This window comes from Diplotaxodon limnothrissa, linkage group LG7 (genome assembly GCF_057381915.1).
Source record: "Diplotaxodon limnothrissa isolate DT_005_m linkage group LG7, D_limnothrissa_male_GT1.1, whole genome shotgun sequence".
Classification (NCBI taxonomy): Eukaryota; Metazoa; Chordata; class Actinopteri; order Cichliformes; family Cichlidae; genus Diplotaxodon; species Diplotaxodon limnothrissa.
Window position 1 is genome coordinate 45,079,100 of NC_140602.1, and position 72,089 is coordinate 45,151,188.

The 72,089-nt window shown below is 40.3% G+C and overlaps 3 protein-coding genes across 4 annotated transcripts; 2 read left to right on the top strand and 1 right to left on the bottom strand.

Moving 5' to 3' along the window:
• Positions 1–5,662: 5,662 nt before the first annotated feature.
• On the top strand, positions 5,663–32,289 carry kcnn2 (potassium calcium-activated channel subfamily N member 2). Of its 2 annotated transcripts, XM_085358181.1 has the most exons (9): positions 5,663–6,442; positions 6,843–6,938; positions 22,556–22,974; positions 23,250–23,391; positions 23,548–23,658; positions 23,737–23,864; positions 25,671–25,679; positions 28,527–28,596; positions 32,014–32,289. In XM_085358181.1, the coding sequence occupies exons 1-9, from the start codon at positions 5,663–5,665 to the stop codon at positions 32,287–32,289; spliced, it is 2,031 nt and encodes a 676-aa protein (XP_085214307.1). The 2 variants fall into 2 exon arrangements, with proteins under 2 accessions (XP_085214307.1, XP_085214308.1); XM_085358182.1 differs by lacking the exons at positions 25,671–25,679; positions 28,527–28,596 and having other exon boundaries at positions 32,014–32,050.
• A 3,935-nt stretch (positions 32,290–36,224) lies between these two features.
• On the top strand, positions 36,225–46,897 carry drg1 (developmentally regulated GTP binding protein 1). The gene is made up of 9 exons (XM_085358183.1): positions 36,225–36,399; positions 37,953–38,076; positions 38,205–38,380; positions 38,486–38,555; positions 42,022–42,191; positions 42,875–43,005; positions 45,542–45,709; positions 45,855–45,977; positions 46,542–46,897. Exons 1-9 carry the CDS (start codon positions 36,361–36,363, stop codon positions 46,639–46,641), a joined length of 1,101 nt encoding a protein of 366 aa, XP_085214309.1. The 5' UTR covers positions 36,225–36,360; the 3' UTR covers positions 46,642–46,897.
• A 9,641-nt stretch (positions 46,898–56,538) lies between these two features.
• Positions 56,539–60,683, bottom strand: stard7 (StAR related lipid transfer domain containing 7). Its single transcript, XM_085358184.1, has 8 exons — positions 59,764–60,683; positions 59,359–59,522; positions 59,144–59,193; positions 58,649–58,759; positions 58,381–58,463; positions 58,175–58,274; positions 57,992–58,076; positions 56,539–57,434 (listed from the first exon to the last, which is right to left on the bottom strand). Exons 1-8 carry the CDS (start codon positions 60,216–60,218, stop codon positions 57,256–57,258), a joined length of 1,227 nt encoding a protein of 408 aa, XP_085214310.1. The 5' UTR covers positions 60,219–60,683; the 3' UTR covers positions 56,539–57,255.
• Between the last annotated feature and the right edge of the window lie 11,406 nt (positions 60,684–72,089).

The window sequence follows — 72,089 nt, forward strand, 5'->3', positions numbered from 1 at the left end:
AATGTTTTGTTATATTAATTATGTTTCTCTTTCTTTGAGTTCCCTGGGTTTGGGCGGTGGCTGTTTCCTGTCTGGGCAAAAAGGCTGAGGACTCTGGGAACAAAATGCCTGCTCAGCAGGACCAACCATGGGCTTACCAGGAGCAGGGGTGTTTTAGGTTTAGTTAGGTTATTCTGTGCTTAGTTAATATTAGTATGTTTTTGTTTTCCCCCTATTGTGTGTAAATGGTTTGGCCAAATCATTATAAAAGCTACCCTCATGCATCTTTCTAATTAGGTCAGTTTGTGAGTTAAGTTGTGTCTCACTTTGTTTTGGTTAAGTTTCTGGAAATTACTTTTCGTAGCGTTATATTTAGTTGACCTCTTTTACGGGCCTGCTAAGTATGTTTTTGAATGTTGTTAATTTTGGACTTTTTGGGGGTTAAAATAAAGAAAACACTTTTTGAAGATACCTTTTTGCCTGTGTCCTCTTTGCTTTGGTTGCTTGGTCCCTCACACTTCCATTGCTCTGTGGTCCGGTTCTAATGCTCATGTGCCCATCCGGTGCTCAATTGTAATGGAAAACATCAGAAACTGAGATGTGTCAAGTTGAGCCATGTCAGCCAAGTCGAGGCGAGTAAGTGCTAGTGGAAAAGGACTTTTCGACTTGTGGACCCAGGTGCTGCACCGTCAACACTCTAAATGACACACAACCATCTCTGTCCAACATGTCTGTGGGAGAACATGCAAAAGCCACACAGAAAGGCTGAGAACCTCCAAACCCAGCATCTTCTTGCTGAGAGGTAAGACTACTAAGTGCTACACCACCATGCTGCCCAGAATTAGACTCTCCAGGCTTAATACAGAATTATTATTCCAGAGAAGTTTTCTTTTGTTATCTGTAGGTGGGGTTATAGAAATGATCAAAGAACAGCAAAGGGGAAAGGCACAGCTGACGTCAGACTTTCAGATAACCCCTCATTTAAGTTGCTGTGCTCAAAGCAGTGTCCTATTATGTACTCGAGCGATGCTGCATTTCTGGATCCATAATTTGTACAAAATGACAAAGAGTGGTACTTTCAGGTTGTCAGACAGACACACACACACACATAATTTGAAGAAAAAACATGCTGAGCTTGTCAGGGTTGTCCTCAAAGTGCCACTCACAGTGGATACATTTTCTAATCTCCAGTGGCAGGAAAGAGACCGATGAAAACAAAGCAAGTTTAATAAAAGGATTTTGCAAGTACTGATGTTAATTATGTTCAGATACGTAAAATATGTCTTTGTGTTTTACTACTAAATCTTCATTTCTTGATGCCACATGCCGCAGTCAGAAACCTCACTCCTCACTTTGTGTTTCACATTCATCTTCAGTTTTCTTGCCATAAAGCACACGAAAGTCAGACAGACTAATTAGGCTGCGAATTTCTGCCAATGCATGCATGGCTGCTGCCCATTCTCCAGATTACAAGTGACACATTTACAGATGAATCAGCACAGCAGCACTATATCACTCTTCCTCATGGAAACCGAGAGTCAAAATCCCAGGTTCCATGACGCGCCATCATGCCCTTGAAGGTGCCACTTAAATCAGATTGCCAGTAAATCTGCGTCTCAACACAAATGGCTCTTCTGTCAGGTGTGACGCACCTAAAAGCCCTCCGTAATCAGGTATCAGCGACATTAGAGGAGGAATTGTAGTGAAAACAGATGCAAACTGATGCTGGAGTTAAAGCTTCTCACTCAAGTCAGGTATCCAGTGTCCATATGACTCACAGCTAAATAAATCATGTTTAATTCATTCCCAGCACAATGGAGGTGGGTGACATTGATCTTGAAATGCCTCAAGAAAGTACTTTCCCTTCTTTATCTATCCATCTACAAAATCACAATGTAAATAATTGCGTACGCACATTTACATTCAAATACGAATCATTTATGTGCAGATGGACAACAGCAGGATACCGCCCATTATAAGACCAAATGATAATAACAATTATAAGACTTATTTGTCATTTTACATAAGAAATATGCATTTAAACATTAATTAATATTAAATGGTTATTTAAAAATAAAAAACATTAAGAGCAGACACTCGTATTTGTACATGTTGGACATGACTGGGCTTAAGAGATTATATTGAAGGCAGTATCACCTTGAGCAATTTTAATACTGTTTTGTCACCAAAGCATCTAAATAAAGATGTTCGGGAATCTGTTTTGGTGACACTGGGTTCAGGTGCACGACTCCGTCAGATGTGCTTTGAAAGGAAGGAGCAAACTATACTGTTGACTAAGCAGGCTGTTAACTTTGCAGCTTGCTTCTCTCCTCACTTTTTCCTAACCTACTTGTCAGTATGATCAAAACACAGTCCAGTAGATAAACACATGGAGTTGCAGAGCAAACTGGTGCTGACTCTGTAATTGTGTAAGGAAGCATTATGTTTCTCTTTCAAGGTACATCAGAGGCAAGAATGGAGAAATGGCACAAAGGAGGACAGACATAACTCTGGTGCAAAACTCATGAATCTAATCCTGGAAATTTCAACACACATTCCTGTCGACGGAACCAAAGCTACACACGTTCTCTTAATTACAGTACAGTTTAAGCCTGAATGAACAGAGATAGCATACTTTTAGATTGTAAATGCAAAGGCCCATATATTCAGTCATGTGGAAAAGGAACTTTTTCACATGACTCCATGTAGTCCTGTAAAAAACTAAGTACTCCATTACTGTTTCTAATTAAGAAGGTAAGTAGCAGCCAGGTGCTGCTAATCAAAGGTACGTGGTTAATTGATCATCAGCAAATGTGAGCACCTCTGAAAAAGCATCGGTTTTGACGGTTTGCTGCTCTGGAGCATTCAACTGTGTGTAAACACAATGTCACACTCTGTGCAGAAGTTGATGTCCTAACAAATTCACTCCAAAGTCAGATCATGCAATGTTCAGAGAAACTGCAAAATGTTATATCTCGAACTCTACAGGCTTTAGTTAATGTGTTAAATGTTAAAGGTAAAGTTCTGAAAAAAGCTGAACAACTGTGTCTTGTTTGGAAGGATTGCCAAGAAAACGTCTTCCATGTCTAATAAGAGCATGACAGCAAGGCTCAGGTTTGTAATGTTGTATCTGAACAAACCACAGAACATCTGGAGCAATGTCCTGTGGACAGATGGGACCAAAATGGAGATATTTGGCAACAATGCACAACACCATATTTGGAGAAAACCAAATACACTATATTAGCACATATCAGCACCTGGACGCCTTGCAGACATTGAGTCGACTATGAAATCTTCTTTATATCAAAGTATTCTATAGTCAAAGGTGACTGACTGAAATGCTGCAGCTGGATCTTAAGAGAGCTGTGCATAGATAAAGCCCATAAATCTCAATGAACAGAAGCAATGCTGTAGAGAAGAGTGGACCCAAATTCATCCCTAACGATGTGACAGACTGACAAAGTCAAACGAAAACCATTATTTCAAGTTATGTTATTCCACAAAGACCCAAAGTTTTCCATGGAACTCCATATGGTCCTGTGAAACACTTTGGTTTTCATATAACTGGATCTACAAAAAGGCATGAATATAAAACAATTTATCTGGGTTTATTCTCCAGCTTGGAATTCACATTCATGTTTATTCTTCCTTGTTTGGTGCACGCCATTTTGAAAGAATAAAATGTACACCATCACAGCTGCCAGCATCTCATTAGAATATGTGCTTCCTGTCTCCTTGTCTACTGAAATCTCTCTCCCCTTCTGTGCAACCACTAGAAGGCGCAATAATTAGTTCCTCTGAAGTGAGTAACTCGATCATAAATCTGTACCTGGGTGGGTTAGCCAGGCTTTAGCAGTTTTAAAATACTATTTTAACTAAATATAAATTACCGAGAATATCTGATTTTATAACTTCCTGTTTTTCCCATATTATTGTGCATATGATTGTTCTGGATCTTGTGGGTTTTTTTCCTAAGATCTGGAATTCCCTTACAATTAGAGCTTCTCTTTTTTTGTCTTATAACAAAAATAGTGTTGTGACATTGTAAAATAAACATATTTTTAAATTACCTAAGAGGACAAACGTGTTGCTGTTCTTACGGTGTAATTTCAAAACACCGCTCAAAATGCTTTTAAGGACTAAAATGCTCTGCCCGTTTTGCAGAGAAACGAAGGCTAAGATATCTGACAATGCTTTCTATTCAAAGTGGGGGGAAGAAATGACCATTCTGTTTCAATGAAGGCTATTTTATCTGCCTTACAGAAAAGAGTCCATAGACTCCCATAGATTGCGTGCGATTTGTGGCTTGAATTAACGAGCACGGCTCTCATTCACCGGACTTCACAGAGTGAGAGAGAGAGAGAGAGAGAGAGAGAGAGAGAGAGAGAGAGAGAGAGAGAGAGAGAGGGGGAGAGAGAAGAAGAAGCTTCCGGCTCGTGAAGGCGAGAGATGTCACGTGGCGTGTGCATCAGCCAATCAGGAGTAAGTGCGCATTGCGATCCTGTGCTGAAGGTTTGTTTTATTGAGGGGTTGGTAGTGATCAATGGGCGAGTGGAGCAGTCCACGGAGTCGAAGTTTCTGACTTTGAAGACTCAAATTTTTTGTCTGTGAGCTCCAGTAAACAGCTCCACTTAGATAACTGCAGGAAAACACGTGCACTTTAATGCTTTACCACGCACTCTCGTGCAGTTCAAACTTTTGCGCCCGTTTGGAGCTGTTTTGTTGTTTCTGGATCTACGCTTTATGCTTAATGTAAATATTGCATAGAAGGGCAACTTTACGACTTCACTGCAGATGAAGCAAAGAAATCATTCCGAGCAATCAAACTGCGCAGCTCGCACTCAAATCCCACCGCAAACACAACAACATAACTCCAATAGCGCCAAACGGCCCTATGACTAAATTTGCTGCTGCTGCTGCTGCTGCTGTTACGCCGCGATGTCTGGATGATTAGGTTTCGGTCTTTGTTTTATGCCACAGCTGCTCAATCTCGGGCAGTTGGTTGTATTTCCTTGGGGTGATATAACTCTTGCACTCCATTAATAAGGTAGCCACCAGCGCTCACATCAATCTGGCTGCGGAGACAGAGGGCCGTTGCTCGCGAAGGCGTCACGCGCTCAACGGCCAATGAGCTGAATGAAATCAGCACCTTGTTGTAAATCACGGGTGACAGCGAGCTACTTGTGTTTCCTCTCAAGTAAGAAATTGGAAATCAGTCCGGGTTTTCTTAATAGGAGGTGCTGATGTGTTGTTGGGGGCAAAAGCTAAAATGCACCTGTGGGAGTGGCGGTGTCTCAGCAAAGCAGAGCTGCACTGATCAAGGGATGTTTCACAAATCAATAGAAATAATGAGAAATAAAAAACACACACACCTTGAGTAAGTTTTCCCTGTGTGTCTTTGTAAAGGTGTGACAGTGCAGGTGGGGGGAAGCAACAATTCACTCGCTTATATTGATGAGAATGAAACGAGGCTGGGCTTCAGTTCCTGTGGTTGCAACCTTTTCATGACGTCGAGACAGTTGTTTTGGTCCCCTCTGCCCAATCGGAGGCTCCTCTCACACATCTACCGGAGCCGAAATGGATCTATTCATGCAGCAGCTCTGTCCTCCCGTAAGGACCGTGACGCCCTTTGTCGGGGGCTCTGTGGCGCCTGGTCGCTGCTTTAAAAAGCAGCACTGACATGGAAACCCCATTACAGCTGCAGAACGATTTCTTCCCAGAGCAGCAGCTCCAGCACTGTAAGTACCAGCACTACTGCGGACGCGAGGATCGCCTCGGCAAGCAGCACGACCAATGCTGCACCTGCAATAATTGCACCTGTGATGCGAGAAAAAGCCTCGTCTTTCGCGGGACGTCGCCGGCCACTGTGGGAACTTTAAGGGCACCTTCGGAAACGTCTTCGAGGCAAGGCTGCCAGTACAGTGTCTGCGAGTTCACACCTTCTAGTCATGGTAGTTCATCCAGACATCATCATCATCCTCACCATCAGCAGCAGCAGCAGCATTGCCGCGATAGGCAGCGGGGCAGCCTGGGCAGCAGCCACAAAGACAGTAACTCCTACAATGAAATAGCCATGAGCAGCTGCAGATACAACGGCGGCGTAATGCGGCCGCTGAGCAACTTGAGCTCGTCCCGCAGAAACATACACGAGTTTGATTCCGAGTCCCAGCCTTTGCAGCCCATCTCCGCCGCAGATGCGTCGGACACTTTAGTATCCAAGCCGGAGAATAATTCAAGCACCCTGATGCCTTACGCATCGGGAGACGGAGGGGGAGGCTGCAGCCACAGCGGGGCCAAATCGGGTAAAAAGAAGAACCAGAACATTGGGGAGAAGCTGGGGCACAGGAGGGCCTTGTTTGAGAAAAGGAAACGGCTCAGCGACTATGCTTTAATCTTTGGGATGTTTGGGATCGTTGTTATGGTTATAGAGACTGAACTCTCATGGGGAGCGTATGGAAAGGTGCGTATAGCCCACTCAAAGTCCGTGCCTCGCAGTCCCATGTAGGCTAGAGTTGATTTAGGGGACATGTGACTCACGAAACAAGTGTTTTTAACGTTAAACAACTTGTGGTAGGATAAAGTGTTCTCAGGCAGGTCCCAGGCACGCAGGCCAAAAGGCCCACAGCTGTCCAGCCATGAAGGGGACCCCCCACCACCATCACCTCCAAAAAAATGAATGGGAGAAGAAGCTGCAATGTTAGAATTTGTTGCACTGTGTCCTAAAAAGCTAAATCGTGCCGTTTTTACTTACTTATTTATTTATTTTGGCACATTAGTAGGAGTTACTCCAGCATGTAAGACAAGATCTTCTGTCATGTTGTTGTGTCTTCTTTGACTTTACTGTCCTTGCTCTTTTGCAGGAATCCCTATATTCATTAGCTCTAAAATGCCTGATAAGCCTTTCTACAATCATTCTCCTGGGGCTGATTATCATCTACCATGCAAGGGAGATACAGGTAATGCTGATGCACTCTGTTGTTTTTTTTTGTTTTTTGTTTTAATCAAAGCATGTTTTATCAGTTTTATGTCTAATCTGCTGTATTTCTGCACACTTTTCCCCTTCTTTTACACTGTTACAGGTTGATTTTAAAGTCATTGCTGCTCATTTAGTGTCAGATTTAAGTATTTTGTGCATTTAATGCATGAACATTGTGAAACATGTGAAATGTGTGTTTGTTTCTTTGCCATCTTTTTTTTTTCTTTCAAAGAATCAAAGACTTTCTGCAGCCCTGTGAGTGTGTAAATGATGGGAGAGGTTGTTGCACTGGTGCTGTTGTAGGCCTAATCATCAGCTATTGAAGCCGCATTAACAGTTCATTATAGATATTGGGAAGATTAAGGAACTCCTCGCAGGGTTGAGTGGATGAATGATTATTAGCCTGAGATACTCCAACATGACAGTTTTATGACCATGCCTCGGAGCATTGTTGCATTACTGTGCTTCAGTACTCATGTCTTTGCCACAAATTTTCACTTCCTGCAGCATGGGCCTCCGTTGCATGCCAGACGGCTTCCATGTGCCTGATGTGTTTCTGTCTCTTTCTTTTTAAATTCACCTAAATGGGAAAAGCTTCACCTTAAAAGAAACACCACCCAAGCATTTTCTCAAATACTAAACAACGCCATGTTTAATCATGTTAATGGAGTTTCTTACCTTTGCACAAGAGGGTGATTTTAAAAATGCCTTCAGCTGAACTGTAAAAGCTGATCCAGCTGTTTTCATCTGACCTTATTTCTTCACTTTGTTGCCAGTCTATAGTCTCAAACTCAAGACGTAGCCTCATTTTGTTTATGAAATAGTGCATTACACTTTGATAAAACATCACTTCTTACCTCTTGCATCTGGCAAACAGAATCTTCATCAGCTTTGTTGGTATATTTAGCAGCTACAAACCCCAGGAGAGGATCAGTCATTAAAATAGCCCAACAGTAAAATGTGTCACTGCCTTGAGATCTCTCATTGTAAACCTTTCTTCATAAGAGATGGTAGAAAGGCATCATTATCATATTTCACCGTACAACAGAAGCTGTTTCATTTCCCCTGCAGATGGTTCCCAGGATCTGTGTATAAATTAGAAAGAAAATCATACGTTGGTATGAAAGTATCAAACCCATTTTTTTCTTCTTCTTCCTCTTTTTTTTGGCCATTGGATATTTCTGCTAAAATACAGAGCAAATAAATAAATCCATAAACAGAGCTTTTTTTCACCATTTGCTTATGCAGCTGCCGACCGGTGTAACAATTTAGTTTTGATGTAAAGAGACATTCTTTGTACACAGCATGTTTCTATTTAGGTAGAGGTATCAAATTAGTCCTGCATCAGCCACGCGGTTATTGTTCCCATTCACAGGAAACCAGTTTGCTGAGACGCTGAGACTACTTTTATGTATATATATCCTTGCTGCAATGTTACAGCAACACATCTGTATATTATAAACATGGATTCAAGAAGTTGAAATCTCTTTTCTCTGCTTAAAATGACTCTGAGGAACCGCTGTTTCCTGAGCGCAAGTGATTATTTTAGCTCTAAAGCAAGGATTTCTTTCCATTCCTTTAATTGTCAGCAGATGCATATTTAACACACAGGCAGGCTGCTCAGACATCTTTGATCAAGTCCCCTCTGACAGTCACGTCAATATCCACAACATTTTTCACCCCGCATAGCTCTCTTTTTGCTATAAAAGACATTTCCTCCTTTGTTGACCTAGAAAACTTTATTAAGGCAGTTGTTTCTTCACAGCTGATTATTGCAATTCGCCACATATTCACGCTGACTGAAGTAGAAGCTGGAACACTTTGATGAGTCAGAAAACATTATCAAGTCACCGCAGTCTTACTCACTAGACCTGCTCTGTAAATATACAAGTTGATTAGAAGGTCTGTCCTCTAATTCATCACATTCCCTTTGGGAGTAACCAGTCCCTGGAACTGACTTTGTCTCACTATTTAAATCCAGTTCACACTGTTATACTTCAACATCCACCACAACAGCTGCTCCCATCCCTCCTTGCCTGAGGCTCTTTTGTGTCAATTGTTGCTGTTTTTTGTGCCAGTTGTGGCTTTTTTGGTTCCTGCAGATTGACATATGTGCCTTCAAAAACGTACACATGCACATGTGTAGACGGCTGAATTAATTCTGAATCTGCCTTGCTGATGGTAAACGCAAGTACACACAAGCACACAGAACAGAGAGAGACCGGAGAGAGCTGATAAAATGTGTTTTTCTTTCTGATTTTCTCTGTCCGTGTGCTGCCTGCTACTCAATACACTTGTGAAAAAAACAAACTGATTGTTTTCTTTCGGTTTATTTTTTGTTTAAGGAAGATAAACTGAAACAGACTCCAGATTGAATCCTTAAACATTTAAATATCAGGACTAAATGAAGGTGTAATGCCCCAAATTGAAAATCCTGATTGAAGGTTGACTTTTTTATTAGCAGTGAGGTGCTACGTCGGGTGCATTAGGAACGACATAAACTTGTCCAATGCAAATTTTACCATTGCCAATATTTTGATAGATGATTAAATTGGGGTGATACAACAGTTAGCACATTCACTTCACTTCAAGAAGGTTTGAGATTGAACCTGGTCACCTGCAGGCACTGTGCTGAGTGCAAATGTCCAAAGGCATGCATGTTAGGTTAACTGGTGATTCTAAACTGGTTTGGGTGTAGATATTAGTCATGTGATGCACTGGTGATATGTTCAGTGTGTATGTCCAGTTTCACCTGGACTTTAGTGTCTTTGCAGTTAGGATTGATGGAGATGGATGGATTTAAATGCGCATTTTTCTACGTGACATCATGTTACTTCAGATTTTATATCATTAAGTCTTCACTATATCTCTAAATAATCTGGTGTCGTTTATTGGTGCTGAATTAGCCTTTTTTCCATTATTAAATGCAGAGATTTTGTACAATGCTTGCAAACACTGACAGTGATGTAATACAAACAAAAACCAGCAAATTGTCACACCAGACGAGCTGAAACAAGAGAATTTTTTGGGGGGGAGGGGGGTTCTTGATTTTTAATTTGGCATTTAATTTTTAACTTGATTATCTGCTTAACTGGCAGTTTTGGAAAGTCTTTTGAGAAAAGCTTCTCCAAAGTCAGAAACATTACTTTAACAGGTGGAAGAATACGACTACTGACTGGTAAATTTTCAGTGATTCGTAAATTCACACAGGGAAATCTGGCAGTGGCAAAGAGGTTATCAGATGCTATACAAGTATTAACAACAAAGTACAAAATCATATAAAGTCAATCATTTTAAAAGCTCAGCTGAAAGTAAAGCTACTGAAAGTGTTTCTTATGTATCTATAAATGTGATTAGGAAGTTTACCTAAAATATCAGAAGTAGAAGCTTTCGCTGCAAAGAAATGAACAACGTAACATCTAAAAACTCGTGTTTTATCAAATAGTCTAAACCTAAAGAGGAATCAGTTGCCAACTAACTTTCTGATAGTTGAATCATTCTGTCTTTGACCATGTTTTGTTTACCTCACATAAAGGCTGCCAAGTAGTAAGTGTAGCAAAGCAAAAAGTACAGTATTTTCCCATGAATGAAGTCAATGTAAATGTGCACTACAATGCAAAAGCCAACGACAATTGCTTCATATTTTCTTTCCAAGGAACAAGATGTGTAATTTTTTAAAGTGCTCTTGAACAATAGCTCTCCAGGATGGAGGTGTTTTAAAGATTTTCTTTGGACATTGCTAGAGATGGCACGATACCACTTTTTTATGTCCGATACGATACCGATATCATAAATTTGGATATCTGCCGATACCGATATGAATCCGATATAGTGTTTTTTAATCAACAAAACTGTTTTTTTAAATATCTTGCTGCATTTTGCAAGTCTGCAAGTTCATACTCAAGTTTAAAACAACAACTACACTAAAGCTATTCTGTTATACCTGTATACAAAAAAAATATTTCATAGTTCAGCAATACTGATCAATCTAATAAACTTAGACCTACACCATCCTCCCTATTCTGGTATTTTAAAGAGTACTTAGCAGAAATATTAAGCAACCTAACTAATAGGGTTCCAACTCCCAGCAACAACAAAAATAAATAAATAAAAAATAGGGAACCACCCCTCACGCGCCACCTCATGATGCTTAATCGACGTAATCAACCTTAATTTGATGCAGTGTGAAAAAAAATGCACAGAAATCAATTATTTTTCAAGAAATATTAAATAGATTCAACATCTTTCTTCAACAAAATTGCAGACTGCACAGATGGTACCTTCCCAAAGGAAAAAGTACTATAGCTTACTAGGGTATATATATTAGACTTAATAGTTACTATATACAGTAATTGACTTCTATTCATTTTACATCAAATTAAAACTTTGTGTGTCAGATAATTATTTATTAAAAGCTAGACATTTTAAATGAGAATAAGAAAGAAAAGTATGTCTTTGTGCCCCCTTTTCCCAGTTAATGCCCTATCGGCCCCCCTGGCTAAACTTTGCTAGATCCGCCCCTGCACAGTTACCAGCGTCAGCTACGTAGAAAAAGATCCTCGAGTAGAAAGTAATATTAAATAAATTCTAACAACAGCTTATCAAGCTTAAACGTGCTGCTGTTGTTCAGCCGCTGGTTTCCTCTTTCTGGTGCAAAGTGGGCCAAAAACAAAGACGGACTCGCGACAGAAAACCCGATCAGCTGATCATTTAAGCAGTTTCACGATTGAAGTAGCAGCCGGAGAGCGAGATGCAGTCGCTCGTTAAGCTTAACGCAGGAATGCTTTACAAACATTCAGAGATGGACTTACACACTTGCTTTACTTCTCTCGGGGATAACTTTGTCGGAGATGAAATGCCAGGTTGCTAGCGAAGCTCCAAATGCTATCCAGAGCACCGACAGGTCCCGCATGCCACAGCCGCTCTATCACGTGATGCATACTGCTCCGACTGCTAACGTTCTGAGGTGAGTTACGGCGTGTTGCAAGTTTTGTGAGGTGCTTTCGTGATATTTAATGGATCGGATTACATTTTTTATTTTTCTCCGATATCCGATCCAGTCATTTAGGTCAGTATCGGACCGATACCGATACGTAATATCGGATCGGTCCATCTCTAGACATTGCCCATTTTCAGAGGAATATTTTTACCTACTGCATGAATCATTCAAGTATTAAAAAACACCTAACTCAAGGATCAGCCGGTGTTGTGTCTACACATAACACACAACTTAGCAAAGAATGAATATTGAATTGAGTTGTTAGACACTTTGTTGCTAGCAGCCTGTCACAAAAGCTCATCCTTTGTTCCCGTTTCTTTAGCTGAACCAGTTTGGCAGACTTAAAATAGGATTTTTGTAACAAAAGGTGATTCCTAAAGAGCTATTAATCGAAAACTTGGCATAACTCAGCATGCTGTGGAGCGTGTCTTTAAAATTTTGAGGAAACAGGGCAGTGGAGGACAAAACAAGAAGTGGCAGGTCTAAAAAAAACTCTCTACAGCTCTGGAAGTTGTGTCCTTGACAAATTGGAAAAAAATCCAACAAAGACCTGACGCAGGACCTGAAAGATGCATCTGACACTCCAGTTTACTCGTGTACAGTTCACTGAAGACTCATCAGAAATAGTCTCAGTGGCAACAGGTCTGATGCAAAGAGTGTCTACAGCCTTTTGTAAACACAGTGGAGGCTCTGCCATGTCAGCATCCAAAGCAGCGCTTTAACAAGAAGCCTGGAAACTATTCTTGAAGACAAAAGTAATTATGAGAAAGCTTGTCTAAAAGAGTTCAAGCTCTATTTCTATATTTGTTTAGACAATTTCTGCATCTATTTCCCATTTTCCTAACAAAATGTAAAGAAATGAGGGGTGGCTACTCCAAATATTTGACATTAGAGCCTGAGTTCAGAAACTAATCGCTTTAAATGATAGATTTCCCATGTAGAGCTTCACCAACCCAAATATTTTTATTTTCTATCTGCAAATGACGTCCCCTGGAGAAAAAGTTTGAAAACCACCGCGCCCACCAAAACACAAACACACCCATCGACTGAGTCCTTATTTAGCATTACTGCATCAGCACTCTGTCAGCTGTTGTGTTATTCGGTTTTATGCAATGTTCTTAGGTTTAACACGCCCTCCCCATCCACATCCCCGCGCTTCATTTTTACGCCTCTACGAGAGCCTAATGTGTTTGCAATGTTGCAATATGAATTGCTGTTTCTAAAGTGCACTTTGCCATGTGGGAAATGTTGTTCCTGCAGTGAAGTAGATTATGCATGCACATCCATGTGTACTCACAGATGCCTGTCAGATGTAGAGGCATAAGTCAGGGTGATGAAATGGTTTCCCCACCACTTCTAGCCCCTTAAAACTGATTTACCTGTCAAGCTCGGTAAAGTCTGCGCTCTCTGATTTCCACAACACAGAGTTTGTTCTGCGCAGAGTGACTGAAAACTCAAAAAAAGGTCACTCTGAGCAGGCAGGAGAGAGGTCGGACACAGGCTGTCATTTGTTTAGGGATACAACTGCTGTGCTGCATTGGCAGTGAGGAGTGACCTACTGAGCTGAGTGTGCTTAAAAAAAAAGAAAAAGATTTGTCCTTAGTTTTTGTTTTGTTTTTAGTGTCCACAAGGAAAATTATATGTATTCCTCCCTCTACACACCAGCTTTGATAAAGAGCCGGAAGCATGAATCTCATTATACGTCTCCTTAATATTTCCAGATGAGTAATTTTTAGACTTCTTAGTTAGGCAATGCAGCTGTGTTGTGGAAGTTAACACAGCTGCATTGAGTGTGTAGCTCTTTCCTAACTTTGACTTGTCCTTGTCAGAGTCTGATATGAGCTGCAAGCTGCTGAGGTGGTTGATGAGTTCTCTCTGTTTTTCTAAGCGAACACAAACTGACATTTTGCAAGTTTCCCTCTTCTTCTCACATCAAAGTGTTGTGTTAAGGCCACTGCTGTGTCACTCTACCTTGTGATGACAGTTCTGCTGAGTTCTCTTAAACTAATGCAAAATGCTTTGGGGGCTGGGTTGGGGTTTTTTTTGTCTTTGATGTGTACTTTTGCGATAAGGGTCTGCGCTGATGTTTCACAGTCGCGCAATATTACATTTTTCGGTTCAGCGGAAAAGATAAAACAACAACGCGTCACCCAAACTGTGCCAGCAAAATTCTGCCAAAGCCAAACTTGGCTGTGCTCTGCAGATTGCCCCTGAGTGCTGCGTATGTGTCAGAGATATGGTGTAACTGCAGGAGACACTCTAAATTTCTCACAGTGAAATCTGTCCTCTACCTGAGACTCCAGACTGGAGTCAGATAACCACCACTGGCTGGTGACCTCAATGTTTTCACTGAACGTACCGCCTTTCAAGGGCACAGATACCAAACCACCCATAGAGTTGAGGATCCTGAAGATTATTTATGAAATTGCTCTTTTTGTGCGTGTGTGTGACTCCAAACATGCAGCTGAATGTAGATTATTAATGTGTGGCGACTTGGCTGCAGCCACAGCACTTTAAAGAAAGATTTATACGAGCTTTTACTTTGGCTCAGAAATGTTTCACTTTGCTCGAATGGAAAAATTGCACATGCAAATGTGAGACTTAATCTCGGAAGCGAAAGCAAACAGAATTTGCGAAAGCTTCAGATTTATTCTGCAAACTGGCCTCTTAGTGGCTCACTTTGATATCATAAATAAAGCATTGCATTAATGCCTAATTGGACTGAACCTCTCAACCTAATTCACTAATGAGATTGAGTGATTTCATTCTCAGTGACAAGATATATGTTCCCATCTCCACATTACACAGATTAAATATTGAGCTGCACTCCATTAGTTATATTGAGAGTAGTGAAACCAGTAACCAACCCAGCTAGCAGCGCAGGTGAGCTCCTCCGGGGCTGCACAGTGCAGACACAGGACATCGGCAGGCAGGGAATGAGCTCAAGACATATTCGGCTGTGCTGTCTCTCAGACTGACATGAAGAAGCCTTTTCGATGATGGGAAAGGGGCATGCACTCTGAGTGATTAGACTGTATTTTAAGTCCATCAGAAAACAAGATGAATGTCAAAGAGAAACCGCTGATGCTTTGATTTGGCCCGAGTTAGAAACAGGCTGGTGCCCTGTTCCCTGGGCTCTGTTGTACATTGCAGGGGATTAACGTCTGTGCTCTTGAACTGATTTTAGGTTTTTTTTCCTAAGGTAAGGTGGGGATTTTGGAGAGAGCTGTTTTAGAATAAAGGCACACAGTTAAGGTTAGGACACATATATAGATACAAACAAACGTGTCTTTCAATATCCATGTGATGAATATAGATTGTAAGAATTTAAAGGCCTGTTTTTCATCTATTATTTTTGTGACTAAATTTTTAGCCATTTTATTATTAAAGGAACGACCATGAAACTTTATTATAGGCATTCATACTGAGCAGATAAGGATAAATCCTAATCTCTTGTGTGACCCCACACACAGTTCACATTCAAATAATATGTCTGGGCAACTATTGGATGGATTGCCACTGAATAAAGTGCACATGTTTGTCTTTCCCCCAGGATGTACTGAAATATATTTAGTGACTCCTTAGCTTTTAATCTAATGCCATTAAGGTCTTGTCTTCTTCTTTTTTTTTTACCTGATCCTTTAGTTTATAACCTCACAGACTTAATGGCAGTCCCATCACTCTGAGCTGTACTGTGTGCTAATTAGAAATGTCACTGGCCACTATATTAGGTACCAGGTGCTAATGCCAGGTTAGATCCCCCTTTATATTTAGAACGTCTTTAATTCTTCATTGTACAGGTTCAACAAGGTGCTGGAATTATTCCTCAGAGATTTTAAAGCATAGTGACATGAAAGCATCACACAGCTGCTGCTGATTTTTCAGCTCCACATTCCCATCTTTGTGCTTTATTAGATTGTGACTGTGTGGGTCATATGAGGCCACTGTCATATGCAAGAAACCATGATCAGGAGATGATTTGAGTTTTGTGATATGGAGCTTTATCCTGTAGGAAGCAGGCATCAGAAGATGGGTGCACGCACTATGGCCATTGAGGGATGGACATGGTCACCAAGATACTCAGGTAGACCGGCGCTGTTACTAAGGGGTCCAATGTGTGTCAAAAAAACATCCCTCAAGCCAGTACATGCTCGGCAACCTGAACTGCTGATACAAGGCAGCATGGATACACACTTTCAACTTGTTTATGCCAATTTCTGGCTCTACCATCACCAGACAACATTTTTTTAGGCTTCTGTTATCCATTTTTGGTGAGCCGAATTATAGCCTTAGTTTCCCAGCTGGAGTGGCACCCATTGTGATCTTCTGCTGCTGTAGCACATCTGCTTCAAGGTTTCACATGTTGTGCATTCAAAGATGCTCTTCTGCATCACTTGGTTGTAACAAGCAGTTGTTTGAGTTTTTGTTGCCTGTTCATCACCCATCTAGCACCGATAACAATGCCACATTCAGTGTCACATAGATCTTCTTGCAGTCCCATTCTGACGTTCGGTTTTGACTCTAGCAGGTCATCTTGACCCTGTCTATAAGCCTAAATGCACTGAGCTGCAGCCATGCAATTGGCTGATGAAATATTTGCATTAACGAGCATTTGAACAGATGTACCTAATAAAGTGGTTAACAAGTGTACGCTAAGTAACATACACGTGTAGCATTTGAGCAGATTAAACAAGTTGATTTTAGCAACTAGGTTGCTAATTGACACCTGATAAAGTTTCTGCCACTTTTACAAAAGATTAACCGTATTTAAATGTCATATTTCCACACAGTGAGCACGACAAAGAAAGTCTATGCACAAGATTTTTTTTGAAAAGAAAAATGATTTCTTCTATTCTAGCTGTGCCTCTGTTTCATCTTCAAATCTTAATGATCCACTGTGTACGAGGTTAAGATGCGGCGCTCTTACCGCTTGAAATAGATTCTTTTTACCTTCTTTATCTTAAAAATAAACTTTCAGGTATGTTTCTCAAGTCACAGGCCTTTATTTTATTCTCATGTTAGGTTGGACATATTTTTAATAATCATGTCTCTGTGGTTATAATTTTCATTTATGTAATTGTCTATATGTAAATAAAATAAAAAATGTAATAATAATTTAATGATCACCACAAGATTTACTTGTGGACTCATTTGTTTTTTTGAACCTCTATTAATTGTTTCATATTTTCATTCTTAACATTAAAAAATGTAACTATGATGTAACTGAAATTATTATATTTATAGCCTGTTTTTATAGTACTTAAACCATCTGTGCTGTAAATAATTAACCTTCTATTTCTCATCAGGGCTTTTGTTTTTCACACTGTTAACATAAGTTTTTTCTTTTTTTAAAAAATAAACCTCACAGTTGAATATTTTTCATCCATAGATGCAGTTTCTTCCGCCTCTCTGTCATGGTTTTCCAGCGAGTATGAAATATTTCATGCTGTGCGGTTAAAGCCCCATGAGTATTGTATTTCAGGTCATCCATTACCATAATTGCTTTTACTCACCAAGTAGGCTTTCCTTATGCAAGCTCCTGCTAAATGTTTAATTACATTGTTTGGAGGTAACAAACTTTGTAACTGCTTTTGACACGACCGGTTTGTTGTTTAAAATGTAAAATAAAACGTCGCTTGTGCCGCGTACAAACAATAGATTTAGCCTCTTTCAGAGAGCTAATTCTGTAAGTAAGAGACCACAGTGTGAGTGGAGACACAGCTTGTGTTTCCATGTCTACATTACACTCAGCTGGAAAGCTGAACAGGACAAGCTGTGGTTAGAGTTACACACTTCTTTGTCAGATGTCAGTTTGTTAAAGGAGCTCAGTGTCGCTCATTTGATAGGAACAACCACAGCTGAAAATTTAATTCACGTGTTTTCTGTGTTTGGGGGAGGGCGGGGGACTTTGATTGTAGCTTCTGAATAAATACAAATGAGAGGCTACGTGGGGTTGTTGTACCATTTATTCACGGACTTGTTGCTGTTGTTGTTGGCTGGTGTTGTACTGTGCCGGCTTGTTGACAGCTGATATTTCCTGCACATTTCTTGGCTCAGAAGCTATAATAAGCGTGCAGTGTGCCGTTTCTGCATTAAAGCAGCTGAAGCTGTAGTCTCGGAGTCCCTTTGAAGCTGTCGAACTGTAGCATGTGGAGCACTCGTACACGTCTGTAGCGCAGTCTTATTGATTTCTGCGCGCTGGCTTTGTCCTTGAGATGAACGCTTTGAATGGGGAGCTTTATTTAAGATGTGAGAAACATGACTATTTCAGTGATTCCATTTTAGGTAACATGTCACAGCTAAAATTACAATCTAGGTCAGTGATCCCATTAGCCTTTCAGGAGTGGGACAGTTTTCTTTTTGATTCTATAATGAGAAATTCCAAATTAAATGGAGAGTAGCTGGCAAACTGCCGAGTCATGATGTATGCCTCCAGAGTGTCCGGAAAATTATGACCATATGATTTGTCATAAAGTTTAAGACAGACTGATTTGCAAATCATATAAGCCCTATATAAATGATTAAAAGTGCGAGGGCAAGGTAATAGATGCTAAAAGAGAGGCATATAATTGTTTTTGAAAAATACACCCACATTTTTAATGCTAGCTACACATTTTAAAAAGGTTAGGATCAGGTTTTCCTCTGTTTCTAACAACACACTCTTTAAATGTTTGGGGATCGAGGAGACCAGCTGCTGCAGTTTTGTAAATCAAATGCTTCTTGCTGCTTCTTGTTGTCTTTTTTTTTGCCTATTAATCCAATGTTTTCAATAGGCGACAGGTCTGAACTGCAGACAGGCCAGTTTTTCACCCTGACTCTCTTGCAACAGAGCCGTGCTGTGTACTCTGCGCAGAATGGGCTCTGGCATTGTCTTACACAAATAAATAAGGCCTTTCCTGACAGCAAGACAACAAGTCGAACGGTCCCTCTCCTCTTTAGCCTGGTTAGAGCAGCGCGCGTGAATTCAAGCATGAATTTAAAATTTGATACATAAGAACACAGACAGCTTTCCACTTCACCTCAGTCCATCTTACACGAGCAGAGGATGCAGCAGCATTTCTGTAACCTGTTTTTTTCTTTGCCAGTCAGTTTTGTTTTTCAGTGTTGTCCTTTGTGTGTAGGGATTTCTTCAGATACAATGTTTACTAATATTATGTGCTGCAAATGATGAATTATTCTAAAAATGGTCATCTAATTTTCTTTAAAATCTTTTTACTCCTATTCAGTTCAATTCAGTTTTATTTATATATTGCCAAATCACAACAACGGTCACCTCAAGGCACTTTATAGGTAAAGACCCTACAATAATACAGAGAACCCCCCTATGAGCAAGCACTTGGCAACAGTGGGAAGGAAAAACTTCCTTTTTATAGCAAGAAACTTCCAGCAGAATCAGGCTCAGGGAGGGGCGGCCATCTGGCGTGACCAGTTCGGGGGATGGGGACAGGACAAAAGACATGCTGTGGAGCCAGGCATCAATAATAACTAATGATTAAATGCAGAGTGATGTATAAACACATTAACAGCACGTTAAAAGAGGTGAGTGATGAAGATACACTTAATGCATCATGGGAATCCACCAGCAGCCCAGACCTATTGTAGCATAACTAAGGTATCACTCAGGGTCACCTGATTCATCCCTAACTATATGCTTCATCAGTAATTAAAGTTATAAGGCTAATCTTAGAATAAGAGAGGGTTTCTGTCTCCTGAATCCAAACTGGGAGCTGGTTCCACAGAACCGGGCCCTCAAAGCTGAAAGCTCTGCCTCCCGTTCTACTTTTATCCTGTAAGTGAGCCAGTGGTCTGAGAGTAAGGAGCTTTATTGGGATGATACATTAATATGAGGTGTTTAAGATAAAATGGGGCCTGATTATTCAAGACCATGTATGGGAAGAGAAGGACTTTAAATTCAATTCCAGATTTAACTGGGAGCCAAGCCAAGCGAGAACTCAAAAGGGTTTTTTGATGGCTCCACCTCTCGAGTTATATCACTGACACGTTTAAGATGACCTGACTGCTTGTGAGATGTTGCCCCTGCAACATGTGCATTTATGAACAATAGAAACTCAACGACATAGTTGCAGACCACATAAAGTTACAGAGCGGCATCACCGAGTGCCTCTGAATGGCACAGAGAGAAAAACTCGCTAACGCTCTGCCGACTCAGTAACTGCAGTGTTTCAGCTGTTCTCTCGCATTAAGATCAGCACAAAACCTCTGCAGCGAGCATCATGACTTTTTTTTAACTATACATTTTCTGTGACTTACGACATAACCTGAAACTAATCCTTCCATTAAATATCTGGGTTATTTTTTGATTTTCATTTCTTACCATTGAGTAAGCAAACAAATACTTCAGTATTATATAACACATTAATAGGACAAATTGTGAAGATGTTCCTCTTACTTTAATAATTCTTGTACATTTCTGAGCTGAAAGATGAACAGAACTGTGCAGGATGTTGTTTCAGAGGGCTGTAAGCAAAATCATTGTACTGTATATCATAGTTAAGCCTGAGAAGTCAGTGGACACCCCATAATTTATTACCGAGTACATTAGGGAGGTTTCGGACGGCACGTAATAGTGCAGTTTTCCTTTTCTTTTTTCCCCCTTCATAAAGGCGTCTGCTCTCATGGCAAAAAAAAAGCTGCCAGGAAACCTCGATTGGATTTGCTGACAACAATGTTTTGTGAAAAATCTACTGCCACTTGTGACAGCTTGTACAGGCGCAGGACCTTGATGTGATTGAGTGGATAGAGCGGGCGCATTAGAGAAGGGATACCAGTGCGAGGTGTCAGAGAGAGGAATACAGTTTGGAGCACTTTTTATCTACAAGCCTCACAATACAAAGCAACAGGTATAAAATTGAGATCGCCTGTTTACAACCTTTAGCGTGAGAAGTGGAGACCGTGAAGGAGCTGATATTGGTAGTTGTGTGAGGACACGAGTTGAAGATAGCTGTAGAAAGTGATAAAGAGGAGTGAAGGGACATCAGCAGGAATGACCATGTGAGAAAGCTCCTGCGTGTATATGACAGAGGACGGGGTGGAGAAGAGCGATGGGAGGTGTTGAAATCCACTCACACTGAAGTCCCCAGTGAGACAGCCAGCCTTCTGGTCAGGGTGGCCAGGCGATCAGCACCTAATGCTATGTGGAGGTGGCAGATGTTCTCATTAGTATACTGCTTAGAAGTTGAAAATGCTTACTGCACACCGCTAATGTATTGCCTGATGTAATAATATTTTATTTTAATGCATTTTAATGAAGAAGTCAAAATTTTCAGTCATCTTCAGAACAATTTATTCTACAGGCACTAAGATGCTTTACACTAAGGATTGTCATTTATTCCAGAAATTTCAATAATTTATTGTATGCAGAAGCTGTTTTATACAGCATTGATGAGTCTGCCGTTTCATGGCTTTCTTTTTCTTTTTACATTATTTAGTTTTCACGTCAAAGTAGCTTTAAAAAGTCCATACTGCCCTGACAATCTTTAAATGTCTCGGTTTTGTTGAAAAGGTAAAACTTTAAAGAAAACTGGTTTACAATCATAAGTGAACATCTGAAGTCTTTGGACTATTTTGTTTTTTAAATTTGATGCTGAAATAACCGTTTACTGTACCAACAGTTAAGTTGTCCGCTGCCACAGTGGATTTTAAATCAAGCAATTGAGATGTGGGTGAAGTGCAGACTTTCAGATTTAAATCGATGGCTGTAACAAAGGTATTGCATTAACTGTTTAAGAACTGCAGTCGTTTTTATAAGTAGTCCCATTTTCAGCTGCTTTCAGATCAAAGAAAATAAACACACAAATCCTCTCTGAACCCAAGCTCATTTAAGATGGACTGGGGTGGAAACTAACTCTGCTGTGGTCAGAACAACCAAAGGTTTCCACATTTTCAAAAGCGTCTTTAATGCTGAATGGCATACGCAGGTTTTAGAGGAACATATTGCCATCCAGAAGTCTTTCTCAGAGGTTTCCAGTGTTTTACACACATCGCAACAGTGAGTCTGTGTTGAAGTCAAACAGCTGAGCAGCTGCGACCCCACATCAAGCAAAAATGGGGAAACGTTTGACTTTCAAAGCTTTAGTTCTCAAATGCTTTAAGATTGTTGTTAAAAAGGGGGGGTGATGCAACACAGTGGTAAACATGACCCGGCCCCAGTCTTATTTTGTTACAAAGACCTTTGGCATTAAAGGAAATGGGAAAAATAGCAACAAACGTTCCTTAAGGCATTAAAACTTACACACCTGGTGTGGTGCGCTCACAAACACAGATATGACATTAAAGCCATGATGAGGTCATTAGATGTTGTATATATCTGTAAATATCTGAAAGCTTGTAACATCCTCCCCTTGTCATGAAATCTTTTCCGTTTTCTTTGGCTACACTTCCTTCAAATGTTCTGAGCACAGTTTCTTTTTAAAAAAAAATGTAATTTAATGGCTTGAGGCGATTTGCTGTTTACTCTTTAATGGGCTTAATGATTTCCTGTAGTGTGCTGTGTCAACATGATGAAAATTTCAGCTGTTTCCTTTTGTTTGATTGCTTTTTCTACCCTTCATCACTCTCATGGTGCCCTTTCCTTGCAGCTATTTATGGTGGACAATGCAGCTGATGACTGGAGGATAGCCATGACATACGAGCGCATCTTCTTCATCTGCCTGGAGATCCTGGTGTGCGCCATACACCCCATCCCAGGCAACTACACCTTCACCTGGACGGCACGCTTGGCCTACTCCTACGTGGCATCCAAGACGGATGCAGATGTGGACATCATCCTGTCCATCCCCATGTTCCTGCGCCTGTACCTCATCGCTCGCGTCATGCTGCTGCACAGCAAGCTCTTCACCGATGCCTCGTCCCGCAGCATCGGTGCACTCAACAAGATTAACTTTAACACGCGATTTGTGATGAAGACTCTCATGACCATCTGCCCCGGCACTGTGCTGCTGGTCTTCACCATCTCGCTATGGATAATCGCTGCATGGACAGTGAGAGCCTGCGAGAGGTGCCTGGATCAGTTTTCTCATGCTATGCCGCGCTGCTCAGCATGAAACATAGATAAGGCTTAAAAATAGATAGAATACTCACTCTCTGTCTGAGCATCAAGATAGAAGGATTAACACAAGCTGTAAGAAAAGATTATGAAACTGCAGAGTCCTGAAACATTGGATTTTAGGCATTACAGTCGCTAAAACCTCTTTTTTTTAAAAAAGAAATAAGTAGCAGTTTGTTCAGGTGCATGAAGGTGTGTCAGTCTGATACATTTATTATTCATTACAGGTACCATGATAACCAGGACATAACCAGCAACTTTCTTGGAGCCATGTGGTTGATCTCAATCACGTTTCTTACCATTGGTTATGGGGATATGGTCCCACATACGTACTGTGGGAAAGGAGTCTGCCTCCTGACTGGCATTATGGTGAGATTATGATGCTTGTTTTGTTTTTTTATCAGCTTGTGAAACTATTGAAAGACTCTTATTAATTATGTAAAAGCAGCCGATCTGCTGCTAATTTATCGTGACTGAAAAATATTGACAAGTAAAGGAACGCTGTATATTTTCTCTGGCTCCCAGGGCGCTGGCTGCACTGCCTTGGTGGTGGCTGTGGTGGCAAAGAAACTGGAATTAACCAAAGCTGAAAAACATGTTCACAATTTTATGATGGACACCCAGCTAACCAAAAGAGTAAGTGAAAGCGCTGCAAGGTGTCATAGATGCTTTATTTCATTACAGTCTTAAGCAATTTTGTTTTTGCACCCTAAGGTGAAAAACACAGCTGCGAACGTTCTCAGGGAGACGTGGCTCATCTACAAGAACACTAAACTGGTGAGGAAGATGGACCACGCCAGAGTCAGGAAGCACCAGAGGAAATTTCTCCAAGCCATTCACCAGTAGGTGCCGTGCTCTTAACCCTGACCTCGCCACTTTTCTTCAGCAATTTCATTCACCAGAGCAACACAAACCTGAAATCTGAATTGTTTGACACCTGTAGCAAAGCTTTGTGCTCATAGATTTGGAGGATCTTGTATTTTTATAACCATGCTTTGACTTGACTGATTTCACAACTTCCTCTGCTGATGTTTGAATGTTATATATGTATATATACACAATGACTCATTGGAGATTCCTGTAAAGCATTTACCCGTTTTTTAAAAGGCATAAACTAGCATCATGAAAAAGAAACTCTGTGTAAAGTTCATTTTACCTCAAAATATGCAGGTTTTACAGAATTCACAGGAGTATGATATCGATTTCTCCACCTTTTGCTGTCAGGTTGACTCTTGTGTGTCTTCTTCGCTGTGAGTCAGATGTCAGGCTGACCTCAGGGCTGACACATTTCGGTTTCTACTCCTCTAGCGCTTGCTCAGACATTCACCTGTCAGCTAGTGTTTTAGTGGGTCCCCAAGGACCCCCAAAGTGCTATCTCACTCCAAAACAGTATTGATTTTAACCTCACCTCACTGTTGTTTTCCTTCAGCTTACAGTGCTTACCAGCACAGCCACACTGAGGCTTCTTTCATTAACTGGCAATCACCTCGGCGCTTTATTAGAATAAATAATAGCAAATACGCTGGTATATTGTTCATACTCAAGTAAAAATGTCCTCTGTTTGTATGTTTGTTTTGCTTTCTGTGGTTTTATTCACACACACATATATATATATGGTGTACTGTGTGCAACTTTGCTTTGCTCGTGAATCTTTTGGACACACATTTAAGTTTTAACGGCATTCGGATGTTTATTGGGAAGGTAGGGAAACACAAATATACACAAACTGTCTGCTGCTGCTGCAACCCGCATCCAGACTTGCAGTTTAATAGCTTTCTCTCATTGTTGCTGCTTTTCGAGTCATTATGCCCTTGCTGTTGGGTTCAGGTGATTCGCGGCATTGATGACGGCTTCTCATGTCCACCTCCTGTTCTCTTGGACAGCCTAATAATGGAAATGGCTCAGAGCTAAAGTGCAATCTATAAAGAACCAGATTCAGTTGGGAAAAGTCACGTTGCTCTGTGTGCTTAGAACGACCACTCAGCGTGGTATCAACATCTCCTGGTCACATTCTTTGTGTTAGAGAGATTCGGTCTCGGTTATGAGGCAGAGTGTTCACGGGGTTCGTGTGGGAGAGTTTTAAGTAGGGCCTGTAGCCTAATCGCAGGGTGTGACAGACAAACTCTGGCGTGCAATTAATATAGAATAGGAAGTGGATTAACAAGTGGAGGCTTTTAATAGGCCTACAGCAATCTTTGACTTCCTCTACTGGTCAAAGTTGTAAGACAGTGAGAAAACTTTGCTCACACATCCTTATTAGTTGAGGGGGGTAAAAGCTGTTGTTAAACAGACACTTCTGGTTTGCCGGCATTAACAGGAAGATTGCTTTTATTCACTGTCTTTCTGATAGGACCAGAAAAGGCTAAATTAGATTCAGAGAACAAAAACAGCTGCAACCACCAGAAACGGTCCACGCAGGGTAAAATGACAAACTGGTTTCAAGATGAGGGAAGTCAGGAGAAGCGGTGGCTGCTCTTCACAGGTGACAGTGTAGCGATGAGGGTTTCAGCAGCCAGACGTGAGCAAACACAGTTTGCCATCTGACTATGTTTATCTGATATTGTAATAATTCATTTGTCTACTTCATGTTTCCTTTTTGTTCCTGTTTTGTTTTTGTTTTTCCTGTTTGTGTCGACACAATGCAATAGAGCTCGAAAGTAAGTCTTCGCCTCTCATGTAGATACAGACCTGTTGTGTGCATGCTAACGAGAGCTTGTCCTTGAACCCAATAACTACCAAAAAAAAAAAAAAATTACACTCCCTCATTTGATAAGTGAAATTCATCCCTCAAAAATCTTTGCTTCACACAACCCAGTCACACCTGCTAAAAGTGTGTTTTTCTTAGTTGGCATGTCAGTTTGACGAAACACACAGCATCACATTTTTCTTTGTCTGATTTAAATCACCGGTACAGGCACCTTGTTAGTGAACAGATATGCGCTGCACATTGTATACACACCCACAGATGCAGTTTAAGTGAATTTCAATTATCAATGATGGAGGGTGTTTTTCTTTCCATTTCTGCATGGATGTGATGAGACTTTTGATCTTTAATCAGAAAGCAACTGATTAAACTCCAATCGACTGTGCTTTCACCTACCGAAGGATGACGACCAGAGCGGCATTAGCCTGCAGACGTGTACGTTCTGTGATACCCCAAAAAGTCATGCGATACGCCCAAGCGGCCACGCTCGCACAGATCAGGGCTCAGGGTCATCTTTCGGCAAGTGGAACCATTGTTACGCCTGTTACGACATTTGCAGCTACATTTCCTCCATTTCCCTGTTGGATGACACAGTAGCAGAGATGCCAGTCCATTGTTGTTGTCATGGCTGGTAAACAGCATAATAGCAACGACATGCAGCTGCCATGCAAGAAGAGTTTGGAGACACAACAACACTGAGGTCCTTTGGATGACTCGTGCTAGAGGCACGGTATGACACAAGTGCTAGCCAAATGTCTTGCAGAATGTTTTAGGCCATAACGGCTGTGAAATCAAATGTCTCCCTTTGGGGAGGAAGTCTTTTTCCATGCGCAAGGCTGAAGGAGGAACCATAGTGGGGACAAAAAAAAAAAAAAAAAAGCAGGACAGTGAGCGCTTGTTAGCTCAGAGATCAGCGAATTGAACAAAGAGGGAAGTGACCTAAGAGGAAGGTCAGGGTAAAGCCTTGAAGAAATCCCGTTTGTGCTCGAGAGGCTGCAACTGTGACCAACAGTGTGAATGGTCAGCAGGGACAAGGGCGACGGGGGGGGGGGTAAAAAAAGAAGACGTCAGACCCATCCATTACTTTGAAGAATAATTTGCATTTCTTTTCACCATGAGTTTAATGGAGGTCATGACAAATAAAGCAACTTGAGAGGGTAAAAAATGTGGAGCAGCACTAACTGAGATTGAAACGCTTAGCATAGCCGTTTTCCCCCGATGAACACCAACCGCATATAAAGTGCCCGTTCACAAAGGGAAGTGCCCATGAGCAGTGACTGATTGTGGAAAACATACTTTGAATATAAAATAGAAGGTCAGCAGGCTTTCTCGCCCTCACCTCAACCTGCCCTCTGACAGCTATTGGTCTTCCAATTGTGAAATGTATATTTCTAACAGGTCTCATGTCAACTACAAAACCATGTAACCCCGAACACCTATTATCTTCTGTAATTTAGAGCAGACCACTGCTCTTTTCTTTATTTGTTTCATTATAACTAGAAGAATATAAGAGTGATGTTTTGAAATTTGTTCTGCATTTGTCTGAGAGTCTTCTTTGTATGAAGCATAATGGGGCTAAGGTGGCAGGACATTTTTGCCCTATGCTTGAAGTTTTCTTTAGTGGCTTCTGTGGCACTCTCTGTTGGTCTTCGCTGCACATTTGGGAGTTTCTCGATGAAATATCAGTCTCCCTCGAAGACTCTTGAATTTCTTCGTCTTTAGCAATCTTAAAATTTGACCCTCAATCATCACCTAAGAATCAGACTGTATTAATGGTGTATTATTATTTTTAAGCGACTCAGGAGGAAGGAAAAAAACCCTCTTTAATATGTTGATGCCACGTGGCTAATACTCTACAATAGTGCACATTTTGCTGTTTTTAAGTCCCCTGAGAAGAAGAGTTTAAAATGGTGCTTCAGTAGCATAATTAAACAGGAGCTGTAAATTATTTAAGCACATTTTATAAAGTAGGCAATTTTCAGTCTTTGCAGGTAGGATTTTTGGGTGATAGAAAAATTAGCGTTTTGCATGGTTTTTTAGCCCACAAGAGAGTTTCTGGAAAAATCTTTTCATTTCCTGCCCGCAATTAACAATTAAAACGATTCTTTAAGTTGTCACTTAAAAAAAAAGAGAGAAGAAAAAATAAGAAAGAAAAAAAAAAGTTGTCACCATGACACGATTTTCTCTGTTCTAATGGGAATATTGGAAAGTCTCAAAAGGGAAGCAGGCTCATAGCTGCTGTTTAAAGGTTAAACTTTACCCTCTGTGTTAATACAAAACAGTGTGTGATGTTTTTGGCTCTCTGGGTGACTAAATGGGAATAGTAAAGAGAAAAAAGTTAACCAGAAGGGAACTTTACAGGAACAACAGCTGACCTTTTTACCCTTGCTGTTGATGTTTTCTAATCTCATATGTCAAGAAGACATACAGTAGGACTTGATAAATGCTGTTTACACTGTACCCAGATATGACCCCCCACCCCCATTCCCTTGTGGTGTGTATTGGTTGAGTAGGACGCAGAGCTGATTTCATTCACCCCCCGTGGCAGCTCCCTCTCCTCCCCCCCACCCTTTCTTTCTCCGTGGTCTCCTTTCCACTTGCATGCAGCTCAACCAAGCAGACTGCCCCTCCAAACCCTGCATTCTCTACACATATCCCATGCATGTCCTGGGAGTGTTCTTCATGTGTATGCCTTGTGTGTGCACAAATTTACAACAAGAACAAAAAAGAAAAGAAAAAGAAAAAACATATCGACACTAATAGCGTCAATTTATTGGGTTCTGAATGGTCTTGTGTTCAGATTGAGAAGTGTTAAAATGGAGCAACGCAAGCTGAATGACCAAGCAAACTCACTAGTGGACCTTGCTAAGGTAAGCTAGACTAACAGTACACTGCTGCCTTTGTAGGTTTCCTCCCTCTGTGTGGCTGAATCCGATGCATGCTAGCTGACTGGCTGAATTAGTTGTGTTTTCTAATATAAATCAAAGTCTACAGGTGTCAAATAAACAGACAGGCTTTACAATCTGTGTGTTGATTGCGGTTGACTGCGCTCACCTGGAATTCAATTTGCTTGGGGTATGAAATAATAACGCATCTTCATTTTGCAGTGTAAATCACTGTCCCCGGGACAAAAAAAATTACTGAATGGGAGTAATGAGAAACCCGGCACAGTTTTTCCCTCTATGTATTCTCTGATGTTTGTCTCCAGATGCACTAAACAGAAGTCGACAAACCTTAGGGAAAGACCAGGCAGTGCGCCAGCCTGACACAGCAGAAACAGTAACCTGGAAAGGGAGACACACTGTGATCTGATGATTCAGCCAGAAATAAAGGCAGAGAAAAAGAGGAGAGAAAAGCAGAGCACTCTGACATTCAAAAGTACACCACAGTCAAACTGGATTCAGGCCAGCATGTCATGAAAGGTATTAGTTAATATTGCCTAATCACCTCATGCTGTAAAACAGCACGGAAACCTGCGACGTGACATTGAGTAAGGTGGCTTATGGCCAGTGTTGTATGAGTCTGCAACCATAGGAGGGCAGTGTGGCTTCAGTCTTTTCACGCTCTCGGTGGAAAGACGGAGCTAAATAGAGCTGAACATATCTTTTTGGAAGATGCATTGCCACTGCAGTGCACAGTGAAATTCCTCAGATCATAACGTATCCCCTTATTTCATTATCTCCTCCAGAGTCACTTATACAGACCCTGTTTATTCATCCAGCGTGACATAAACGATGTGACATTGGCTGAATGCAGTTTCCTTCCACAGGATTTTTTTTTCTTTTTCATTTTTTCCAGTACATATCCTTAAATTACAAAAGTGCTCACTCAAGTGGCTTTAACAACCATCTCTGCCACTCTGCTCGCGCTTCTTCCCTCGTCTTGTACAGAAATTGGTTTATAATGTCAATTTGCGGTTTTACATTACAGCCCAAGTGGATGTCTATTAACCACCTGTATTCTTGCTCCATCACATATATTCCTCAATGATCTACTAATGGTTTTCTTGCTCTCTATCATCCATTCCACCTTATTTGAGCATGTTCTCCTTTCATTTCACGGTTTGAAACTTGGAGGCCTGTGCCTGGATGCAATCATTTCTTAATTACACTAAGAGGAAAAAGACCTTTATTGGATTGATTTGATATTAATAGCACAACCCTAACAACAGTTGTCAGGTTAAGTAGTGTCATGGCTTCCTTAGTCCTCACTGATTCATATAAACAAGCTATCCCATCATCCCCGCCTCAAATCAGAAGAGGACAAGGTAAGTGATGGATGACATCGCCTCTAAGCTGCCAGGGGTTATTAGTCCTGCACTGAATAGTACCTCAGAGACCACCTTCCAGCAGCCTCACCACCACTTCTCATCTGGAATGTGACATGAATTTCTTAGGCTGTTGCTGACTATTTTGGAAGCCCAAACCGTTTTAGAGAAGAGTAGTTATACGGTAGTTATATAATTTTCATGGAGGTTTTTTTTGTTTGTTTGTTTGTTTGTGTGTTTGTTTGTTTTTCTTTTCTTGTTGTTGTTTTTTAATAGCCTGTTATGAGATGGCTGATGCATCAGAAGAGCATTATGTGAAGTCAGCAGGCACCTTTCCTGTCTCCTCAAGGTCACAAACTAATGTACTCTGGTCTGCATGAAAACATAAAGCTCCTGTAAACTGTCCAAATAAAATTCACCCTTCTAGATCAGTTTACGGTAGATACTGTGCTCCCAATAATGTTCCTCTGACCTTATTTTGAAGGATGGTGAAGGTTTCTCTGGGTGAGACACAAGCCATTGCAGACAAGATGGATAAAATGGCAGTATCATAAAGCAGTTTGTAAAATCTGAACTGTTGATTCAGCTCAAGAAGCCTGCGCAGGAACATCTTACCGTGCAGTATTACGACAGCGTGCAGCCTGACACATAAACTGAAGCATTGGTGCAATCACCATCCTGTCATATAATGCAGGTTCTGTACAGGCTGATCTCGTGTGTGGCGTAAGGTGTATACACTCACTGGACACTTTATTAGATGCACCTTGCTAATACCAGGGTGGACCCTTTTTTGCCTTCATAACTGCATTAAGTCTTCGGGATACAGATTCAGCAAGAAGTTGGAAACATTCTCCTGAGAGATTTTGATCCATATTGACATGACAGCATCACACAGTTGCAAATGTGTTGGCTGCACATAATGGAAATCTCACATCCCACTACATCCCAAAGGTGCTCTATTGGATTAGGTTGTGATGACTGTGGAGGGCGTTTGAGTACAATTTTGATGATTTGAGGAGCATGACATGGTGCACTATCCTGCTGAAAGCAGCCATTAGCAGATGGGCACACTGTGGCCATAAAGGGCATAAAGAGATGGACAAGATCCGCAGCAATATTCAGTTAGGCTGTGGCATTTAAATATTCATTTGGTACTAAGTGGCCAAAGTGTATCAAGAAAATATCCTCCACACCATTACAAGTAAATTGTAGCTCCGTTTCCTGTTCTTAGCTGACAGAAGTGGCACCCAGTGTGGTCTTCTGCTGTAGCTCATCAATATGTTGTTCATTCAGAGATGCTCTTCTGCATACCTTAGCTGTAACGAGGAGTTGTTTGACTTCCCGTTGCCATCCTATCAACTCAAAGCAGTCTGGCTGATTAGAAGTTTGCATTAACAAGCAGTGGAGCAGGTGTACCTAACAAAGTGGCTGTTGAGTGTATCCGAGTCATTACTGCACTCAGTCATGAACATTTTTTGTTGTCATTTAAGAGAAACATGAAATCCTAAAATACTTTGAATGTGATGGTGAGTTCTTCCTTCTATCTTGGTTTAGCAAGCAAATATTGTGCAATACAGTGAAAAAAGCCTGTAACATCTGAAACTGTGAGCTTTATAGATCTGACTCAGACTGTGGAAGCATCATATTAGCTGAACTTTTATTGCACTTTTACACAGCATAGCGCCATTGATGTTTATTCACGATTTCTGACATTGAAATTGCAGGCAGAATGTGAGTATTGTTTTCAGACAGACGTACAAATAGATATACATCAGTTTATTATTTTAAAGTCATTCTTTACTTTGACTTTGATGTGTTTGAACAGTGAATCTTTAGCACTCGTAGCCTCTTGTAACCAGTTTTCTTTCTTCTCTTTTCAGAACTATCAGTGCATCTTGATGTGATGAAAATGCATTTTCCCTATTTTTTTTAATGTATAATAAATTTTCTGGTGGTCCATCAAAAGTAACGTCGGTTTGAAAATGTTAACAATAAGCTTGTTTTATCTCTCCTATTCCAGACTCAGAACATCATGTATGACATGGTATCAGACCTGAATGAGAGAGGGGAGGACATGGAGAAAAGGATTGCCCTGCTGGAGACGAAGCTGGAGACTCTACTGAGTAACTTGCAAGCTTTGCCCGGACTCATCAGCCAGGTCATCAGCCAGCAGCACAGGGACTTTCTGGAGGTGCAGCTCCAGCCTTATGACAAACACAGCCCTGAGCGCTCACAGTCAGTGTCCCGGCGGAGGTCGTCCTCCACGGCACCGCCCACCTCCTCCGAGAGCAGCTAGAGTCCAGGGGGAACGCCTCCACTGGAGACTTTTGCCATCATATGGCCAAGTTGCATTTATCGTAAAGCCTTATGGTTTCAATAAGTATTATCCAAATTCTGATGACAGAATCCAAGATACTGGGGACAATACATTTTAATGGATAACTTCATGCTGTTATTTATTTTTTTATTACCTCAAAAGATGTTGTTATCCTTGCTCTGGTGACATAAAAATAATGGCGCTTCCCTCAGTAACAACTAAAAGGCCTATCGATGGGGCTGTGATAAGAACTCTTCTCCATCTCTATGCAGAGGTAGCCAGTTTTAGGTAGCAGAGTTACCAAGTGTGAAACTATTGCACTAAAATAGTGCTTCTCACAGACTTTGTGCTTCTGCTGGCTTGATTCAGTCTCTGTGTTCCTCAAAGGAAACCGAGAAACCACTGAGAAATCAGTCAGGGAGCATGGCAGTGATATTGAGGAAAAATGCTGCGGTTTACGGACTGGAGTGAGCTGACAGCAGAAGCCAGATGAAAATCGCTCCTACACACTGTCACTCAGAGATAACTTTAAAAGCTTGAAATGAGGAAAACAGCATATATCTTTTAGGTTAGAAACAGCATCAACTATAATGGTTTTCCTTTGCAGAGTGCCCCTGTAGAATGACTATTTTTTGGGGCCACGTTGCAAATAATTTAATCCTCTAGTAAAAATGAATGCATCAGAACCTGTACTTGCACTTACTTTTTAATCAATGCACTTCAATGCTGACTAAGATATGATATAAAGATACGTTGCTCATTAAAAGAAGAACATTTTAAATGTTTGGGCATGGGTTTATTATTGTCAATTATCGAGTTGTGGCTAGTGTTAATGATTCAAATCGAAGCCCTATTTCTGTTTCTCACAAAGAAGCATCATCTTAGACCTGCAAAAGTCTTTAGAAACTTACTGAGTGATCATACATTTACTAATTAACCCCCAGTCTCGCTGTGTCTCACCTCCTGTCCTTTTTTTTTCTTTTACCTGTGCTCTTTATGCTTGCTGCCATCAAATGCTGAACAACAAAACCATAACCATATCTACCTTTTAAAAAGTAAATGCCTATTTTTATATACTTTAATGAGGAGAAGCACACCTCTTAAAACTAAACAAACAACAACGTGGGATCGATTAAGAGGCAGATTCAGCATAACTAGCACACGGTAAGGATATCTCGGACTGGAGTTAAGATACATAAAACTGTCTGTGAGACTTTTTCCTGAACATAATTAACAAACAGTGTGATTTAAAAACTGTGGTATTCTTCACACTTCATCTATCGTTTACAGCATACGCTTTGGATGATACTGCGGGATGAGCTGGAAGAGCAGGGCTGGTAAATGTGATTGGCATTTACTACACTTGGAAATGTTACGGTCCACAATTGATTTAACATATATTCTGATTTTATTCATATATCCACTTTGGTCATTAATGCACAGTAGCTACATATGAACTGTGAGATCTCCTGATGTGTCCAACATACCCTTTTATGCATTATTACTCAGTATACGACCATAATGGTTGTGTATTTTTAAAACAGCCGTTCCAAGGTTCACAGAGCATTGCATGGGTCAGAGGAGATCCATCACAGGTCTTGTTCAACCAGCTCACTCATTAACCAATAAATCAATCAGAGAGTTGACAAAACACAGATGTTCCGTCCACAAACTTTAGCAGCATAGAAACCAATGACAGACTATACTGTATGCGACTTAAACGATAAAGAATTAAACAATAAAAATATACAATTTCACCGGTCTCCATCCTTTTTGTGTGCATTTAAATGTGGGTTTGTATCTTATGTGCTTTTGTAGAAAGATGTTACACAGTTCAGTGCAATAACCAGTGTTGTAGACAATGTGCTCATCAGTATGTACGCTCCAGGTAAAGTGCACCACAGACTTTGTAGATCTTCTAAAGAAATAGGCTCGCTATGACATACATTAGGTTATTTGATATAGCCAGAGTTGCCATTGTGTTGGCAAAAGTAAAGGCATAGTCCTTAAGTATATAACAAAGTTATAAGATTTTTCTTATTTAGAAGCAGAAAGGTAGAATTGATTATTTCTTAAAAGTTAGCATGCAACAATTTTACAATTATACACCAGAAATCCAGTTACAGTATTTAAACGTCTACCTGAATAAATGTAATTATTATTAAACAAATGTGATATTATATTAATCTTACCGAAGCATCAGTTTGCAATACTTTGACTTTATATGCAGTTATACACTCACTGGATGCTTTTTTGGTACACCTTTTCAACAGCTCATAAATAAGACAAAAACCCATGTGTTAAATATGATACACATCACATGGCAGGTAGATACGGTCAAGACAACCTGCTGAAGTTCACACGGAGGATCAGAATTGGGAAGAAAGGTGATTCAAGTGACTTTGAACATGGCGTGGTTATTGGTGCTAGACGGGCTGATGGGTGACATGAAATACGATACATGAAATATAAACAAATTTCCATAATATCTGTTATGTTATTTATGAGTCCTTCCAATTCAGTTTAAAAATAATCATATTTTATTGTCAAAGCAAGTCCTGGATTACTCGTTCATGCTCTGCCTGACTCTACTTAGATCTGCCGTGTTTGTGCCAACCAATGACAGTCATTGGTGCCAGCAGAGACGTTAAAGAGTGCCCTCTGGTGGACAAACTATGCAACATGAAAACTGATAACATTACCACTCATAACATAACTCATAATATCAGCAGTGCCGATATATCGGTCGGTCTTCAGTATGATCACAGTGTGTCCATCTTCTGATGGCTGTTTTCAGGAGGATTACACATGATGTCACAAAGTCCAGATCATCTCATACTGACTGATAATGAGTTGACTGTACTCAAATGGTCTGATCTCAATCCAATAGAGCACCTTTGGGATGTGGCAATGGGGGATTCTCATAAAGGGTTGTGCAGCTGCAAAATCTGCAGCAATTGTGTGATCATTTCAACATAGACCAAAATCTCTGAGGAATGTTTCCGGCGTTTCGTTGAATCTGTGTCACGAAGAATTAAGGCTATTCAAAAGGCAAAGGGTATTCTAACCTCATATCACTAAGGTGTACTCAGTGAAGTGGCCCACGAGCTTATTTTTTCATCAAAATTTTCTTCTATAGAGGTGTTTTTTATTCATAACCTAATTTAGGAGACGATAATTTAGTTCATGTGTAGTTAAATAGTTTTGTTTTATACTGAAAAGCACTTCTAATATTTAACTTGTGGATTATTTCAATAAAAGAGCAAAATAAATAAAAGCGCACTATCCAACCTGAGTAAATGTACTCATGCAGTATTTTAGGTACAACTTTTGTATGACGATATAAGACAACAGTGGTACATTCTCAGCTAGACACTGATTAAATCTGTTTTACAGCGTAAAACAGTTATTTAAATCAATTTAGAGCGACGATGTCTCCTCACAACTCAGAAACATCCGAAACTTGAGAAAAGTACAAGCCAATGCTCATCTGCACAGGCACACAGGCCTCATTAATTCTTAATAAAATATTGTGTTTAATAGCTTTGTTGTACGTTTTGACGTAAAGATTTTTTTTTCCTCGAAGAGCTAACTGGGATTTATCAAGCAAGTTAACTAAACGTTTTTTTTCCTGATATCCAGTGAAGTAGAACAACCTTTCCAAATGAATAATGGAATTTTCCATTATCCATAGCCGTACTATAGCAGTACTTGTGTTTATACATTTTATTTGAAATTTTAGTTGTACTAAATTCCACCTTCCTGATTCGCAAATGAAGCATTTGCACTTATGGAAGCTCATGCTGCGTTGGCGTTTCTCTTTTTTGTTCAGTGAGCAACCTGTGAGTGAACGCGGGCTGTCATTGGTCAACGCACCGGGTATCACGCCCCGCCTCTGTCCGGGTTCTCGCGAGATTTCCCTGGAAACACCGCACCACCGCGTTCGTGTGGTGTGCATGCTAAAGTACCCCAATAACTTTGCCAACTTCCATGTAAAACCTTTTCAGTTTCAATCGGTAACGTGAATTTTACACGGGGAACACCGTCACCATGAGTATACTCGCCAAAATAGCAGAAATTGAAAATGAGGTAAGATGGAAACAGCGGGCGGGCTAACCCGCTGACTGTCACGTTTAAGCTAGCCACAAGCTGTTAGCGTTAGCAAAAATATTACAGCCGGGCTTTGTTTTGCTCTTAATATTTCTAACTCACATTTTTTCTTTTGGCCACAAAGTGCATATAAAGTTGCTTTACCCAGTCAGTGAACTTGTGAATCCATTACTAATCATATAAGACAGTGTAACGGACGTGCTAGTGCAGGTTGATGGTGGTAACAAGTAACAAGTTCGCCTTTAAATAATGTGTACACGTTAACTGTTCAATACAAGTTAACTTAAAACGACAGTGTTGTCTTTTAATTCACACGTATCCATATATTATGATCTTTGTATGGTGTGCCGTCTGTTGTTGTATTGAGAAAGCCTCAAATTTGAACATAAGAGTTCGTACCAGCAGGGGTACTTGCTTTAAATTACACTGAATGTTTTTGTTTAAGTTTTTAGTTTAGTTTAAACTTAACTTTAGCTTAACATTCAGCAATTGTTTCATTTCAGCTCAAAACATTCAGCTATCGGCATTCACGCTGCAGTTTCTTCAGAAAATGCCTTTTCTAGTTTTTAATGGAAACTTTACTGTATTATCAGAGGCAGTAAAAGGAAACTCTCCAGGTTGCAGTGCAAAGACTACTTGTTTCACTGTCTTCTTTAAGGGTTGCCACAGCAGATCATTGCTTTCATCGGTCTTCTCTGTGGTCGTCCTCTTATCTCCCTGCCTGGCAGATCCATCTTGAACATCCTTTCCTTTGTTAGCCATTTCTCTCACTTTACCAGCCATAATTCCTACATTTAAAATCTTGCCTTCTATTTTACTGCCTCCAAACATGCCTTCCCCTACTATTCTTTCTCAGTCTTTGGCCATTAGCAGCCACCCTGCTGGTCAGTTGTACCGGTAGCAGTTCTTGTAAGTCACTAGTAACATTTCTAGCTAACGTGTTTGATTTGGCAAAGACTTTACACCGGACGCCCTCCCTGTCACAACCTACCCATTTATCTTTAACTTGAGACCAGCACTAGGTGTACATTTTAATGTGCAGAGAAACACAGTTGTGTTGATCTTGGCCAGGACTTTTCTGCCTATTAAAAATGTTTCCTCCCACATTAAATGCTTTAAACTGTATTATTTATCAAATGGACAGAAAAACTAGGATTATTAAATAAAATGAATGAGTATCTGTTAATTTAGGGTTAAAAAAAACTCTTTGCCTTAACTATGATCATTCAAGTATGTAAGTTTGAGTTAAAGTTGCATGTCAAATGTAAGAAACTCTTGCATTTAAGTTGGCATAAAGTAAAAACTGTACAACATGAGAGAATGGGACCAGGTTTATAGTGTTGTTACTGTGTTGTTACTGCACTGACATTACAGTAAATCCAGATGGGCAAAATTAAACTTTGAATTGTAAAGGATAAGTCTATTCTGTTTTAAGTTTCACCATGACTGTACCTGAGTGCAGTCAGTAAAAACTGCTTACTTAATGTTTTTTAGAAAGTTCTCATGCAGACTGGTATTATTGTTCACTGTAGATGGCCAGGACGCAGAAGAACAAGGCCACAGCTCACCACTTGGGTCTGCTCAAAGCACGTCTTGCCAAACTCAGAAGGGAACTCATCACACCTAAAGGAGGCAGCGGTGGTGGGACAGGAGAAGGTGAGATCAGGATACTTGTGTCCTAATGATGTTACCAAAATTTTGTTTTAAATATTTCTTTATTTTTGCCCGGCAAAGAATGCTAATGCATATTTGATTTTTTTTCATGTGTTTCCTCCAACTTTTAGGTTTTGATGTAGCGAAAACCGGTGACGCTCGTGTCGGCTTTGTCGGCTTTCCTTCTGTAGGAAAGTCTACACTGCTAAGTAACCTTGCAGGTGTATACTCTGAGGTTGCTGCCTACGAGTTCACCACTCTAACAACAGTACCTGGAGTCATTCGGTATAAAGGTGCTAAAATTCAGGTACAAGAGTTTCTGCTTTCTTCAAAATCTGGAATATTGTTCATGCTGTGATAAGGTTTAAGTTATTTGCTTATATTTTTCTTTTTCTGACTTCGTCCTTTTTAGCTCCTGGATCTCCCAGGAATCATTGAGGGCGCCAAAGATGGAAAGGGCAGAGGCCGACAGGTCATCGCAGGTAATGATTTGATTACAGTGGAATCTGCTTGGAGGGAAATACAATGGCAGTTAGAGCAGGGCAATATGACCAAAAATATTTATCACGATATACATTTGAAAATTTGCGATAACGATATAACTGACGATATAATTGACACTAGACAAAATACTTTACAACTCCACAACTTTATTAGTGCAAAAAAAACCATCAATGTATTTTCACTTAAACAAGCAGCTGTTTTTTATGTGCATTAAAGTTCTATAAAAATTTAACAGTGCAAATGCAAATTCCTTGCTGACAGTTAAACCAAAAGGCATTTCCAGTGGAAATTGGCCGACATATCCTCAGCATAACCATGTATAATATCCACTAAACTTAAGAGGTTATACACACACAATACCGTAATATTATGCTGAAGCACAGTACGTATCACTCAGCGAGGCGCCTGCCTACGATAGCCGTAATGCTCCGACAATCCATCAAGCGCTGTGGGTTTGTAGCTTAGCAAAGTCATACTAAAACATTTGACAGATTTTCAAGCGCCGTGTACGACATAAAATCGTTTCGAGGTCAGTAAACACAACCATTGGCTTCATCGGGTGAGGGCCTCCAGCTCGCACTGGAACGGTTCGCAGCCGAGTGTGAAGCAGCGGGAATGAGGATCAGCACCTCCAGATCTGAGGCCATGGTTCTCAGCCGGAAAAGGGTGGAGTGCCCACTCCGGGTCGGGGATGAGTTCCTGCCCCAAGTGGAGGAGTTCAAGTATCTCGGGGTCTTGTTCGCGAGTGATGGGAGAAGGGAGCCGGAGATCGACAGACGGATTGGGGCTGCAGCTGCAGTAATGCGGACGCTGCACCGGTCCGTCGTGGTGAAGAGGGAGCTGAGTGTAAAAGCGAAGCTCTCAATTTACCGGTCGGTCTACGTCCCTACCCTCACCTATGGCCATGAGCTGTGGGTAGTGACCGAAAGAACGAGATCACGGATACAAGCGGCAGAAATGAGCTTCCTCCGAAGGGTGGCTGGCCTCTCCCTTAGAGATAGGGTGAGAAGTTCGGCCATCCGGGAGGGGCTCAGAGTAGAGCAGCTGCTGCTCCACATCGAAAGGAGCCAGCTGAGGTGGTTCGGGCATCTGACAAGGATGCCCCCTGGGCGCCTCCTGGGTGAGGTGTTCCAGGCATGTCCCACCGGGAGGAGGCCCCGGGGCAGACCCAGGACACGCTGGAGAGATTATATCTCTCGGCTGGCCTGGGAACGCCTTGGTATTCCCCCGGATAAGCTGGAGGAGGTGGCTGGGGAGAGGGAGGTCTGGGCCTCTTTGCTTAGGCTGCTGCCCCCGCGACCCGGCCCCGGACAAAGCGGATGAGGATGGATGGGTCAGTAAACACAACCAGAATTCATACATAAGGCACACAGGATTATAAGGGGCACTGTCGATTTTCAGAAAAATCAAAGGATTGATTTTAGGGGTGCCGCATTTTCCAAAAAACATGGTAATAACGACGGCCCACTAGCATGCTCTACCAAAAATAGTGCTTTGTTGTGTATCTGACAGACGAAAGCTAAACCAGTTCCACACCACTGAAGTTGCAGCATTTTTACAAACCAATTCTGGTTCATCCGTTTCATTCAACGATCCGCTTTCGCCCTTCTCATTCTCCGTCGCCGCCATGCTTTTTCCGCCATGTGCGTATGAAAACAAAGGCACTGCACATGCGCGTTTTACCCATATTCTATCGCGAGATTTCATTTTCTTATCGTTGCCCAACATTATACCGGTATTACTGTGAACGGTATGATATGGCCCAGCCCTAATGGCAGCACTACTAATAGTGCTACTAGAATTTAGCTTTCTCCTGTATATATTTATAGACAAATTAAATCATAAGATGTTGTATTTGTAGATGCGAGAACACTAAAATCAATGATTTTCAGTGAGACAATGTTTCACGTCTTTATCTAAAGTTTGCTTAAAACACAACTGCTGATGCTCTACAGATTGACTGTGGCCTTTGGCCTGGAGCTGATGTCATGCCCAGGCTTAACCTGGCGTTTCAACCCTTAACTGCAACACCCTCCATCTGGCGTGTCAGCAGCGATGGCCAAATCACTGCCCACCACCTCCACACTTCCAACCCTACACCTCCCTTTTACACCAGAGCCCATAAGAGGCTCTTTCTGCTGCTTCCACCATCCTGCATACAGCTGTCTTCCGCTCATTTTCTGAAACTCTGAGTGTAGTGAGTGCCATCTACAGTGACTGTACTGGGAACCTTCCACACCCCACTTCTAGAGGAAACAGACATACTTGCCACCCTTTCACTCTACACTCTTGAATAAAGTCTTGGTGTTTTAAGCTCTTCCTTTCATGAGCCTCTTCATTACTGTTACATTTTTCTCTGGCATCAAAAAGTGCAAGCCTGCTCAAAGATTTCTTTTGACCATTATGGCCAGGCAGTGAACCTCAGCTTTATCCACTCACTGGACAATTTATTAGTTACGCTTTCATTGTACCAGGTTGTGGTACTTCCATTAGAACTGCTTTCATTCTATGTGGCACAGATTCAACAAGGTGCTGGAAACATTCCTCAGATATTTACATGATAACGTGACACAGTTGCTGCAGATTTATCAGCTGCTGACAACTTAATGTCATGTTTACAAAATCTGTTTTAAGATGCTTTGTGACATGGTGTGCTATCCTGCTGCAACAATACCTAGGTAGGCTGTGACATTTTAAATAGTGCTCAGTGGTCTATGTAGATTTTACAGGTCATGGTAGTCTTAAGTGCTTGAAAAGAAGGTAACCAGATTTCTTTAGGTTTGTGAAAACATTTCTTGCACCTCATATGAGCTATCGAGGTCACCTGAGGCAAGGTGAGAGTGGGTGTGGAAATGCTCGGGAAAGTTTCTCAAATTTGCATTGTAGGTGGCTGATAACTCGTGTCACACCCACCACCTCTGTTTAGTGACAGACATTCACAGTGGATGTAGATGGACTTCTTTACTCGTCTCTCAAACCGTCTGTGTTCGTGGTCCAAAATGTGAACACTGGCATCCTCAAAAAATGTGCTTTCTCCTTTAAGTTCATTTGTTTTGTTCTGTTGAGCTTTCCCTCCTGTATTGTGCCATGTGTTTATGGAGTGGTCATTTGGTTTCCATAAAAAGCACTCCTCACAGCACTCTCTGGATATTTTCCCTTTTTCAGACAATTCTGTTGATCCTGAAAGCTTTTTCCGAAATGCAGACCAGCTCGTCCTGCATCAAAAACCAAAGTCACTTAAATCCCCATTCTGAAGCTCAAGTTAGAACTTCAGCAAGTCGTCTTGACCCATATGACCTACCTGGCTATATGTCTAAATATTGCCTTGTGATTGGTTGATTTCATATTTGCATTAACGAGCAGCTGAACAGGTGTACTTCAACTGGGATTTCTTTTTACACATTTCTGACTGATGTTATTGTTTCTTTTTCCGCTCTCTCACAGTGGCTCGAACCTGCAATCTGATTCTGATAGTGCTCGATGTGTTGAAGCCTCTTCTTCATAAGAAGCTAATAGAACATGAGCTGGAAGGCTTTGGCATTCGGCTTAACAAGCAACCACCAAACATTGGTTTCAAGAAAAAGGACAAAGGAGGCATCAACTTTACCGCTACGGTACGTCTCATATAATAAACACACTAAATGAAACTTCGCACTTACAGTTTTCACTTTAGAATTAAAAACTCAAGTGAACAATTACACTGATACTTAAAACATCATTTACTTGTCATTAAAGTTAAAGCCTCTACATTCAAGTGTAATGTGTTCTCCAAGCTAAGTTTTTAAAATCTCACAGTCCCAGACATTTTGATGTTTTGTCCTTTATTTGTGTTTATCCTCCTGTCCGGCATTTGTGTCTATCTGTACTTTCGAGAACAGTTTAACCCTCTTGCTACAGCTTACCTGCGCTAATGTTAGCCTAACAGTAGTTCTGTAGCTCATCATGAGGTAGCAGAATGTCAGCTATCCCATTTTCTCTAATCAAACAAACATGGGTGGTATTTAATTTTCCCTTTTTCGTTTATGTCCAGAGCTGAATGTTTTTCATATTTTGCAGTTTATTGTAACACCTTGGAGAGCAGCCACTTTTATTAATTCAGCAGAGCATTTAGATGCAGAAATGGGTAGTGATGCCACATGGATTAGAACATATGGATTTTTATTGTATTGCTGACTCTAATATGTAATAATTGATTAATACAGATCTTTAAATTGTGACTTTTTTAATGACTATTTTCTTGCTTTTTTGTGTTACTTTAAGTCATCCATCCACATGCACTCTCTCTTTCTCTCTCCAGTGTGCACAGAGTGAGCTTGACGCTGAAACAGTTAAGAGTATCTTGGCAGAGTACAAGATCCACAACGCCGACATCACTCTGCGCAGTGACTCCACAGCTGATGACCTCATCGATGTGGTGGAGGGAAATCGGTGAGCTGCTGAAGTGTCACAATGGGCCTTTCTTAGTCATTCTCAGTGGGTGTGGCCTGCCGGTCTGAAATCCTATTTAACACTCCCATCATTCCCACTACAGATGGATTTAAATATGCTGTTTATGTGCTAGGCAGCATCTGGGAGAACTCCTGTTTTAATCTTACTTAGATGACTCAAAGGTTTTTATCTTAATATAAGAAGTCAACAAATATGGGATCAGAGATATGTGGAGTTGAGCATGGTCCCTCCTCTGAAAAAAGCAACTAGGAGAAAGACCACAATACAATAAAATAAAAACTACAATTTCTGCACGGAAACAAATTTATCAAACACTATGTCTATAGAATATTTTTTAAATAATGTCTAAATCCTGTACACCCCATGTGGATCTTAAGACTGGCCAATCAAAGTCTGAAGTCCGGACTTATTGTCAGCTTTATTGTAAGGGATTTGGCCAAAAAATGCATTACATGTTTAGGATTTACAGCATTTCTTAATGCTGTAAATCCTAAACAATCCTGAAAAGTAATTGGAAAAACATAATTTTAAATACAAGGACTTTTTTTTGTAATTCTTGCAGTGAGTGCTTGAAGTCACCCTTGGACATCACAAGATGTTGTTTCCTCCCATGAGATGCTCCACTAGGCTTTTACCACAGCGGCCTTCAGCTGCTGCTTGTTTGTGGGTCTCTCTGCCCTCACTTTTGTATTTAATAACTGAAAAGCTGCTCTACTGATTTGAGATCAGGTGACTTGGCCACTGAAAAATGTCTCATTTCTTTCCCTTGAGAAACTCGTCATTGCTTTTGCAGTATGCTTTGGGTCATCATCCATTTGCACTGCAAAGCTCTGTCTGATCAGTTTTGCAGCATTTGGCTGAACCTGAGCAGAGAAGGGTTTTTTGTGAAAATCCCTTGAATTAATGATGAAATTCTGGCTTTCATTCACATTTAATTGAGTTAAAATCCACTGTGATGTTTCATAAGGGCAAAATATTTTTAAAAATTCTCATAATTCAGAAGCCTATGGGCCTATTAACTGTAATTGCATAAAGCACTAGGTGGGGCCCCCTCCTTGCCTGTATACTTACAGTATTTATTTGAAGAGAGGTGTCTTAACAAAAGGAAATGTAGCACTACATATTTTAAACATGATTAAAATTACTTAATATACATCTAAAAAAAATAAAGTCAAATGTTCCTGTGAAAAGTAAACACTTTTTCCTTCAAAAAATTACTGAACTTTGGGAGGAAAATGGACACAGTGGAAACTGTAACCACCTGTTATACAATTGAATGAAATATACATTATTTATTCCATCCATCCAGCCATTCTCTTCCATTTATCCAATTCAGGGTAGCAGAGGGTTCGAGGCTATCACAGCTACCATAGAGAGGTGGGGTACACCCTGGATAAAACACCAGTCTGTGGCAGGACTAACGCGGAGAAACAGACAACGATTCACACCGACACAGACAGCCAATTTGCAATCACCAATTAACTTAAACCCACTAACTGCATGTCTTTGGACTGGAAGGAAGTACAGCGAGAACCCAGGCGTGTAAACTCCACATCAGGCAGTAGTGCTTAAACAGTATATAGATCGATAAAATAAGATATGTCAAAAGAAATAAGGCAGAAAGTAATTTGAAGTTAAAAAATAAATACAATAAATTAAGATAAGTTTACATTTAAATGAAAATATTAAGCTTTATATGAAAAACAAAATATCTCAAAATCAACAAGCAGAATAAAGGAATTAAATGTCTTACTAAATGTAGTAGAAACAGTAGAGCATGTCAGTGACTCAGAGTATACTAGAGTGTATAGTTGACAATGCAGTTCAGTTTTATTTATGTAGCACCAAATCATCACAATGGTCTCAAGACACTTAATATTTTAAGCTAAAGACAACATTATAGACAAACCCCAGTGATTCAGCGATTTCCTTATGAACACAAACTTGGCATCAGTGGGAAGAAAAACTCATTTTCAACAGGAAGAGGCTTCTGGCAGAACGCGGCTCAGGGTGGAGCAGCCATCTGCTGTGAGGGGAAAGGGAAAAGCACAGAGATGGCAAAGCACAAACTGTGACAGAGTGCAAAAAAAGGACTTACTCTAGTCGCATGTAAGTGCAAGAGGAGTGAAAGAGGCAAATGCATTATGGGAGGTCGTGCATTATTCTGAGCCAACAGCAGCAACACCGAGGGATAGTTCAAGGTCACCTGATCTTACTTTTACTGCAAGCTCTATGAATTTATAATGATATTCATTAGGAGTTATTCTGCCAAAAGTAATTGATTTGTAAATCTTCTGTTTGAGACCGCGTGCACCCTGTGCTAGGCAAATGGCATTAGTTGTAATATCTAACATTTGCGTATCAGCTGACATGTTAGTTAACAAGTAAATGTAGTAGAAGGCTTCATGCTGCACCAAAATATAGACTCATTTATTCACCATTTTATTTCTTGGATTATTTAGTATAACTGAGTATGTAGTGGTTTCACTTACAGACTCTGTCCCTGTCCCAACAGCGTCTACATCCCATGCATTTATGTGCTCAACAAAATCGACCAGATCTCCATTGAAGAGCTCGACATCATCTACAAAGTGCCCCACACTGTGCCCATCTCAGCCCACCACCGCTGGAACTTTGATGACCTGCTGGAGAGGATGTGGGACTACTTAAGGCTTGTGCGCATGTAAGAATTTCCATCAATACAACCTGCAAAAGATTCTGTGAATGCGGCGAAAGTCAGTTATAGATTTAAAGCAAGTCTTTGGAAAATTGAAGTGTTTGTGTGTTCAAACTGGAAAAAGTTACTGAGATGATACGTTTACTTACAGCTACACCAAACCCAAAGGCCAGCTTCCTGATTACACGTCTCCTGTTGTGCTCCCCAATGACCGAACTTCAGTGGAGGATTTCTGCATGAAGATTCACAAAAACCTCATCAAAGAATTTAAGTAGTGAGTATAGTTGCCTTAGCTAAAATGCTAATATTTTAAAAATATTTTTGTCATCTGAGGTTATATGTAAGTGATTTTAGAGTGTGGTGTTGATCAGATTATTCTTAATGTGTTTTTATGCGTCAAAACCTTAAAACTAAAACTGGGTGGACATTCTTTTTCTCATGACTCTATCACCTCCCTTAATGGCAACATTTACCAGACTAAATGTTGCCATCACTGGAACGTTTGATTTTTAGACATGTGACCGCGTGTTGCACCACCATCTCTAAATGGCCCTGGGAAGATAACATCGTCAATCATTCATTATGTTAGTGCTGCTGAGCATTAGCCATCCTCAAGGGAACGGACGGGTAAAACTGTGACACATGGAAGCTTTTGCTCCTTAAGGATGTCACATACCCAGTAGGTTCCTTTATAATAGAGCTGTAGCAAAGAATGATTTGTCGGGCTACTTTATAATGGCCTGATATCTTTTCTTTTCACACTCTTGAACGAATCATCAGTCAACCAGGATCAAACTCTTTTTTTTTTTTTTTTTCTTTTCTTAACTCTTTCTTTCAGTGCACTTGTTTGGGGCTCCTCTGTAAAGCACAACCCTCAAAAGGTGGGCAAGGACCATGTGATGGAGGATGAAGATGTTATCCAGCTGGTGAAAAAGTAAAAAAAAAAAAAAAAGGATTCTTAATGCTCACTGCATGACCCATGTTATCACAAAGTGTTCTGTACAGCTGCTCAATAAACTACCGGACATGTCTGTCATTACAGCATCTGTTGTTTTTGCTTTCATTGATTTAAAACAATGGCAGGTTAAAGTGTCATATTTAAAGTAACACACAGTACTTAACACCATGAATAGTTCATATTGAATATTGGTTAAGGCTTCCATTGACTCCTAAAAGAACTGTACAATAAAATCACAGTGGAATCTCAATGTGTCTGTTATTTTATGCTTTTTATTATTCTGTGCTTTTATTCAGATAATAGATTTATTACTTTATCAAAAAGTGTAACCAGGAGTGTTCTGTGTTGTGCTAAATTTGGTTTTTTAGGAAAAATCCGACAGAAATGTTGCAGATGCGTACCCGCAGCCAGCATTATGGCTAACATTTAACTGTGGCTTAGAGGGGGGAGGGGGGGAAAGAGATTTATATGACATTGATGATGGGGATAGTTATTCAAACTGGTGGCCCACCCACTCCCCCGCTCTCTGGTGGGGACGGCCACTCAGGTTAATAAGTTCATTCACTCAGATGCAGTCTGAGGGTTGTTGGGATGTTCACAAGTAGCCAAACTCCACAGAGCAAAATAAAGCTGCTTTTTATTGGCACTGGGTGCACTCTTGGAAGTTGGTGTTATTTAATGTCCGTATGTTACAACAAGACCACTCGGAGTGCGAGTACCAGAAGCTAATGAATGAATGCGATGGATGACACCAAGCATGTAAACTGTGGTATAATATGGCTGGATTAGAAATTTGAAGAGTGAAATCAAGCAGTCCAAACATGAAAGATACTCATGTTTTGTTTTTTAATTATCAAGCGTGTGTGCAAAACCCATGCAAAGATGTTGCCAAGCTAAATAGGAGACCCTTACAGTATATTTAATATGTATACATCAAATGCAGGCATTTTATCATATATTGGATATAGTATTGCAAAAAAATGCATGCTTTTATCTTCATTTACTAAATTAATATGATATGGAACCGCAAAGAAAAATGATTCCAGTTTGCCAGCGAGAGAAATCCACTGCATGTTTCCACAAAATCTTTCTCTGCTCATAGGTAAAAAGCCACTTATTTGTTAGAAGTGTCATCAACATTGTGCTTTTTTCTAAAATAAATTGGTTACAGTGTCTAATTCGGGATCATCCTTAACACTTTAGATTTGCACAGATGTGTTTAGGAAAAAAAACAGATGTGAAAGTGAGACAGCATGACCGACAGTATAACGGTTCATGGAGTGTATTTGATATCTTTTGACTCCAGTTCTTTTAGCCCAAAAGCCACTTTTTAGTAAAAGCTGCAGTGGTTGAAGGTGAAGCCTGCCTGTCCAGCAGAAGCAGCAGCAGCAGGATCAACCCTTCCCAGACACCGCCTCTTCCCCACCCCCTTTTACCCTGTAAATTATAGCAGCACTTTAGCTAATGAAAGAGTTGAACACTGGGCACTAATAAAAGCCATTAAGTGAATAAAGCACTTCCCCCTCTAACAAAATTAAAGAATCTACCCATTTGGAGAGGGAGGACTCTGTATTAATATTTATGAAATGCGGAACCGGCGCCCCCCCATTCAGACTCCCCAACCTACATCCAATCCCAGCCTGACCAAGTCCTCCTTGCCAGTGCACCTATCCCAAGAGAACATCCCCAACCCCTCCTAGCTTGAAGGAGGGGCAGGAGTTGGGGACTTGAAGGGTGCTGAGGACGCAGTCAGGACAGTCTGTCTCCAGTAGAGCAAGCTGGAAGACCCCAAGACACAGCTCAGAGCACCCAGCGGTCTTCACCACCCCTCAACCACCTGCGCCTTACGCTTGCTTTGAGGCTAGCGAATGGAAAGGTGAGTTTCTTGGAAAGACAATGTGTAGAGGAGACTTTCCAACGAAAGCAGCTGGAAAGTTGTCCGTTAAACACAGAGTAGGTTGAGACCAACTGTTTTCAGTGATACTGTGCTGGTCAGGTTTGAAGAACAGTTGCTTTAGGTTTTGTTGCTTTAGCTCAGAAAGCACTTTTTTCAAATACTTCTCTTAGTATTTTAAGCCGTGTTGGTTTCCAGAAGAAGACAGGAAAATAGAAGGTAAGTAAGCGTAATCATGTATCACAATCATCATCTGTGCATAAAACCCATTAAACCATCCCATCAGCTGCGCTGCATCCCTTTCAAACATCCTCATTGTTCTGAAAAACAAAAGTCTGTTTCATCACCGCCGCCCACCATCTTCACCCAAAGTACTCCAATTTTCGTGCCATTTGGTCACTTCCAAAGGCAGCTTTTTTCCTGTTTGGTGCATGCATTATGGTGTAATTTCATCACACAAAGTGGTTTCACTTGCTGAGCCCTGTAAGTTGATTATTGTGCCGTGCCTTTTCATTGTAGTAAAATGTCCTCAGGGAGCTAGAAAGAGACACAAGGGAAGGTAACAAGATTGTCAAACCTTTTGGAAAAGAAGCTCTCTTAGCCTGATGGTATCACAACACAGGAACACTTAACATAGTTAAGACTAAAATGTTAGGAGTGGTTTTTCTTTGCTCTTAGTAGATGGCAGATGCACCCCAGATGGACTACAGAGAAGTAGCTATACCTCTAATTCTTAATTCAATAGTGTCCAGGGAGCATGGTTTGTTTTTAGTCAATAACTACTAAAATTTCAGGGACTTGGACTCTATGAGATCTTGCGACTCTAATAAGATCACAGATGAATTACCCAAACTCTGTTTCCATTGATCACTTTGGGAATGCCCAATGAGGAAACAAATTTAATCAAGCCAACATTTTTCAGGCCTGCTGCAGGTCCTTTCTTAAAAATGTTTGAGATTTGAGTTTTAAAAGAGTGAAAAGTGATCAAATGGTGACTTTTTTCCTCTGTTAGAGTTGGGCGTGAAGGGCGAGAGGGTGGGGTTTGACGCAGTTCGTGCGCAGGAAGGGTGTAGCCCTTTTTTCCCGCAGTGACCATGACCTGTGAGTAATCTTTCGCTTTTTTTAATTCTGCAGCTCTTCCTAGCTACAAGTCTCTTCATCTTTTTTTGATCGTAGACCAACCAGTAGCATTTCTTTTCTTTCTTTCTTTCTTTCTTTCTTTTTTTAAACATCCCCATGAGATCAGATCACTTCTCTCACACTTTTTGGATTTTTCTGAAATTTTGCATTGCCGACAGCTCCGACTGCAGGACCGTCCTTCAGCAAAACCCATAAAATATTCTAACAATGCTGTGTCTTTTTTCAGGAAAAAAATAAAACCTGCTACTTAACATTTGCACAAAAACCTGGTCGATACGGCACGTTGCTTGGTCAATTTGTGCAGAGTTGCATCTGTGCAATATCTGTTGGACTTTTTTTTTGTCGTTGCTCATGACTCCATTGTGCTTGATCTAACCATGCAGTGCATCTTCTGTCCATGGTTGTGCCAAGCACCTTGGAGTCTTGTGTGCACTGTCTGCCTCAGCTATCTGGATATCTATTTCAATGTCTCTGCATTTTTCCAAATATTCATGTATAAATGAAATGATCACAAAAAATAGGGCAGTAAATAAGACTGGACGACAGCGGTGGTGTGTGGTAGAAAAACACAAAGAAGATCAATAACCACAGGGTCAATTTTAATAATATTACAAGTGTTTAGTTTATATTTTAATAAAATCTCATGATGCAGTAAGATGTGGGGCTATGGCTCATTAATACCATCTAAATATTCTGTGTATTTTTACTGGTTATGTTGAATAAAGTGGAAAACTTAACAGTGAAAGCAAGCAATCGGGTTCATAGCATTCATATAAAAAAAAGTGTTTTGTTTTTTTTATCTATAAGTTGGATAGCAAAAAATATGGGAGGTTTGTGGAAATGATCAATTACAATAAGTGCTCAGTGATTTTGAGCATGTCCAGTGATTTCAGCCTGGTAGAGGTCATATATTAAAACAATGTGTCGTTTGTAAGGACTGCAGACTCATCACAGATCTGTAAATCAAATGACGAGACTCTTAGAAACGCCTGAAACTTACAAGCCAATATGTCTCAGCCCGAGTTTATGTTCTTGAAATGATCATCAAATATATTACTCCATTTTCTCCGCAGAGGTCGGCTATTTCTTTTAAAATTCAGTCTGTGTCGTCCAATCCCAACTAATGCATCAAACCAATAAATCTGAAATATGAAAACCAGACTCCTCCTTTCTTTACGACTCTTATTTTAATCAATCAACTCATTATGGATGTGGTGCCATGCCATTTGTTATTCCTCAGCTGTAGCTGCTATTTTAAATACAGTAATTGTGTAAGTGTTACTAATACATTCTACTCAAATGTCTCACAGAGAAAGTTTGCAGTGACAGAATCATCCATCCATCCACTTTGTTAACCACTTACCCAATGCGAGGGGGCTCAAGCCATTAAGAGAGAGGTCGGGTAAATTCTGGGTACGTGGTCAGTCTATAATAGAGTTAACAAATGCACAGGGACACAGAAACATACGCACTCACAGTCACGACAACTTCAGAATAAAGAATGAACATGCTCTGAGAAAACTGATGGAGGCAGCAGAAGAACATGAAATATCGACACAAAGACAGCCACAGTCAACAAGCAGCTTTGGACGTCTGTCAGGCGACCTCATAAACACTACAGTCTGCAGTCAGCATGGCAGTGCAAAGTGAAAAATAATAAGACCTCACCATCTGCCGTTCAAAACAATGATTACGTAGCCCTAAATTCTGCTGTGAAGCATAAAAAACACTTTAAGGTATAATATTCGATAAACCTCTCAAACTAAAACTAGTTAGGACTGGATAAGCAGGTTCAGTAAGGTTAATTCACTAGATACACACATCACAGCAGACAGTTTTTATTTTTCAAACTAGACTTGACAAGAATATTGTTGTGCAGGACAGCTGGCTGGGATCTTCACCAGGATTTTCAACAAATCCCTCGCACAGGCGACTGTCCCACTCTGCCTGAAGTCCTCCACCATAGTCCCCTTGCCTAAGAAGCCCCACATCACCGGCCTGAATGACTACAGACCGGTGGCACTCACCCCAGTGGTAATGAAATGCTTTGAGAAGCTGGTCCGCAGACACATCACAGCAGCCCTGCCCCGCAGCCTGGATCCACACCAGTTTGCCTACAGAGCAAACCGATCCACGGAAGACGCTGTAGCCACAGCACTCCATGCTGCATTAACTCACCTGGAAGAGCATGGTAGCTATGTGCGGATGCTCTTCGTGGATTACTGCTCAGCTTTTAACACCATCCTTCCACACAAACTGGTGGCCAAGCTACAAGACCTGGGGCTTCCATACAGCACCTGCATGTGGATCAATAGCTTCCTCTCGGGCCGTAGACAGAGAGTCAGAGTTGGCCATCACACATCCTCAGCCCTGAGTCTCAGCACTGGCTCACCCCAGGGCTGTGTGCTCAGTCCACTGCTCTACTCTCTTTACACACACGACTGCACTCCTCGCCACCACAGCAACATCTTTGTGAAATTTGCAGATGACACCACAGTGGTGGGGCTCATTTCCAAGGGAGACGAGTCTACGTACAGAGACGAGGTGGAGCAGCTGACGTCATGGTGTAAGGCCAATAACCTCCTCCTCAACACTTCAAAAACCAAAGAACTCATAATAGACTTCAGAAGGAAAAAGGCAGAGATCCAACCACTATTCATAAATGGGGACTGTGTAGAAAGGGTGGCAAGCTTCCGCTTCCTGGGAGTCAATATAGAGGAGAACCTTTCCTGGAGTGTGAACACCTCCGAGCTGCTGAAAAAGGCCCAACAGAGACTGTACTTCCTGAGAATTCTCAGGAGGAATAACATCACACAGAGACTGCTGGTGTCCTTCTACAGAGCCACCATTGAGAGTGTTCTAACTTACTGCATATGCATCTGGTACACTAGCTGCACAGGGGCTCAGAGGAAAGCACTCCAAGGGATCATTAACACCGCCCAAAAGATCACTGGCTGCCCTCTCCCCACACTGGAAGTTCTACACAACGCCCACTGTTTTAAAAAGGCCCAAAACATCATAAAAGACACCTCACATCCTGGCCACTCCCTGTTCGAACTGTTGCCCTCAGGCAGACGGTACAGGGCAATCAGAGCAAGGACTAATAGACTCAAACACAGCTGTTATCCAACTGCAATAACACATCTGAATACTACAAAAAAATGTCCATCACGCCACTCTTGTGTTAATCTATGCACGGTCTGAAGCATGTGTGTGGGAATGTATGTGAATGTTTTACTGTTATATCTTATTAGTATTTTAAGTATTCTATCTATTTTATTTATTGAATTTTATTGTTTTATTTATATTTTGATATTGCTAGGGATGATGCAATGATCGGGGACCATTCTTAATTTCGTTGTTCTCATGACAATGACAATAAAGTTTCTGATTCTGATTCTGATTCTTTAAATGAGAACAACTATTCCCATTCCCATGTGAAACTACTCTTAGCTTGAGCTATTCAATCTTCAGATCTCTATCTATGAATTTAAACGGGCAGATTTGTGTTTGCAGGTCCTCAGTCTTCAGTGCTTGTGTTGAAGGCGGCTAGGCTTCTTTCTGGTCTGCGAGGATGTTTCACGTTTCTTTCAAGTGGCGGGTTCAGCTAATCGCATGTACCTGGTATTTAACCCTGGGAAGCTGTCATCTTGGAGGTAGTCCTGAGGGTTGTTTGCCAACTTAAAGTAAAGACTACACAATGTCCGGTGTGCAATACAATGAGGAGTTCTTGTACATATAAAAGACCAAACATCCACCCCAGAGATGCAAAGAAGAAACACCTCATCAGAATAAGAGCCAGTGGTACGTCTGCACTTAAAGGAGAGGGGACGCTCTTGTGAGAATCCGAATGTTCCCAAAGACAGATGGTTTGAGAAAGGAGTAAAGGACATCAACAGCCAAAGTGAAAGATCATCACTGAAGAGAACTGGTGTCCTGCAACGCCAGCAATCAGCCACCTATAATGCAATCCAGAGATCCCAAGTGTTTCAACCTCTGTAATCCTTCTTTGTGTGTCCCTCTTTCGCCTCTTTTCCCTCCCCTCATTGCATTCATAAGTGGTCACGGCAGACGGCTGCCCCTCCACGATTCTGGCGCTACTGGAGATTACTTCCTGTTGAAAAAAGGTGGTTATTTTTCCTTTCCACTGTTGCAAAGTCTTTATTCATAAGGGGTCCTCTGATTGTTGGAGTGTTCTCCCTATTATTGTAGGGTCTTTAATCTAAACTATAAAGGACATTGAGGCAACTGTTGTTGGGATCTGCCCCTACAAAGGGTTAAAGATTGTTTGACCTCTACCTGTCAAATCAGACTGCTATAGTGCAATGTGGGGAGCAGAATTACTTAATAAGTGACATAATAGCTTATTTGGAGTGCCAGTAGATCTTTCTCTGAGTAGACTGATCAGTCACCTATAAAAGCAGCAGCTGACCTGTGCTGCTGCTTTCTGTGGATTAAGTCAGTCGAATTAAAGGTTGCAAGATGTTTTGCAAAAACATCTGTTGTGCCCACTAAGGTCTCTCTCCCTGAGAAATACAGCAACTGGACATTAGCTAGCAGAGAACTTTTTTGCGACAAACTGTGCAGAAACTATGTTTGCTGTTATTTAGTAAGCAACTTTGAAAAGTTGCATTTCAAATTTCCTGCCACTTGAAAAAAAGACTACTCTGTTTAAGTTGACTCCTCTCTTCTTCCGTACAGCGACTGCACCTTTTATTTACATCTGCACCATGAACACATCACAAATATATATTTGGGAAAAAAAAGCATCCCAAATGCAGCTATGGTTTAAATTTGGAAATCATTGGTAATTTTCAGAAATTATCTAAGAAACCACTGACTTTTAGGTTAAGGTCACTGGGACTTTTAACGGATGGACCCAAGATATCAATTGGAAAATGCTACGTCACATTGTCCAATTATCACCTTCAAACTTCAGCCACATGAACTCATTCAATACTATTATACATAAACCTATCAGATTTAAGTGCTCATTAATTGCACCTGGGACTCATCAGTTTTAGTACTGAAGAAGCTTCTTGGATGAGAGGTAAAAGGTCTTCATGAATGGTAAATGGTAAATGGCCTGTATTTATATAGCGCCTTACTAGTCCCTAAGGACCCCAAAGCGCTTTACATATCCAGTCATCCACCCATTCACACACTGGTGATGGCAAGCTACATTGTAGCCACAGCCACCCTGGGGCGCACTGACAGAGGCGATGAACCTAAATGAACCTTCATGAACCTAAAAAGATGTGGAGGTAACTTCAAGTCAAGCACTTAAGACAAAACTGGCAGATATCTTTTATAAACGACATGCAGCTATTTTAACACGTATAAATATTTGATGGTAAAGTAGTACACTGTGCTGATTATCTGCAAAGAATCAATAGTCAGCATAGATATAGCAGTGAGTGTTATCCAGAGCAGACAAATTAAACAGTGTGTGTGCAGTAAAGCTTATATGTGCAGAGTGTCACAGACCGTCTGACCAGACAGCCTATTGGATTTACAGATTATCCCATTAGACTGGACGATGGTGGCCCTTCAGTACAAACACTATGCTAATCAATCATGGCCCCGAGCAGCACAAGTCAAAGCCAAATGCTTTCTGCATCAAAAGTTGAACCCACAATGATACACATAAAGGACTGTTTATTTCATCAGATTAATGTTTCTTCCATTTCAGAAATTAATTTTAAATCACGTGGATTACAAGTGCACCTGTTCATAAGCCACACTTTCCCCCTCTTTCTTTTCCTAAAAGTTTAACAATGGAGAGAGAGAAAAAAAGTTACCTGCAAAACAAAAATAAGATGTGAAAACTGGTTTTAAATACTGCAGGTGGCACAGAGGTGTCTTCAGTTATCAGATCATTCAAATGTCACACACACACACTAATACTGTTTAATTGGGTTATAATGAGAGTCAATTTGCACAGTCAACCCATGAAGAGTATCTCATCTTACACTGCCATTGTTAAAAACACAAACAGCAGGAAAACACTTCACAACAGAATATAATTACACACACTTTTGATACACTGGGAGCATACGCGTATCCACACATGGGACCTCCCTCACACAAGTGGAAACCACCATATAGAATTAGCCAATTCACTCAAATGTACCATTTGAGTGAATCACATCTCGCAGCACAAGCTTGCGCTACAAGATGTTAGGGTTTTTTTACAACATTATTTCACGATTCTTGTGCCAGTCTGTAAACAGTGAACTGTGTTAGGCGATGTTATATATTCTGTGGCATGTGCTGCTATTTGTACATTCATAGCACCCCCTGCATGCAAGGGTGACATGGAAAGATGAATTCAAAGGAGTTTCAGTAGGACACACGAGAACAAAACGGTAGCATCAAAATTTAGGAGAAAGACGTGAATCTCATTGCACCCATTGACAAAAAAACAAAAACAAAATAAAAATCCAGTCCTCCAGATGTGACTTTTTGAGTATACAAGATCTACAGCAACACAGAAATATCCAGACCTCCAGGAGTGCAAACTGTGTTGATGAACCCAACAGTAACAAAATAAATTCTGAACTGAAATTGGACCACCTCTTAAAAACACAAAAAAAACCAAAAAAAAAAAACTATCACATTAAATGCAAATGGCTTGGGATGTGGCACAAATACCTAAAACTTTACACCACTGTATCTGAGGATTTATATGGTTGTTATAAGACACTATGCCCCTAATGCTGAAGGACTGGTTCATCTTCAGAAGGCTGGATGCTTTAAACACTTGCAGGAACACAGTGAGACGGACCGTCTGATACCTCAACAGGGTGGATAGTAAACTAATGTCGATAGCAAACAAAAAGCTTTATTTTTAAATTCAGTAATTGTATCATTTTTTGGCCAAACTCATAATTTAACTTGTCATCTGTCATGCTTCAAACAAATCAAAATCACTTGCTTTAAATTCCCAGCAGGGGGCCTCAGTTCTTCTCTTAATCCATAATTTGACCAAGCGTTAACTTCTTAGTAAAAACAAGGCAGGTGTAGTTGCAGTTCTATGTCATACTCATTTCCGCCACAACTTGTTGAAATCACACTAAAGACGCTAATACAGTAGTGAGCAAGCTGGCGGTTTGAATAGAGTTTAAAGTCAAGCTTTGTCTAAAAACATAAGACAAGCCATTAAATACTAAAATGAGTAAAACTGTGTGTTTGGCAAAAACATGTCTATGGTTAGGAAATTTGGCTCAATTGTATAATTGCAGGAAAACATCAGGTGGCATTGACTGACTGAAGAAGAAAAATGCCAAAACCAGCAGTCTGAACGACAACTTGCATTGCAACACTTTCTCCAGTGACAACAATGCCGTCACTAATGTAGTCCATCGTTCTTGTGACATCTCCTCTATAAACAGCATAAACATGTCTATGGATGGACACGTGCCGCTATTTTAGATCGCACCTTTCATTTTCAGTTCTTCTAATCTACCCCTAAGTTTGGGGTTGGAGGGTTATTGTTCCTGACTTGAGTGCAAGTGAAAACACACCAAGAAAACCTCTGCTCTCTACGAAATCTCCATCTCAAGCGTAGATCTGTCCAGAACCACCTGTATGGGCATTTTCTCCAGTGAGGCGCTCCTGGCTTGACGGCCTGTTTGTGTCACTGGATTTAATGACACTCGTGTAGTCTTGAATTCCCACTTCTAAGTTTTTGGCCCGCAGGGCAGCAGTGTGCAGTTTATCCAGAAATTCGGGCATACCTAGACAGGTTTTAAGAGGGAGAACATTCTCAAAATCAGGCTGGAAAAGGCATAACATGATGGAACACTCTCTCTGAAAACTAAATTTTACATTTTAGATTGCTACATTTCTGTCCAGACTTCTACAAAATGTAGTATTATTCATATATATTATTCAATTAAATATGAATACATGTGGTTAAATATGATGTAAAATATGGTCAAAATCTTGCCTTATGTCCGTTAGTTATGGTGTTGATTAACAACATCATGACAAATTGCACTGCCACAGTGTAGTCAACTTTTTAAATATTGTTTTAAACCGTGTTTGCCTCCAAACTTGTTAGAGCATCCCCCACCCCGTCTGCTCCTTCCACTGAGACTTTTAAAACTAGACTGAAAACTTATATTTATTCACTGGAATTTGAGTCAGTTTCCTTTATTCCATTCCTTTATCCTCTTTCTGTTTTGTGCTTTGTACAGCTCTTTGATCAACATTAGTCATTTTGAAATATTCTTTTTTGAATAAATTTCAGTTAATCCTTACGTGATTAGCGTATGACTTTTTCAGTACTCACCGCTCGACACCATCCAGCTCACACAATAGCGGGGGAAGACGGTCTGAGGGTCATCACTGTAGGTCAGCAGATAATCAAATCCATTCTGTGAGGAGATAAGAAAAACTATGCTGAGCAACTTCAAAAAAAGGACACAGTTGTTTAAAATTAAATAATCTGTGCAGCATGACATTCATCACTAACCTCATCAAAGGACTTGTGTGGGCGAATGACCATCTTTGACTGGTATGAATGAACTCTCACATATTCCTGTGTCTCTGGTACTCTGGGATGCTGTACGGCTCTGCACAGCCAGATTATCAATGCACAAGATAAGATACAGCATTTAGTCTGATTATATAAATACACCCCAAAATAAACAAATTAACAAACATCTCTTTAAGTCTGACCTGGAGACCAAGATCATCAGGTTGTTGTTGAAATCAACATCATAGCGGCGCACATATACATAGTCCCTCGAATACATGGGATACTGTGAAGGACATCAAACAAGATCAAATAACAACTGAGTGTGCGAAATGCAACCTAACCTTACTTGGTTGGCAGTTGCTCTTGATCAAAAGGTAAATGAAGGTTATTCATACTTTGACTGATAACAAAAAAAGTGTCACGGGTGAATGCAGGGTAGGCTGAACAAATAGCAATCTACAAACTCACAGGAAAGTGTGTAGCCCAATGCACAACTTCAGAGCCAGTATTGGCATGTCGGTCCACCACTTCAAGCTTGATAACGAGAGAATCCCACTTCTTCCTGTACTCTATGTCCAACTGGGGGGAAGGGAAAGGCAGAGTGTTATTGCTGTTAAAGCATTCCTGTGATGTGTAATGCGATTCCAAAAAAATAAAATCCCATAACCCCGAAAAACCCACTCCAATTAATATTAATCTATAACCCAACTTGATGTGTCGATTTTAAAAGGTTGTCTGAGTAAACAGTGGTTCAGAAGGTCAGACTTCAAGAGTAAAGAGATTGCTGCACACCTAAATCCCCAATAATGGATTAGGAGTGTAGCCTAATCGTACGTCCTAATCATTTCCTCATGTATGTCAGCACTGAAATAGAATAGGTGATCAGCTTCACGCAGTTTCCTCAACGACTTAAACTTTTGAGGTAGTCAAAATTGCACATAATTAGACTGAACTTAAATATACCTGTACATTGAAGAATTGTCTTGGTGTGACATCATCATAAGAGCCCAATACTGCAAATAAAAGATAACAAATCAGACCAGCTCAAAGTACCTTCAATTAACTGCTTAAAATGCAAGAAAAATCTGCAGAATCCTTTAGAGCTACAAATATTTCTCCCTCTATGACAAAACTGGACAAATATGTGAGACACTGTTAAACGTGTGTGACTAGCTGACCTCGATATTCGTAGAGGTGACTGTTGGGAATAGGTCGCTTCCACACTCTGAAGTCCTTCTTTTCCACCACAATTTCCCAGCCAGATTCCTGTTGCCCAGTTGCAGTCTCCGAAGACACACTTAGTCGTTTTGCTGCCTCCAGCGCCTGCAGCTCCAGTCCACACCTTCACAAAGATGCAAATAACAAGCTTAGATTACTTACAGGTTATATTCAGGTCATAATGAAATGCTTAACTGTACATACAAATGTAAGAACAAATTTAACTGCACTGTTTACTCAAATTTTGAATCAAGACAGGAATATCAATGCTGCTTTGTTGAGAGTGTCAACAGAGTAAGAGGCATGTTTACATCTATTCCTTTTTTTTTTGCAAAAATATATGCCTTTATAAAATGTTGTCCCACCTCTGAATTTCCTCATCTTGGATTTTCTCATTCTCCCACATGAAGACACCAGCCAGGGCAGCCACAAATTTCCCAGTAGGGGCGTGCTTGCTCTGTAATCTGCGCCATATGTTGCCAACCAGGGTCCACTTGGTGCGCTCCGAGTACAGGTTGGAGTAAAGCTCTCCAACCTGGCATGCACGCCGGAGTCTCTGGCCGGTCACAAAGCCGCAATGGTCCGCAAATATGGACAGCAAACCCTTCCTCTTGGGACCAGAGGCCGCGGAGTCGCTAGCACCCACACCTGCCCTCTGCAGCCAGGACAGCAGCAGGCCCACGTTCCTGCCTAGCAACGGGAGCCTCTCAAGCTTTCCCCTTCCCTCCTCGACAGTGCGTCGAAATGACCAGCTGCTCTGAAGCCTCACTGTATTTATACCGATCTCACAGATCGGACGGCGGGGCACCGAGTGAAACATGACAGCTGTGTCCGTGACACAAGTTCACAAAGACAACGTGAATTCCAGAAGTAGCAGAGTGCAGCAGCAAGGGTTAGCTAGCAAACTTTGTTTCCAAAGCTAATGCGCTGCGAGCTACCACCGCGCATTCCCTCTCTACCTACGCAGATAATGATGCACAACTATAGAAAGAAAAATTCATAACTTACTCTAGTAGTGCCACTAGCTGCGGAGTTGTCTGCAAACACGCGACATGTAACGTTAGCCTTAGCTAACCTTATCTCTCTTCACTAGCTTCTAAATTAGCGGAAGTTACCAGCACAAACTAAAATGCACAGAAACCCCCCCGCTCCTGCCTCTGAATATAATATCTAATAACTCCACTGTAAACTGAACTGTTATATTGTAGCTATCTGTCCTGAAACAGCCTCACGTTTTCACTCAATACATCTGACCTCCTCTTCCTACTCTCTACCTTATGCACGCGCTTTTTAAGCCCGCCCACAATTCGCTATACGCCCTGTGATTGGATGTTTCTTGCTTAATGTCACTTCTTATTGGACAGGGCCACACTCCGTTTGATTTTGAGTCGTTTAATCACCAGCATGTCTGGTTGTCCAGCTTCGTGTGTCTACTAAAGCCCATCCACCTCAGTTGCAGCGCTTAAGCGATGATCTGGGTTAAAGGTGAAGAGAAGGTAAACTGCAGCTGGAGTCCAGGATAAGTGTTTACGGAAAGTAAAAATCATGCATAATAGAAAGGGGAATGCTGGTACTTCGTGCCATGGAGCGTCTGAAGAAGAGGAAGTCAAGTCGCCCTCCAGCGGCACAAAAGTCGTAGTAAGAGTGGTGACTCTAACCATGACCATAAATTACGCGCAAAACGCTATCGGAGCGGTGATACTTGATTGCTAAAGTATGGTCCGTGGCCACATGGAGGTCCTGGAGATGCTTCAAGTGAGGAGTAAAGTCATTTTAACTTCAAACAGGGGAGTCAGATAAATCGAGGAACGTACTCCTCGTCATTAACTTTTAATAAATGTACACATTAATTTGCAAAAGTCTTAAGACACCCATCATTTCTTTATATTATGCTAGGAAAAAAATTGAATAGGTGAAAGAAATTAAAAATAATGTGCAGTCATACATGAAAATACAATATAGAAAGGGAAAAAAGTTAAATTCTAACGAGCTTGAAAGTCAATATTTGATACAACCACTTTTATTCTTTCTTTGCTTTTGTTTGCTATGTTGTCTGTTATCTACAGACACAGAAATGGTTCATCCTTTCAGTTAGATATTTTGAATGATTTCTAAGTGGCCTAAAATACAAACAAACTGTTAAGTATGGAAGCCCGTTTCCGCCACTAAAAAAAAAAAAGTATCCATAACTCGAAATTTCGAGCTGTCTTTCTCGAAATTTTGACTTATTAGTAGTTCTAAAATGTTGACTTACTTTTCTCAAAATTTTGAGTTAATAACTCGAAATTTCGAGTTAGCGCTGCCAATCAGTAATCTAAGTGAATGATGTAATTTCCTTGTTATGTAGTTCTAAAAAGCTTGATAATATATTAAGTAATTCAAAGTATTCAGAATACGTTACTCTCATTGCGTAATGTAATGGAAAACATTACAAAATACATTTTGGGGCATGTATTATGTAATCTGTAGTGGAATACATTTTGAAAGTAACCTTCCCAACACTGCACAAAGCAGAAGATGAAGCATTGCCAAATATGTTTCCAAACAACTTCCTTCCAAGCCAAATACTAGAAAATGTGATGGAGCATAGCTTCCCTTTGGCTTCACCTGCACAAGTGCCAAGGTAGGTCTCCCTGACAGAATTTATCTTGTAAGGCAAAGGGGGGCCTAGCAAAAAAAGTTTAGGAACCCCTGTGCTAATGCATCCTGTTGTGTTCAATGTGTTCTACACATGTTCAACAGCCACCAAAATCTAACACTACTGCAAGGCATTTTAACATTTTCTGCATTCAATGCTCTGTCTAAAGGGTTGAAGTTCAAATGTAAAGTTCAAATTCAAAGATACGCTGCAGATACTCACCAAACATTGAGCTGAAATATCAAGCCATCAGTGCTCAGAGCCGTTGTACATGTCCACTCAATCGCTCACTTTGGCCCCAAGAAGCACAGACCCCAGGGTCTCAAACACCGTTGCTAGAATACATGCCTGACGCAAAGTGAGTCCACGGCTGTGCCAAATGAGTTAGTAACATCATTGGCAAAGAGGGAAAAGGCTAAGATGAAGGCAATGATGAAGCCAACAAGGAATAAATGTCTGACAAAATAGGTTTTTATATAAATTGTTTCAAAACAGCAGCTAGTAAAATAAAGAGGTACAGAGATGTAAATAAATAATTAGCTTTATTTTTAGGCCCATTTGTCTTTTTGTGGGATTCAGCAGTGCAAACTTCTGGAAGTTAGTTGCTGATTGTTAGTTGTTGTAGGTGAAACCTTTTTTAAAGTGAACTCACTTGTTGTTGCACTCAGACACTTAGCAAAGAAACTATCAGATTATGTGGTGTATATATATATATATATATATATATATATATATATATATATATATATATATATATATATATATATATATATATATATTAGATCCGGGGCCATCAACACGTACGCCCTGCCTGTGATCAGGTACCCTGCTGGGGGTAATAGGCTGGCCAAAGGAGGAGATAGAAGCCACTGACATAAAGACAAGAAAGCTCCTTACCATGCATGGAGGGTTTCACCCCAAGTCCAGCACCCTGAGGCTGTACGCTAAGCGGAAGGAAGGGGGCCGGGGACTGGTGAGTGTCGGCACCACAGTCCAGGATGAGACAACGAACATCCAAGAATACATTGGGAAGATGGCCCCAACTAACCGAGTGCTCAGTGAATACCTCAGGCAGCAGAAACCCAAGAAAGAGGAGGGAGACGAGGAACCATCATGGAAGGACAGGCCCCTGCACGGTATGTACCACCGGCAGATAGAGGAGGTGGCTGATATCCAGAAATCCTACCAGTGGCTGGACAAAGCTGGACTGAAAGACAGCACAGAGGCACTAATCATGGCAGCACAAGAACAAGCTCTGAGCACAAGATCCATAGAGGCTGGGGTCTATCACACCAGGCAAGACCCCAGGTGCAGGCTGTGTAAAGATGCCCCAGAGACAATCCAGCACATAACAGCAGGGTGCAAGATGCTAGCAGGCAAGGCATACATGGAACGCCATAACCAAGTGGCCGGCATAGTGTACAGGAACATCTGTGCCGAGTATAACCTGGAAGTCCCGAGGTCAAAATGGGAGATGCCCCCAAGGGTGGTGGAGAATGACCGAGCTAAGATCCTGTGGGACTTCCAGATACAGACGGACAAAATGGTGGTGGCTAACCAACCGGACATAGTGGTGGTAGACAAACAGAAGAAGACGGCCGTAGTGATCGATGTAGCGGTTCCGAATGACAGCAATATCAGGAAGAAGGAACACGAGAAGCTGGAGAAATACCAAGGGCTCAGAGAAGAGCTCGAGAGGATGTGGAGGGTGAAGGTAACAGTGGTCCCCGTGGTAATCGGAGCACTAGGCGCGGTGACTCCCAAGCTAGGCGAGTGGCTCCAGCAGATCCCGGGAACAACATCGGAGATCTCTGTCCAGAAGAGCGCAGTCCTGGGAACAGCTAAGATACTGCGCAGGACCCTCAAGCTCCCAGGCCTCTGGTAGAGGACCCGAGCTTGAAGGATAAAACCGCCCGCAGGGGCGTGCTGGGTGTTTTATATATATGACAGTTGTTTATTGCAGGTACCGTCAACTTAAGTTCACGTTATTTTTCTGGACGAACTATTTCTCAGGCAAACTGCAAAAGAAATTACCCTCGTAACTTCCCGGTACTGGTAATTTTTCTTATACGGATGAGGCCTTGTTTCTGTACCATTATTTAATTCCAGAGGTTTTTAAGATTGTTTGTTTTTTTTTCACTTTTTGACTAAAAGCCTATATGACATTTTTTTATTTCACCATTCATTAACTGCAAGGTTTAAATATGTTAAAATTTTCTTCAAACAAACAGTATTTTTAAAGTTGTTGATGTCTGAGCCAATTGTCCTCTTTTTTGGAAATCAAAATATGATCACCCTAGGAGACGCACAAAGAGAAGGTTGGTTGTTGACTAGGGGTGGGTTTTTATAATCGATTCATGGATTAAAATCGATTCATTAAAATCCTGAATCGATTTTTTAATATAAATTTATTTTGCCCAAAATGCCAGAATCTCAGGTGACATCTCACAAAATTTCAAGAACCACCAAACAGTTAAGACAGTAAATGAGAGCAGGAACACGGATTCTGCACATAGACTTAAACACACAGCGCGACCCGCGGATCAGAATCAGTTAGATGTCACCTTTCTCACGGTCGGGGCTGAAAGCCGACAGCTCGCTGATTCTGATCTGTCGGCGGGTCCGCGCTTTGTGTTCACGCCCTTTATGAGCCGATTCTAAAGCTGTTAGTTTGATCTCTCTCCAAACAATATTGACCGAACCAGCAGCAAAAGAAGATCCAAATGCCTCACATAAACATCGTCATGAATTCACTCAGACTTTTACTGTTTTGCTTCCACCGCGATGCACAGCTCTCTCTCTCTCTCTCTCTCTCTGTACTTCAAGAACAGTTTCCCTTTCTTCATTATTCGCTTGCTTGTTACGCACAAGTCTACTGTTGCTTACAGGCTGTCGGCCGCTGTTTTTTCCCTTTTACATTCTTCCGAAAAGAAAACCTCATTTCTGCTGTTCAATACTGAACAAATTTAAACTTTTTAAAATTATTCAAAATGCAAAACGCTTAGCCGTGTCTCTAATAAAACCGCTGTAACGTCAGAGGTGATGTTCATATGTTGATTAATGGTTTTCTTTCGTTTTTGATGTACTGCAGAATATTTTTACAAAATCCCAGGCCAGGAAAATCACCTTCATGTTTTTCTGTGTTTTATCTTCAGCTACTTTGACACAAAAGCATCTGCTGACTGTCAAAATTTCCCAGATTTAAATTGAATCGAATCGAATTAAATCGAATCGTGGATCGAATCGATTCGGGACCTTGTGAATCGGAATTGAATCGATTCTAGAAATCAGTGACGATACCCAGCCCTATTGTTGACATAGGACATTTTGTGTTGCAGTACCAGTGATGCCAGCAGAGGGAGTATTGAGGCTGTGCTAGAAGGGAACATCATGTAACATCATGTAAGACTGTAGAAGAAGAGTAGATGGTTTGTTGTTTTTGTTTTTTTTTTCAAACATTTTTTTTTCCAAACTTTATTTGAAATTATAAAACGAACAGTCAGTCATTCCAGTTCAGTTTGTACAGTAGACATACAGGGCAAATAAGAGTAACAATATACAGTACAATGAAATAAGAAGGATAAATAAATAAAGGGGGGGGAAAAGGGGGAATGTGACAGACTTCATAACAACTTTGTACTTGAAAGTTGTGACAGCTCATTCGTTAAACATTTCTGAATGAATTTCAATCAATGATAAACTTTTTTTATTGGAAGTTAATTTAAGAGAGTTTAAGTAATATTCAATTTCAATCAAAAACAAATTAAATGATGGGGTTGAGTTTTGAAATTTACATTTATGTATATGGAATTTCCCTAATAAGATATAAAGATTGACAATGGCACTTTTTTTTCCTTTAGTTTCAAAATAAGTGATAATGTTCTTCCCTTCAATTTTGATTTCGTATGTTGTTTTGCACAGTATATAATTTTCAAGCTCTCTCCAAAATGTAGCACTATGTGAACAGCCATAAAACAAATGAGTAACACTTTCAAGTTGAGTTTTACAGAAGAAGAGTAGCTGTACAAAGCTGTGCCTGTAACGTGTGACACAAGGTTCAATAAAAAGGAAGTGACTATATTCCTCATGTGTGAAGCTACAAAAATAACTATAATTAGGATATGTTTCAATGAACAGGTAAAAAAACAAAACTTGTATATGTGGATGGAGTTTTCGATAGTTTTCCCAATTTGTCTTCTCGTTATAATCTCGCTATTACCCATTTGTTTCGCTATTTTCAAATTCGACATTTTGTTGCCAAGTGTTTCCCAAATTTACCCTCTTTACCTCCAGAACAGCAGTGGGAAACTACGTTATCATTTATTCCTCATCACAGAGGAACCATTTCGAAACTCTATGATGCTATTCTATCTTTTAGTAACCACTCTAATGTTAAGCTTAAGTGTACATGGGAAAGGGAACTAGGAATTCGAATACATGAGGAGTCTTGGGAACAGGCTATAGCGAGGATACGATCTTCCACCTCCTGTGCTCGTCTTGGACTTATTCAATTTAAGGTCATACACAGGGTGCATTTCTCTAAGTCTAGACTTCCTGAATTGTATCCAGAAGTGGAAAATAAATGTGATAAATGCCATCGTTCTCCTTGTCACCTTAGCCACATGTTTTTTCTGTGTCCTGAGCTACAAGGTTTCTGGACAGGGTATTTTGCTATTATGTCAACTGTTCTTGGGGTAACTCTTCATCCTTGTCCTCTGATTGCTGTATTTGGGATTCCTGTTCGCTCACTTACACTTGATTCCACACAAAAGGATATTATAGCCTTCACATCCCTATTAGCGAGACGTCTAATATTGTTGCATTGGAAGTCTGTTAAGTATCCTACTATTTCCCGGTGGCTTAAAGATGTCATGTTTTTTTTTTAAACTTGAAAAAAGTAAATATATGTTGAGAGGTTGCACAGCCAAATTTTTTCACAAGTGGCAACCCTTTATCTCTTATTTTGGTAGTCTAGAGGAATTGCCTGTTTAAATGCACTTCTGTTACTGTTATATTCCTCTAACATGTTTGATGGTTGTGTTGATCTGGGGGGGGGGTCTTTGTTTTAGAATGCGTTTTTTGTTCTTTTTTAGTTGGTTTTTATATACTTATATACTTATATATATATATATATATATATATATATATATATATATATATATATATATATATATATATATATATATATATATATATATATATAAGTATATTTACTTAGGAAAATGAAGAAAGGTTAATTGTATTTCGGTAGCTGCAAGTACTGTTGTTTTCTTTTTTCAATAAAAATATTTTCAAAAAAAGAAAAAAAAACATGTATCACTCCAAATATAAATGGACCTAACGGTATGTAAAATACGAATTGGTAGAACAGTAATGGCCATTACGGCCACTGTATTCAGGATGCTAGGGTAACATGGCAACTTCTACAAACCTCTGCCTCATGGTATATACCATGGCGGGCCCATTTCTCAAGCTCTTTTTAAATAACCATAACTCCATTGTGCTAAAGACAAAATTAGAAGGGTTTCAGAAAAAAGCCAAGACAAGCTTTACAGAAATATTCAATATATTATGGTTGCACAAGACATTCACAAGGTACTGCAGAAACTGCGCCATCAAGTGGACACAGAGCAGAGCACAAATTAGTCAAATTACAAAACAGCAGATTTTAAAGTAAACATACATCTTTGTATCACTGGAAAAAAATCATATGACTTCATTTGTGATGCAACTGCTTTGAATTGTTTTATTGATATGATTTAATTTAGTGTCTAGGCAGAAGTGAGGCAGTCGATCAGAGAGCTGAATTTCCCCTTATTTATATCAAATAGATAAAATATACCAATAAAAATATCACAATGGTAAATAAATGCAAGGCATACTATCAGCATGGAAATGATAAACTACCTGTGCACGTCTGTGTTTTTAAACATTTTGTGAGCTAAAGTATGTTTCCAGTTTAGTTAGACATCTATAACTTCACCATGTCTAAACAGTACATTTATCAGGTCTGCTATCATCTGCTTCTGGATCTTTTAGGACCACAGATCATTCATTCTTCTCCTAAAACTGCTAAAATGATTGTTTACAAATTGACCAACTTAACTGGACCTAGGGTTTTTTGATTCACCTAACTGTGGTGAGACAAGTTAAATCTATAATGGAACCTCTTTATGCACTGATAATAAAAAATCTCTTGTAAAAAATGATACCAGTCACAGTAAATTCTGGCCCATTAAAGGATACAGTAAGCATTGCTTTGTGTTTCCACACACCACTAAAATCATATTTTATCAGTACCTGTGCACAAGTAAGACAAAAAAAACCCCATACCAGAGTCAAAGTTTTTGGTATATGTGTACCAAGAAGGGGAAACTCTCCTATTCCAATTTCACAGATTTACTGAAGTGAATAAGCAAATGAGCACATGGATACCAGTATCATCAGGCAGTGCATGACAGCGCTGGTATGCACTTTCCAGTTTTTCACCTTAGAAATATTTTGGGGTTTTTTGTTTTTGTCTTTGTTTGGTTTTTTTGCCAGGATTTACTCCCAACTTTCAGGGGATTTTTTTTTTTTTTTTTTTTTTTTAGAAAATCTCATTTCCACGAGGAGCTACTCTTCATACTGGTACTGAATACCAGAATGGGATTTTATTTAAAATAATGGTAATGATAATGTGCAGCAGGTGGCACTGTTAGTTTTCACTTATACACTGTAAAACCTAATAAGTTCACAGAACTCAAAAATTGTTGTGTAACAGATTACACAACAATTTTTTAGTGATGTTTTTAAAAGTTTTAAGTTTAACTAAAATAAAAATTATAGTTGCAGTTGCCTTAAATTACCTCAATGTTAACTCATAAATGTTGATATTCCTCAACTTATAATTAGGGAGTAATAAACTCAAAATGTTCAATATTTTTCAACTTAATTAAGGTGGGAAATACACTCAAAATATTTTACATATTGCAACTCATACGATGTGGGAAATAAACTCAAACTTTTTCATATTTTCTCACTTATAATATGGGAAATAACACTTAAAATCTTCAATATTTTTAAAATACTGTGGGAAATACACTTACAAATAATTCTAAACTGTTTGCCCAGTAAATTATAATCAGCTAAAAGTGTTAGAAAACATGAAAGTAACAACACTAACAATTTAACAACTTTTTATTAAACACAATGTGCTTTTAAAAAGGCACAAACAACAGAGCTCACTCATAAAAAAGTGCTTAATAAATAAAACAAGAGAAAAAGACTCCAAGGGTCTCCATCTCAATTCTAAAATTCAATAACATTTTCAGTATTAACAGCAATTGCAGCTATTAGAACATTGAGGCATTTAACACTTACTGTACCTTGACAGCTGCAGCTCACTTTCTTTTTTTAAAAATACATAAAAAAAACAGTACTGTTTCCACTGCTGTACTTATAGGGAACAAACATCAAGGCAGTGCATTTACGTATTAGGCAACAGAACATTAAACATGAATAGTGCATGAACTGAACAGTCATTCATCTTAAATGTGAGGTAGGAGAGGCAAATGATTAGGAAAAAAACAAACAAAAAAAAGCTTCCTCAATACTCAGCTCAACAAGTAGTCCATTCTGAGTGATTCACTCATTGAACAAATCATTCTTCAGCATCAGTAGACGCCCTTTCAGTGGTTTGTTGTCCTCAAGGCACATCACAACCTTCTGGATAAATGTGAATGTAAGCTCAAGTTTCTTTGGGTATTGTAGGTCTAGTGCATAGATGTACCCAAAGAGCAGGAGAAATGACTCAGCCAGATTTGTGGGACCATTCACAAGTATTTCATCCTCAACGACAATGCAGATGCTTTCGGGACTGAAGAGGGCCGAATCAGTAGTGTCATCCGTGACAACTGTCAGCAGAGCCACAGGAGTGTCAGTGAGGTCTGGACCATCTGCTGACTGCAAAACAAAAATTATACAAGAATGAGTTCAGCCCCACAAGGACACAAATCATGCTACTGATTAGAGGTGTGAATCTTCATAAGTCACACGTTTCTTTTAGGATTATAATGTCAACGATTTAATTTGATATTGCGATACATCATGATGCATTACAATAATCTTAATTTGGGTTTGGTTTCAAAACATATGTTTAAATAAATGTTTTCAATAATAAATATATGCCAAGATATTTGTTTTTGTTATTTACCAAACATTTCTCTGACCACAACATGGCACCTCCAAAAAAATAGAACACTTGAATTTTAAAAGGGAGAGTTTTTATCTGTGGATTTGTTTTTGTTTAATAATCTTTCAACTATTTTCATGTTTTCTGGTTTATGCGTAACAATCTTCTTGCAATCTTATTCAACAATAGTTGATATATGGGAGAAAACAAGTCAGATGAGGACTGTGTTGAACCTCCTTCCTGATATACACCCTGGTTCTCCTTGAGTTCTGAGTGATGTCATATGTTTGACTGAACAGCTAGGCAAAGGGGTTGATGCTGAGGCCAGTACACTTACATCACAAGTCCTGAATAACGTGGAGGCATCTTCACGCAGGTGTACACAGGAAGTGCACGAAGGACGAGGGCCCGTCTTGTATTTACATCATGCTGTTCCTAGATGAACATACAATATCTATTAGAATAGTATTTACACAAATGCAGAGTAAAAACAAAGTGTTGGATAGCCATGTTCTGATTGTCATTGTTACAGATCAGGGGTGTCCAAACTTTTTGTGTAACGGGCTAAACTTGTCAATCTAGAAGGGTAACCCAAAAAAATCTAAAAATTTTGAATAATTCAGGGCAAAATTCTCTAGTTTCTTTGTATTTATTTTTTATTTAAATTAGGACAAATTATAAAACTCACCCACTGACAACTGGTGAAATGTTGACTCTCTGTAGTACTCTTTGCAGTCTGATATCTGTAAACAATATGTGCACAAAGACGACTTATTAATATTCAAAAACATTTTTTGCACAGCACACACACACGTAGTCAGCTGATCTCATCTGATGCAGATCTGCTCCTTGATCAAGTGACATTTGTGTGACGTCAAATCAGCACCGCAGCTGGATGGCCCGATTTACATACCCAGCGCAGCTGATACTCACCACAATAATTTACTAAGATTATATGCACTCCTGTTATTAAGTCCAGTTCAGTCTGTTAATGTTAACCGTTTCAAACTAATGTTGATAGGTGTGTTGCTAAGCTTAATAACTTAAATATCAAACTTGAAATTTACCCGTCCTATTTTCCCCTTTATTGTTTTTTCTCTGTGCTGTAAATCTTCTGTCTAAGAAGAAATCTGAGGCTGCTGTTCTGAAAATAAGCTACCAAAGCTTTTTCTGACTGAATCAATAAAGATCCATTTATGGAAAGCTGTGATGAAGGCAGTTTTGTCTTTAATTATATTCAACAATATAACATATTCGACCACTTTTAAGTGATTTTGTGATCTTTAATACACTAAAGTTAAGGTTATTTACCTAATTTCTAGTAAGTGGCCCTCAGTGAAAAAAGTTTGGACACCCCAGCCTTACAGGTTATGGAGTATTTGTGATCCGCACAGTCTGCATCAATGATTCTTTCTTAGCCTGGGAGCAGAACGTGGCTCTTTATTTTCATTTCATTTCAATTTATCTATCAAAGATCGATAGGGTCTGGCTTAAAGGTGTCAAGGAGGCGCCTCAGTCTGGCTGGTTGAGCCTTGTCGAATTAGCGTGAACAATTTAGCTGAACTTCGTTCGTAGCACAGAGTTCGACCAGTGTATAATGTTAGGCTGAATCAGGCGATGCATTTTTCCGCAAGCCTTGACTTGTAGAGCTCGCTTAGTGGAATACCCCTCTAAACTGTTAAAAGGATTTCGAGATTATCTCACAACCACACATTTGAGACTACGAAAAAATACAAACATGTGTCTAATTACCATAATGATAACACACTCATGTTGTTTATTATTGTTCGCTTCATGCTAGCACGCACACACACACACACACACACACAGCTCAACAGCGTAAACTACTGACTGTGTAACACGGACAATTATTGAAATAA

What these genes read in the sequence shown, in the direction of transcription:
- drg1 (XM_085358183.1), top strand. Translation starts at nt 36,361, where the DNA reads ATGAGTATACTCGCCAAAATAGCAGAAATTGAAAATGAG. An exon ending in CGGTGGTGGGACAGGAGAAG is followed by an intron (nt 38,077 to 38,204) that starts GTGAGATCAGGA and finishes TCCAACTTTTAG; the next exon opens with GTTTTGATGTAGCGAAAACC. An exon ending in ATAAAGGTGCTAAAATTCAG is followed by an intron (nt 38,381 to 38,485) that starts GTACAAGAGTTT and finishes CGTCCTTTTTAG; the next exon opens with CTCCTGGATCTCCCAGGAAT.
- kcnn2 (XM_085358181.1), top strand. Translation starts at nt 5,663, where the DNA reads ATGGAAACCCCATTACAGCTGCAGAACGATTTCTTCCCAGAGCAGCAG. An exon ending in ACCATGCAAGGGAGATACAG is followed by an intron (nt 6,939 to 22,555) that starts GTAATGCTGATG and finishes CTTTCCTTGCAG; the next exon opens with CTATTTATGGTGGACAATGC. An exon ending in GCCTCCTGACTGGCATTATG is followed by an intron (nt 23,392 to 23,547) that starts GTGAGATTATGA and finishes TCTGGCTCCCAG; the next exon opens with GGCGCTGGCTGCACTGCCTT.
- stard7 (XM_085358184.1), bottom strand. Translation starts at nt 60,218, where the DNA reads ATGTTTCACTCGGTGCCCCGCCGTCCGATCTGTGAGATCGGTATAAAT. An exon ending in GACAATTCTTCAATGTACAG is followed by an intron (nt 58,760 to 59,143) that starts GTATATTTAAGT and finishes CCTTCCCCCCAG; the next exon opens with TTGGACATAGAGTACAGGAA. An exon ending in GAGCTGGATGGTGTCGAGCG is followed by an intron (nt 57,435 to 57,991) that starts GTGAGTACTGAA and finishes AAACCTGTCTAG; the next exon opens with GTATGCCCGAATTTCTGGAT.